Below are 72089 nucleotides of genomic sequence, written 5' to 3'. Positions count from 1 at the left end.
TCATAGTTCACTGAAATCAAACTTTTATTTAGTCCCATATGCATGCTCAGTTGTTTAAGGTTCCACCCCTGAGTTTACTTTCCTGCCCCACAGCCCCCTCATGGCAACTTTCACCTCTGCATTTCTGAGTGTGTAGATGATGGGGTTCAGCATGGGGGTGACCACCGTGTAGAACACGGCCACCAGCTTGTCCTCAGTGAAGGTGGAGGGGGGCCGCATGTAGAGGAAGATGGCGGGTCCAAAGAACAAGACGACCACCGTGACGTGAGAGGCACAGGTGGAGAGGGCTTTGCGTCTCCCCTCTGCTGAATGGCTCCTCAAGTTGACCAGGATGACAACGTAGGAGGACACCAAGAGGAGGAAGGAGAAGACGGAGATTAATCCACTGTTGGCCAACACCACGACCCCCTCCACAGAGGTGTCAGTGCAGGCAAGCCTGAACAAGGGATGGAGGTCACAGAAGTAGTGGTCAATCACGTTGGGACCGCAGAAGGGCAACTGGACAGTGACGAGGATCTGCACCATGGAGTGAACTATGCCCCCCAGCCAGGAAGCAGCCACCAGACGGTGGCACACAGGCCGGCTCATGATGGTTGTGTAGTGAAGGGGCTTGCAGATGGCCACGTAGCGGTCATAGGCCATCACCGTGAGCAGGAAGATCTCAGCAACTCCAAACAAGTGAAAGAAGAATATCTGAGCCACACAGCCCTCCAGGGAGATGGTCTTAATCTTGGAGAGTAAGTCTGTGATGAATTTAGGGACAACAGTGGAGGAGTAACTGATCTCCACCAGCGACAGGTGACTAAGGAAGAAGTACATGGGGGAACGCAGGCTCTTACTGACTCTCACCGTCAGAACAATGAGGCCATTGCCCACCACCGTGGCCAAGTACACGGGCAGAAACACCACAAAGCACGCTCTCTGCACCTCTGGATCCTGGAAAAGACCACTGAAAATTAACTCAGTCACATTATTGGTCCTCGCCATGGAATCCTTTCAGGCATGCTGGATAAGAGCTACTGAGAGCCCTGTAACGAAATGAACACTGGTCATAATGAATTCACTCCATATATAGCATGTTGGGCAGTGCAAACAACATTATAATACACTTACTATGATATCACTCAATTAGCCAGTATGAACGTATTAAGCATTAACAGTTTATATATCAGAAAATTAAGGCTCAGAGAATTGGCTGTTTACCCAAGATCGCACAGGAAGTAGTGAATTCTGGGACTCAGAACCAGATTTTCTGACTGTAGCCGCAATTCATTTTAGTCCATTATAAGATATTCTGAATTTAGGGAATCATTTACGTTCAGAGATTATGGTTTTACTATCCTTTTGCATTTTTTAGTGTTTTTTACTTCATTGCATTTTGAACGCTCTCTCCTATCAGGGAATTTTCATGAGACATTTCTGTTCTTAACTTCCTTTTTCCCTTATCGCTGCCTCAGGGAATCATCTTCCCACTGATATTTCTACCTTTTTCCAAAAGGTCTCTGTCCTGATTTCTTCACTCCTTTCTGCCAGTCCTCAGACTATTCAGGTCAGATTCCTTCTCCAGTCTTGCATCTTCAGTAACTATGTTCTTATGATAAATTCTCAAACACATTGGAGATAATTCAGTCCACCAGCTTGTCACCATCATTACACTATTACCTTCAAAGCCCGTGCCCCTCTGCTCAAACCACTGACAGATCATGAACTCACAGAGCTTGTCCTCAGGTAGCACTGTTATGGGTGGCCAGCCTGCTTATTCTTTTTCCAGGTTAGTAGAGAATTTCTCTATGAGTTACATCCCTGGAACATACTTACTGACACCACTTACATATCTATACAACCCCAAACTAGAGGGAAGAAATACAGATCATGATACCACCTCAAGCAAACAATGTCACGTAATTCAAAAAAATATCTTCCAGATTAAGCTAACCAACTAGGACTTTTTTCACCACATACAGTCCATGAGATGTAAGAATGAAATAGTATTAACACTTTGAATTTCTAAGTTTTATCCCATTATCTTTCCCCTTATCTCCAGGAGTTGGTGATGGACAGGGAGGCCTGGCATGCTGCAGTCCATGGGGTTGCAAAGAGTCCGACATGACTGAGCAAGTGAACTGAATTGAGCTATCTCTGATTTTATACTAAAACTTTCAAAAACTATAGCTTTGGACAGATACAAATGAACTTATTTACAAAACAGAAAAAGAAATAAAAAATAGGGGGAAAAAAGAAAAGAAAAGAATAAAAGATGGAAAGTCTTCAACCCCAGGGATGCAAGCAACCATGGAAACATTTCCATTCACCACGATTCCAAACTTTTCCCATACAGGACTCTGTTTCTTAGGCTGCCATGTTAGGTTTGAACAGCTTTTCTATTTCTTGAGGTCTGTTCATTTAGATAGTAATTCAGTACTGCTGTAGACATCTACTCTAGTGTTGGGGGTGTGGGGAATATCATTTTTGTAAAGGGTTTAGGAACATATGGTTCACTTTAAAAGAGCAGAAATTCTGTCTCATCAATTTATTTACACTAAGGGAAAGCATGTTGGTTGCTTACATGCCTTGGTCTTGTTAGGATCTTTCCTTTATATTTGTTGGCTTTTACAATTTTGACTTGAATTGTCATGAAAGAACTATTATCTTATGCTCCAAATCTTAATCAGCCTTTGAAATGTACACCTCTCAGAGCTGTTAGTAAACACAGATTTTCGCTTGTTTGCAAAAACAAGAAAGAAATATACCTTTGAAGAACTGAAAAAGAAAACCTCAACAGCAAGGAGCAGAACAACAAAAGAACAAAACCCAAAGGTCAGTGATTTGGACTGATGGAAACAAATCAATATGTGTCAGAATTTCTCAGGTAAGGACATAAGCTGAGGTTAAGACTGTATGAAGTTACTGAACTTGAAAAATTATAGAAACTAGTGTTCTGGAGCAAGGAAACGACTAGAGAAAGAGGTCATGACTTCTGAGAGAGTCAAAGAAATGACTGAGGTGACTCTGAGACACACTAAAAATAAGTGCTCATAACAAAACCAATACAATATTGTAAAGTAATTAACCTCCAATTAAAATAAATAAATTTATATTTTTTTTAAAAAGCATATATTCTATTTTTGGGACTTCCCTGGTGGCTCAGACAGTAAAGAATCTGTCTGCAATGCAAGAAACCCGGGTTTGATCCCTGGGTCAGGAAGATCCGCTAGAGAACAGAATGGCAACCCACTCCAGTATTCTTGTCTGGAGAGTTCCATGGACAGAGGACCCTGGCAGACTATAGTCCATGGGGTCACAATGACTCAGACACAACTGAGCAACTTCACAACAATAAATAAATGCTCATGAAACATAAATACTGTTTTTAACAAAAGTAAAAGATTGGTACTTGGAGAGTTGGCATGGGTGAAAAAAAGAAACAAGTTTCATATTAAGTTGTAGACGTGGAGATCAAAACAACCATTCTGAGAACAAACAGTATGCATCCAATGCACACCCCTATGTTCCTACAATTAATATTCCATGAAGACAGGAGTTAAGTCTACAAGAGTCGGAAGTTGTGCTGTGCTGGATTCAGTTCAGACCAGCTCAGGAGAATCTGTCACAGGCGTCTCTTTCAACTCCACACATCACATTGGTAGCTTGAAATGAGCCATGGTGGGAGCACGTTGGAAATCAGGAAATGATACAAATCAGGGCTGTTTACTTAGAGCCAGTTATTAACTACTCACCAGCACACCACTAATAGGAGGCTGGGGAAGAGCCTTTCCGCTACATTCCTGATGTTTGCTCCACACAGAGGAAGTTACAGCGACTAGACTCCCGGCACCACGCTGCCCCAGCGGAGATGGAGTAAATTGGGAAGCAGAGATTAGGCATGCCCTCTCCTCCTTTTCTTGGAGTGAGGTGCTGTGGAGAGAACACTTTCTACATGCCCTGGGGCAAGTTCTGTATCAGTGAGGTAGAGACAGACAGCTCTGTAGGGTAGGTCCCATCTGTGTCTGCGTCAGTCACTCAGTCATGTCTGACTCTTTGCAAGCCCGTGGACTGTAGCCCACCAGGCTCCTCTGTCCATGGAATTCCCCGAGAGTAGGAAATGGCAACCTACTCCAGCATTCTTGCCTGGAGAATTCCATGGACAGAGCAGTGGTGCCCTTTTGATAAAAGTCCCGAGTATATTTACTTGCCATGAATGGATGGCTTACCTAATTCTGAGACTAGGATTTAGCAAAGCCACTTGGAGCAGATTATACACCACAATCTTCATTGTCATCTTTTCCTGATGATATCTTTGATCCTAAACAAAGATAATGTTCCTTCCCTTCAAAATGTCCTGTTCTTTTAACTTAGAAATTAATTCACCATTCACATAGAAAGAGATATGTTAAGTTTCTTCAAACCAAATGATATCTTTTCTCAGAGAGAAAAAAAATTTTTATTAAAAAAATATATGCTATACCAACATAAATATCCACTGCTAGTCCATAAAGAGTGTTGTTATCCCTTGGTGGTTAAGTCTATTTTCTTTGGGCTAGTTCGTTAAAGCTCCATAGGGTCTTCTCGTCTTGTTGGTTTATCCCCACCTCTTCACGGGGAGGTCAATTTCACTGATTGGCCAAATCTGCAGTGGGATTATCTGTCTGCCTGAATGGGAATCAGAACAATATAATTTCTTGGAAGTAAAATAAAAATAATAGGAATTTCCCTTTGCAGAAGCAAAGGAGTTTTGCCACTCAACAAAGAAGAAAGAAGCTACCTACTAGAGAGCTAAAATTCCAGGAAGGTGGATGCTGCAGAGAAGTTGTGTTGGTGGTCATGCCAAACAAAAGCAGTATTGCTAAACACATCACAGTATGGTGGGATTTCCAATACAGGCACCAGGGACCCCAAATCATTAAAAATCCCTGGCACAATCTCCCACCTTGGAAAATCAAGCAGCTCAATGGTTGAAAGAGAAGACTGTGATTCTCAAGAATCACCATTACTACATTCACACTCACAAACCCAAGAAAATGATTTGGACAGAGATTAGGGTTGGAGACGGAAATGGCAACCCACTCCAGTATTCTTGCCTGGAGAATCCCACGGATGGAGGAGCCTGCTAGGCTACAGTCCATGGGGGCGCAAAGAGTGAGTTCACTTAGGGTTGAATCCATGGACAGAGGAGCCTTGTGGGGCTACAATCCATAGGGTCACAAGGAGTCTGACACAACTGAGTGACTGAGCCCACCAGGTTGAAGCTAATAAGACTAAACTACAGAATAACAGGAGACCTATAGCAAGTGTGACCTGGAAGATACTTGGAGGCATCATCAGCCTCCAGGATGCCCAGGCTTGTCGCTGTAGAGTCCTATGTGATCCACGCTTCCCTTTCATTCCCGCACCCAGTCAGTCACCACATCCAGTTCACTTTGTCTTTGATCACCTCTCCCACGGGCTGTTATTTTTCCCATCCTTCCTCCTACCACTGTCTCTACTGCTGTCAGCTGATACCAAGATTATCGGAGCTTCTCAGCCTCCAGATGCTCCCACTCCATCCATCCTGCAAACTACAGCCAGAAAATGGTTCCTTGGACCCTTCTTTCCTCAGATCCTCAACTGGCTGGGAATGAGTGGGGAAAACCTACGCTCCCCTGCTCACTTTTAAAGACTTGAACAGATTGAGCCACCTCAACCATCACCCTCCTATCCACTAAACTTCAACTCACCTCTATTCAACTCCGAGTCCTCTCCTCCTCACACAAGCCCACCCTGATAATCCCTACCACAGAGCCCTCCTACACCAGAAATGACCTCTCCTTTCCCCTTCCAATTCGACCCACCTTCCAACCCAGTCCTGTTTGTTCAATGATGCTTGCCTTTAAGACTCCTCCAACCACCTGTGTCTTCTCTTCTTTAGGCACTGTAAATCCTTTGGTGATTATCCTTAAATGTAAATATTGTTATGATACTTCTCTACCTAAAATCTAGCAACAGCCCCCCCATTGCCCATGGCATAAAATATAATATTCTCATTATGAATTCCGGGACCTTCTTGAACTGATCATTGCCCACGTTTGCATCCTTGTTTTTTCATTACCCAATTGAATATTATACAGGTATTTCTTAATACAAAGTTTCTTTTCTCTATCTCTATGTTTAGCATTCCTACTTTAGAGATAAAGAACCTCATTACTGCAGAAGTAATACAGTCTTTTCTTTGGTCTCTCATGGCATTTTATCATATGTCTTTTAAATCATTTTGTAATTATAGCTTCTGAGTCTATACAGACTGTCATATATTATGATGACATTCAAAATTCTCTGCTTACTATTCTTCAGTCTTTATCATTAATTGCAGTTTTGGTTAATAATTATAGCTAGCATTGCAATAGTACTTGCCATTTGCTATACAAACATTAGTTCATTTAATTCTCACAGCAGGCCTGTAATGTGGGTATTATTATAATCACTACTTTTTTTATACAGATGAGGAAACAGAAGCACGGATAAGGAAATTAACTGGCCATTCCCACCATCTCTCCCACTTGAGAAGACATACCTCCTTGTTCCCTGCAAAGCTGCCTCCCCAAGAAACATGGAAAGCAGGCGTGACCAGCATGTGAAAGCCTGAATCGACATTCGAGCATGTACGTCAGGTAACCTGCTGGACTGGGGGCCAGAGCCAGTCATAGACAGAATGCAGACAGTAAAAGGGAGCTTCATGTGCCCCTGGGACTGGTCTCGGAATGAAGTCTTCATGTGCCCCTGGGACTGGTCTCGGAATGAAGTCACACAACCTCCATCTCAATCACATGGTTCTCACTTGATCACCCCAAATATCACCTCACAGAATCATAAAACTGCAAAAGACTTACAAATCACCAGATCTTATGTTACCTATATTTTACAAAAAACAAATGAATAAATTGATTCCTTGCCCTGTCCCCTCCCTGCAAACAATCTTCAAAATCAACCACCTAATTAACAAAGGAGGGACTTCCCTGGTTGTCCAGTGGTTAAAAGATTTCCCATGCAGGGGGGCATGGGTTTGATCCCAGGTCAGGGAAGGTCCTACATGCTTGTGGCATAACCAAAAAAATAAATAAATCATATGATCTTCCCTGGTCACTCAGACAGTAGCCTATAATGCAGGCAGACCTGGGTTCAATCCCTGGGTCAGGAAGATCCCCTAGAGAAGAAAATGGCAACCCACCCCACTACTCTTGTCTGGAAAATCCCATGGATGGAGGAGCCTGGCCGGCTACAGCCCATGCGGTCACAAAGAGTCGGTTTAACAAAAGAGGGAGTTCCCTGGTTGCCCAGTGGTTAAGACTTCCCATGCAGGGGACATGGGTTTGATCCCTGGCCAGGGAAGTTCCCACATACCTGGGACATAACCAAAAAGAAATAAATAGTATGCAATTTATAAATTAACAAATGAGCATTTGTGGCTGAAAGAGAAGTGATTGGCCCAATATCATATATATGGCTAGTCAGAAATTCTATAACTTACTTCCAGTCACATCACCTACCCTTAAGTCAGAGAATCTGGTGTGGTCCGTTCTGCCTTAGGGCAGGCAACTGGCTCAGATGGATTCCAAATGCATTCAAGTGCCTCCAATTCAGCATGAAGTTAGCTTCTGCTGGAATTGACCATTACTTCAGGAAATGATCTGGTTTGGAGAAACTGGGAGGGGATGAAGCATTGAATTCCTCTCTGGGAATCCTGACAAGCAAGATGCTTTAACTAACATTAACACACTCAGATGATTTTCCCCTGAAGGCCCCCACTGAGCCAAGTTCGGGTCACACTCAGCTATGCCACTCTGAGACTCGTGCTGAAAAGATAAAGAGACCTTTCATTCTAACCTCCTTTGTTTATAGATAGGGCAACAGAGGATGAGCCATGTTAATTGGATCCTAAGGCACATGCCAGTTAGTTGCCAGGTTACTAACTTAGAAATCAGTGCTCTTTCAACAACACTAGGCTGTCTTCTGATGGGACTGTGTGGTGGTTGCTACTGCACTCAAGATCAGATCTTGTCCCCAAGAGAAAAATCAGCAATATTCCTAGGACTTTAAGAAAACAAAGAAGGTCATGGCTAAGATGAATCAGCAAAAACAAAAAGGAAAATACAGAGGATTTGGATACGGATTAACATCTGGATTTATAAAATATAGAAGAAATACACATAAGCCCAGGAAGTAGCAACCCAGAGATTTTTAAGATCCTGCCTTTCCTGTAGACAAACCTATCCACCCACTGAAAGTTCAAGGGTTGTGATTAAATGCTTAGATCCATGAACTATTTGAAATAATTTCAGCCACACATATAATCAAGGGAACAATTTCCCCATGGAATTTCCTTTCTCTGGGGTGAACTTCACCAAGTAAGCTATGACTTGGGGAAAGATTCAAAATCACTTTCAATTAGCTTAGTGAGATTTCTATAAAGTTTTTGCACTCAAGAATGAGACAGTAAGAGAGGAAATTTTAAAGTAAGATGAAGGAAAATTTTTTCCAGACTGTACTACTGAGAATTAACAGGAGAATAAACAGAGAAGAAAGAGGATTGGACAGGGAGCCAGGATCCCTGGGCACTAGTTAATTCAGGGGCTGATTAACTATCTAACTTAAGCCACGTCATCTCACCTTTTCACCTGTCACTCTCCCGTTTCCTCTTCTGTATAAAGTGACAGGATTGCACTAGGTCAACTCCAATGTACCTCCCAATTCTAACGTTCATGGATTCAAGTCACTGAGTTCCCCCCATGCATCAGTCTCCTCATCAACGTCTGGAATGCAGTACATGCTCGTTAAGCTTTATTGAATAAGTTATTAAATGTATCTGAAAATTCCGGAGTGAATAATTAGTAAATTATGTCACAATTGGACTCTGTGACATAACCAAGCTATCAAAATCATGTTTCTAAAAAATGTTTAATTACATGGGTAATAGATTTCCAGGTGGTTCAGTGGTAAAGAATCTGCGAGATGTAGGCTCAATCCCTGGGTGGGGAAGATCCCCTGAAGGAGGAAATGGCAATCCATTCCAGTATTCTTGCCTAGAAAATTCCGTGGACAGAGGAGCCTGGTGGGCTACAGCCCATAGGGTCACAAAGAGTCTGACACGACTGAGCGGCTGAGCACGCAATAGACTGTAATAGACTGCCTGAGGCCATAAGCCAGTCCTTCCATCCATTGTCCTCTTCCCTTTTGGAACAGGGCAGAACCCTGATATTTAGCAGAACATAATTCTTTTTTTTTTTAATTTTTTTATTTTTTTTTTAATTTTAAAATCTTTAATTCTTACATGTGTTCCCAAACATGAACCCCCCTCCCCTCCCTCCCCATAACATCTCAGTGGGTCATCCCCATGCACCAACCCCAAGCAAGCTGTATCCTGCGTCAGACATGGACTGGCGATTCAATTCTTACATGATAGTATACATGATAGAATGTCATTCTCCAAAATCATCCCACCCTCTCCCTCTCCCTCTGAGTCCAAAAGTCCGTTATACACAGCTGTGTCTTTTTCTCCTGTCTTAGACACAGGGTCGTCATTGCCATCTTTCTAAATTCCATATATATGTGTTAGTATACTATATTGGTGTTTTTCTTTCTGGCTTACTTCACTCTGTATAATCGGCTCCAGTTTCATCCATCTCATCAGAACTGATTCAAATGAATTCTTTTTAATGGCTGAGTAATAGAACTACCTTATGACCCAGCAATCCCACTGCTGGGCATACACACCGAGGAAACCAGAATTGAAAGAGACACATGTACCCCAATGTTCATCGCAGCACTGTTTATAATAGCTAGGACATGGAAACAACCTAGATGTCCATCAGCAGATGAATGGATAAGAAAGCTGTGGTACATATACACAATGGAGTATTACTCAGCCATTAAAAAGAACATAATTCTACAAGAAGAAAATATTTTAGTTTCCAATCTCCCCTGCAAATAAGGGTAATCATGTGACTAACCTCCATCAAATAATGTGAACATAAAAGTGCTATGTGGCGCTTTTGAAAAATCTGAAAGCAAAGGAGTTCACTTGCCCCTTTGCCGCACTCCTTTCCTGCTTCCTGGGAAGACAGATGAAAGGTGAGAGCTGTGTTGTCCAATATGGTACCCACTAGCCCCATGAAACGTTTCACCTTTAACTTATTAAAAATGAATACATTTTAAAATTCCATTCCTTGGTCTGGATAGCCACATTTCAGCTGCTCAGTTGTCCCTATCACATAGGACAACACAGACAGAGAACGTGTCTGCTGCTGCTGCTAAGTCGCTTCAGTCGTGTCCGACTCTGTGCAACCCCATAGACGGCAGCCCACCAGGCTCCCCCACCCCTGGGATTCTCCAGGCAAGAACACTGCAGTGGGTTGCCATTTCCTTCTCCAATGCATGAAAGTGAAAAGTGAAAGTGAAGTCGCTCAGTCGTGTCCAACTCTTCGCAACCCCATGGACTGCAGCCCACCAGCCTCCTCCGTCCATGGGATTTTCCAGGCAAGAGTACTGGAGTGGGGTGTCATTGCCTTCTCTGAGAACGTCTCTAGCACAGCATAAAAGTCTGCTGGACAGCGCTGGAACATAGCACCAGCAGCCCTTCGAGGTGACGAGGCTACAGCTGCATGACTGAGGTGGCGGAGTCTAGATTTCTGATAATATTGTTCAACCTCAATAATCACGCTGGCTTGTCTGCCTCTGTACTTCTGTCTTATAAGCGGCTCTGTTTTTCTGTTATATGCAGTTCAAGCTACACCCAAAAGGATACAAATAATAAGTGGGAAGAGAATACAAAATTGTATACACAGAGTAGTTTTCTGCCCTCTACAAATTTTCCTTTGTACTATTATATTTATTGCCTACAGCTACAGCTGCAGCGAAGTCGCTTCAGATGTGTTCGACTCTGTGCAACCCCATAGACGGCAGCCCACCAGGCTCCTCTGTCCATGGGATTCTCTAAGCAAGAACACTGGAGTGGGTGGCCATTTCCTTCTCCAGTTTATTGCCTAAAAAATACATTTTCTTGGGGTTTTATTTTATGTTGTAACAGAACTGACAATTGAGAACCTAACCAGGAGGTCTCCAATGCTAAGTGTTATATCATTACACTTCTGTGAAGTAAGAAGGCATTTTAAACATTTTACAAATCTCTGCCTCTTAAAAAATAAAATAAAATGTTTTCATTGATTCCTGTGTTTTTTCCAGTGAGACTAGGAAAAAAGTGATCAATTATCCCTCAATAGACCAACCAACTCTCAATCCTCAATAGATGAGATAATCCCTGAGAATTTTGACAGTTTAGTAGAAGTAGATATTATCTGTTCTTGCAATATCCAATGACTCAAGTTCATTGCTAATGTCCTTTCTATAGATCTCAGGAGAAAATGAAACACCCACATGAGTAAGCAACTCCTATCACAGCCTGCAGATAACATCCTAGCCTGCTACATCAAGGACTGACAGAAAGGGAGGGCAGCTCCTCTGAGTTTAGGTCTGGACCAAATGCTTTCAGTCCAGCTCAGTTCAGTCGCTCAGTCATGTCCAACTCTTTGCGACCATCCTCCTCGTCTTCACGTTGAGTAGACTGAGGAAGAGGAGGAAGAGGGTTGGTCTTGCTGTCTCAGGCAGAGGTGGAAGGGGAGGCAGAAGAGGCGGATGCATTTGATGTAACTTTATGGAAATACATCATAACTTCTGACTTTTTGTTTTTCATTTCTGTAAAATTGTTTCCACAAAGTACTAATTCTTCTACTATTTAGTTTCTGTGCCTGTTTCATAGAAGGGTCTATGTTTTAAAAGAAGTCAAAATCAGCCCTTTCTAATTGGAACCCTTGTCCAGGTTGTCTAATGTCAATACGTTTTCTGGTGCTACTTTGATGTCTTCTTCACTTCCAGGCACTGGTTTGGAAGCTCTTGTCTCCATCAAGGTGTCTTCTGCTAACGCCACGAGTGTGCAGTCTATTAGCTCTTGAATTTCTTCAAGATCCATATCCTGAAACACTTCACTCCCTACCTTTTTTTTGTCTTCCTTATCCACAATCTCTTTCATTATTTTCTTGATTGGCTCTGTCATAAACCCTGTGAAGTCATGCACAGCATCTGGGAAGGTTTCTGTAGCAGGAATTTATTGTCTCAGGCTTGATGGTTTCACAGATTTGTCAACAATGGCATCTTCACTGGTGTGATTATTCCAGACTTTCATGGTGCCTTCTCTATCAGGTTCTCTCCCATCCTGTTGACAATCCTTTCCATAGAGCACCACAGATAATGAATCTCAAAGGTCCTTACACTCCCTCAATCTAGAGGCTTAGTTATACTCCTTGTGTTTGGGGACAAGCAGACAAGTTCGATGCTTTCAGTGTTAACCTCACAGGGTTCTGAGTAATCAAGTTCAGTTCATTTCAGTCACCTAGTCATGTCTGACTCTTTGCGATCCCATGAACCACAGCACGCCAGGCCTCCCTGTCCATCACCAACTCCCGGAGTCCACCCAAACCCATGTCCATCGAGTCAGTGATGCCATCCAACCATCTCATCCTCTGTCATACCCTTCTCCTCCTGCCCTCAATTTTTCCCAGAATCAGAGTCTTTTCCAATAAGTCAGCCCTTCACATCAGGTGGCCAAAGTATTGGAGTTTCAGCTTCAACATCAGTCCTTCCAATGAACACCCAGGACTGATTTCCTTTAAGATGGACTGGTTGGCTCTCCCGGCACTCCAAGGGACTCTCAAGAGTCTTCTCCAACACCCCAGTTCAAAAGCATCAATTCTTCGTTGCTCAGCTTTCTTTATAGTCCAACTCTCACATCCATACATGACCACTGGAAAAACCATAGGCTTCACTAGGTGGACCTAAAGTAATGTTTCTGCTTTTTAATATGCTGTCTAGGTTGGTCATAACTTTCCTTCCAAAGAATAATCAAAGGCATTGTCCAACACCAAAAGAGATTTAAAAGACAGTCCCTTACTGGCAAGGTACTAGACAGTCCCTTACTGGCAAGGTACTTCCTGACTTCAGAGACGAAGTGTCAATGGAACCATTAGCTGCAATGACGGCTTTATGGATTTTCGTTTCTTTTGTTTTCTTTTTTTACAATCATCCTTATACTGGAATCATTTATCTTAAAGTGGCAGGTGATGCTTGCTGCATATCTCAATCTATGGAACCTATCAAGCAACTCAACTTTTCTGTAACATCATGACTTTGCTTCTTAAAAGTACTTCTAGAATCACTAGTGGCACTTCATAAGGGTTCCCTAGTGTTATTCAATGTTTATGATATTGCACTAAATATGATGAAAAATACACAAGAACCTCAAGAGGTCACTTTTTACTGAGAAAAACAATTTCCTGCAGAGGTGACTGCTCAGGGTAATTGATTAGCCTCAGACGTATTTTAAGTGTATCTTTGCAACACTTGAGCTCACTGCCATAGCAACAGGAGGTGGCAATGGAATTACCACAGTCATGCTGTATGCACTACCGTCAGCTTTATGAAGTTTGATTTGACACTGCCTCTTCACATTCTCTACTGTAAATAGTACCATGTTTTACACTTACATGGTCTGTAAGTGTGTGCGTACCTGAGTTTTGATAAACTTTAAGGCAGCAGCATTTCAGGTGGGTTTTTGAGGGTGGATAGGATGTTAATGGGTAGAGAAATCTGAATGACTGTTCAATGAAGTAAGTGGACAAGTCCCTTCCAATTACTGTATTATTGTCAATTTTCAATTTATATTAATATAAATTATATATATGTAATTTATATAGTCTTATATAGTTAGATGCTCCTATATTAGGTGTATTATAAATGCTATATCATCTTCTCATATTTATCACTTTTTCATTGTGTAATGTCTTTTCTTGTCGTTTATTATAGATTTTGCTTTAAAGCATATTTTGTCTGAAATGCATATTGCTATCCCAGCTTTCTTTCCATTTCTGTTTTCATGAAATATTCCTTCCATCCCCACACTTTCAGTCTGTTTGTATCTTTAGCTCTGAAGTAAGCCTTTTGGAGGCAGCACTTAGATAAGTCTTGTTTATTTATCCAAATAACCTCCCTAAGTCCTTGGTCAGAGCATTTAGCCCAGTAACATTTTAAGTAATTGTTGATAGGTATGGACTAGTGATTTTGCCATTTATTCTCTGATTGTTTTTGTAGTTCTACTCTGTTGTTCTTTTAGATTCTTCCCTTGTGGTTTGATGATTTTCTTTAATGCTGTTTGTGTTTCTTTCTCTCTAGTTTTTGTGTATATGTTGTAGGTTTTTGATTTGTGGTTATCATGGAGTTCATATATGTTGACCTATATCTACTTCTTTTACACTGACTGTCATTTAAATGCAAACACATTCTAAAATTTCTATATTTTTCTCTCCTCCCCACATTTTTTGATGTTATATTCTACACCTTCATGCATATCCCTTAACTCTTTATTGTAGTGATAGCTGATTTTACATTGTTTGCCTTTTAAATTTCATGCTAGTTTATTTAAGTGGCTGATCCACAGCCTTTACTATATATATTCCGCCTTTACAGGTGGAATTTTCCCTTCCTATAATTTTTTAGTTCTTGTAGCCTCTCCTCTTTCCCTTAAGTAGACCCTTTAATACTTCTTATAAGGTCAGGTTAGTATTGATGAACTCTTTTAGTTTTTGCTTGTCTGAGAAGTTATTTATTTCTCCTTCAATTTTGAAAGATAATCTTGCTGGTAGAGTATCCTAGGTTGTAGGCTTTTTCCTTTCAGTACTTTGATGGAGGTCTCCCCCTAGAGCTAGTTTCGCTCCCTTCTGAGAGTGTGCACAGAGACAATGGCAGAGGCTCTCTCTGCCCTGGAGCTAGTCACACTCTCCCAAGTGTGTGCACCAAAGCGTGCATTGCAATGGCTGCTCCTGCCCTGATCAGAAACAGGGGCTGGATTCCTTCTGGTTTGCTCCCTGAAGTATGTGTTCCCTATTAGTAGTGGCAGCCTCTGGCTTACTGGTAAACAGCCCCAGAGCATTAGGGGCCCAGCGCAGACAGGCAAGAAGAGTGGCATGCTTGAGTGGTGCTGGAGGAACAGCTGGATCCCCAGACAGTTTTCAATCTGCTGTCTTTCTGCTGTAACTGGGAGTAAGCAAGGCTGTGTGTATGCCTTTAAGATTAGAGTCTTGGATTCTTAAATCCTTCTGGTAAGCCCCATTGGTTTTCAAGCTAGCTAAGAGGGCTGCTCTTCCTGGTATCAGACTTCAGGCCTGGGGTGTCTTAATATGTAGTTTCAACCCCTCAGTACCCTGAGTCTATAATATCCTCTCCTTTTCTGTGTTCCCCTCTGGGGGTGTGAGTCCTAAACAGATCACATCTCCTCCCTTTCCATCAGAATCCATGGGGATCTCTCTTTACAGCTTTAGTAGAAGAATTCTGCTAGTACCTGTATTAACTTCAGTGAGAGTCACTATATATATATAGCTGTAGTTTTCATATATTTACGAAGGGAGATGAGCCAGCTTCCTCTTACTCTGCCATCTTGATCTCTCTCCTTCCAAAATGTCTTTTGACTAAGGTTTGACTGACTTTTTTCATAATTAAACTCAGATTATGTATTTTGGGTAGAAATATCACACTGACATTGTGTGTCTCTTTGTAAATGGCAATAATAAATGTGAGTAATTGTTAAAGGAAGTGTCTACCAGGTTTCACAACTATAAAGTTACATTTAAATTTTTACAATTAATAAACATCTTGTGGGGAGATCATTTGAGAGTGTATAAAATTTTATTTCTCACCAAGAAAAACTGTAATGACTGTGCTGGATTAAAAACATTCTGAGAATTGATTTGAGACTATGCATCAAAAGTTATAGTAACTTTTAATGTAGTAAATTTATGATAGCAAATTAGACTTAAAACTGAGAAGTATCATTAAAGATTTTTATTCAAGAATACTCAGCACATTATTATTTATAGTAGTAAAAATATATAAACAATCTAAACATGTAACAGAAAAATGGCTAGTTAAGTAATAGTATATCCATAAAAGAAAATATTTAACAAATGATTACAATGAACCTATTGAAGACTGGAACCAACTGGAGTAATCTAAAAATAACAAGCCCTAGAAAATGTCCTTCACTCCATTGTGTCACTTCACTTTTATTCACCATCATTCTAAGCCTGAGGATCAAGACCAAGACAGCCTCTACCTCTCTTCTACTTTCACTGCTCTGATCCACAGCCTCTTCACGGCCTTCCTCACTTCAGCATTTCTCAGGGAGTAGATGGCAGGGTTGAGCAGTGGGGTGATCACCGCGTAGAACACGGCCACCGTCTTGTCCACAGACAGGGTGGTGGAGGGTCTCAGATAGATGAAGATGCAGGGCCCAAAGAACAAGGTGACCACAGTGACGTGGGCCCCACAGGTGGACAGGGCCTTGCGCCGCCCTGCGGAGCTCCGAGTCCTCAGATGGAGCAAGATGACCACATAGGAGGCTAAGAGGACCACGAAGCTGATCACAGACAAGGTCCCCCCATTGGCAACGATCAGAAGACCAATGAGGATGGTGTCAGAGCAGGCAAGTTTGAGCAGGGGAAGCACGTCACAGAAATAGTGGTCGATCAACAGAAATAGTGGTCGATCACCCTGGGGCCACAGAAGGGCAAGCGGAAGATAAGAAGGATTTGGGCCAAGGAATGCACAAAGCCCCCCACCCATGCTGCGCCCACCAGGACAGCACACGCCTGCCGGCTCATGATGGTGGTGTAGCTGAGGGGCTTGCAGATGGCCACGTAGCGGTCATAGGCCATCACAGTGAGCAGGAAAATCTCAGTGCCACCAAACAAGTGGATAAAGAAAACCTGTGTCATGCAGCCCCACAGAGGGATGGCTTTCCTCTCAGCCAGCAGATCTGAGATGAGCCTGGGGGCTGTCGTCGAGGCGTAGCAGATCTCCACAAAGGACAGGTAGCTCAGGAAGAAGTACATGGGGGAGCCAAGGCTTCTGCTGCTCATGACAGTGAGGACCATGAAGAAATTCCCCAGCACAATGGCTGTGTACAGGAGCAGAAATATCACAAAGCAGACTTTCTGCACCTCTGGATTGGGAGAAAGTCCCAGGAAAATGAATTCTGTCACATTGTGTGTTTTAGCCATGAGGTAGCCACCAGAAGGCAGGAATTTCAATGGGTGATCTGAAATGAAACAAAACACTCCTACATTAAGTAGGAAAATTGCATAACAATCCCTTGCATGTCTGAGAAGCTTGTGAACTGGATACTGAAAGATTAGTAGGAGTTAGTCATGTAAAAAAAAAAGGGAACAACACTCCAAAAAAGCAGAAGATGATGTACAAACAATGGAAATTCATTGAGTAAGGCTGGAGTAAAGTGGAAATAGAAATACTAAAGCCGGAAATAGACTATAGTGTCACTTTATAAAAGACTCCTATGGACTTTGGAGTTCAGTCAACAGACAATGGGAAATCCTGAAAAAAGTTAGGCAACTGAAAAGTAAAAGCATTTTGTAGGTAGAGGTTGGACTAGCGGATTAGACTTTGAACTGTGAAACAGGTGAAAGTGTTAGTCTCTCAATTAAGTCTGACTCTTTGAGGCCCTATGGGCTGCAGTCCACTAGGCTCCTTCATCCATGAAATTATCCAGGCAAGAATACTGAAGTAGGTAGCCATTCCCTTCTCCAGGGGATCTTCCTCACCAGAGGATCAAACCCAGGTCTCCTGCACTGCAGGCAGATCATCCAGAAAAACATCTACTTCTGCTTTATTGACTATATCAAAGCCTTTGACTGCGTGGATCACAACAAACTCTGGAAAATTCTTAAAGAGATGGAAATACCAGACCACCTGACCTGCCTCCTGAGAAATCTGTATGCAGGTCAAGAAGAAACAGTTAGAACTGGACATGGAACTACAGACTGGTTCCAAATAGGGAAAGAAGTGCATCAAGGCTGTATATTGTCACCCGGTTTATTTAACTTATATGCAGAGTACATCATGATAAATGCTGGACTGGATGAAGCACTAGCTGGGATCAAGACTGCCAGGAGAAATATCAATAACCTCAGATATGCAGGTGATACCACCCTTACGACAGAAAATGAAGAAGAACTAAAGAACTTCTTGATGAAAGTGAAAGAGGAGAGTGAAAAAGTTGGCTTAAAACTCAACATTCAGAAAACTATGATCATGAGATCAGGTCCCATTACTTCATGGCAAATAGACGGGGAAACAATGGAAACAGTGACAGACTTTATTTTGGGGGGCTCCAAAATCACTGCAGATGGTGACTGTAGCCATGAAATAAAAGACGCTTACTCCTTGGAAGGAAAGTTATGACCAACCTAGATAGCATATTGAAAAGCAGAGACATTACTTTGCCAACAAAGATCTGTCTAGTCAAAGCTACAGCTTTTCCAGTCATCATATACTGATTGTGAGAGTCAGATTATAAAGAAAGCTGAGCACCAAAAAATTGATGCTTTTGAACTGTGGTGTTGGAGAAGACTCTTGAGAGTCCCTTGGTTAGCAAGGATATCCAACCAGTCCATCCTAAAGGAAATCAGTCCTGAATATTCATTGGAAGGACTGATGCTTAAGCTGAAACTTACTTTGGCCACCTGATGTGAAGAACTGACTCACTGGAAAAGACCCTGATGCTGGGAAAGATTGAAGGCAGGAGGAGAGGGGACAGAGGATGAGATGGTTGGGTGGCATCACCTACTTGATGGACATGAGTTTGAGTGAACTCCGGGAGTTGGTGATGGACAGGGAGGCCTGGCGTGCTGCAGTCCTTGGGGTCGCAAAGAGTCGGACACAAATGAGTGATGAACTGAGCTGAACTGAGCCACCAGCGGATCCCAGACTTTGGACTAGGAGAAACCTATTAGAAAATTTGTTGCCCCATTGGGTGATATAGGGGCAGAAAGGATAGTGTTGCTATCTTCATGATAATCGTCTCTGTATTGACTTTGAATGTTTTGGCTTTTACCTACAAACTTCCTTTATCTCACTGCCCTTTGCTGCTTTTCTCTTTGTGGCTTACAAAATAGGATTCTCACCTCCCCATATACCCTTCACAGTCTTCTGAAGAAATTTCACTCGACACTCAGGACTCCTTATTTTTGCTTCTCCTCCTAATTATCTGCTTCTACACTTGGACATTAGGTGACCTAGTTCCTTACAGAAGCTCCAGTTCAATACATCCACAATTCTCTACACGGGCACCTTCACTTTTTCAGTTGTATATCCCCCAGTGGCAACAGAAGCGCAAACAACTTCTCCACCCAGAATCCCAACTCATGCTATGACAAATCCTCCTCTGAAGTCCAACCTTACAATACCTAAAGCATCACCAAGACTGTGCACTGACTGATTAGCAGACTCTTTTCATCCATGCTGGATTCATCCAAGCTGACTGAGATCAGTGTGTATCAACATAGGCCCTTGTATGGTTAAGCTCCAGGGTGCTGGACACTAGGAGTCATATGATAACAACACACGCCACAAAGCTTCCTTCCTTTAGCATTGCAGACAGGCCAAGATGATCGAGGACTATCATGAGCCACTACCATGAACAGAGTTTACAATTGCAGAGGCCGGCACTAACCTCTCAGATCAGCTTGGGAATTTTACCAAATCACTCATGGAAGAAAGCACTGCTTGGACTCCTAGGTATACATACCAATACCCTTAGGTGGTAACTTATCTGGAAAGTTATTTCACCTCACAAAGACTCAAGATTCAAATTGTATGGGGTCAAACCCTACCTCACAGGTGGATGTCATACATCTCCATCCCAGGAGAAGTTAAGTACTCATTCACTGTGCTGCCATGGATGCTTCTCAAAGATAGAAGTCCATCTTCTGAATGCACAGGCCTTACAGTCAGTGGCCTTCTACTCTCAGGACGTTTTGGAATCATAGCACTTCACACACTGGTTTATAATTGTGTTATGTGACTATCTGCCGCACCAAGTTATGAATTGGCAGAGATTATGTCCTGCTCAACACTCATCTCCAGTGCTAACTGAATATCCTCCATAATATAGCACTCAGCAGTGTACATAGAATGTAGAGTGGCTACAGATCTGGTGGCTCAGATGGTAAAGAAACCGCCTACAATGCAAGAGACTGGAGTTCAATCCCTGGGCCGGGAATATCCCTTGAAGAAGGGAATGCCAATCCACTCCACTATTCTTGCCTGGAAATTCCATGGACAGAGGAGCCTGGTGGGCTACAGTACATGGGGCGACAAAGAGTCGAACACGACTGAGAGACTAACACAGACTAACTACCGTCATAGCACAGTATTTGGCAACATTGTTAGTGTTCAGAAAATGTTGACAGAATAAAATGAAGACCGCATAGTCTTCATCCCTGAATTCTAATACCTGGCACAGCGCTTGCTTCTGGCAAAGACCAGACCAATGTGAGAGCACTTTGTAAAATGCCATGGGCAATTCACTTTGCTTTCAACATGGAATTGTAATCAACACATGCTCACAAAACAAAACTCACCCCAATGTTTCTGTGGCTCTCCTGTCTCACCACAATTCTTTTTTCTGTTACAACCACAGAAGGCAGATGATGCCCTGAAACTATCCCACAGAGCATGCACGTTTTCCAGTTACTCAGTCTGAAAGCATTAAGACCAAGCTCTCAACCAGAGCTCACACAGCTCAGGAGTTGCCACATGGAAAATATGATCCCCTTCCAGCCTTAGGCTTGCAAATGTTGAGACTAAGCCAGTGTGTCTACTCCACCCGATTAAAAACAAGAGCAGAGTAGACTTGCCTCTCTATGTTCCATAAATAAGAAGTCTAGCAGCTCAGCCTGAGTTCACGTAGCTGAGAGATACCAGGGGGAAGGCAGGATGATCAAGTGAGAGGAGATTGGTCCCCAGAGACCCATGCCTGGCCCCTTCCTAATCAGGCACCTACCTCATGGGAAGCAGGACCTGGATACAAACATCTCAAACTTCCTTGTAGGTAACATAACTTCAGAAATCAATAGGAAATGTTAAATTAATTTCAGCCAGTGTTCACAGGGCACTTAGGCTATGGACCTCTATGCTGTTCAGAAGTCAATTAGACACACCTCTTGCTTATCATGAACTCAATCACGTGACTTTACATGAAATGACACCATTTCAAGGATGGGTCCCAGGAATATGGGTCACAAGTGTCAGAATACTGAAATAGCACTTCCTGGCCATTGATGAGGATAAGGTATAGTGGTTCTGAATCATCGGTAGTCTTTGCCCCCCAACATCTGGAGACATTTTTTATCGTCCCAATCTGGGTGGAGAGGACATGCTGCTGGCAACTCATCAGAAGAGGCCAGAGATTCTGAGAAGTATCTTACAATGCACGGGACAGCCCCCCACAGCAAAGGGTATCTGAGTCCAGAGCAACAATACTACTGCTATTGAGATACCCTGCTCAAGAGGAAACAAAATTTGTCCAAAGCAGTATTTATTCAAGGTGGAGTTTGGTTACACGTGATTATATTAATCTGTCTTGACCACACCTGAATATGTACTAAAATTTTTGTAGTGAAAGCTTTCACCAGTGCCATAATGGCACTTTGTAAGATCAGTGTGCTCTATACCAGTGCTACTCAGGATGTCATTAATTCAATGCTGATTAAAGTTCTAACAAGATGCCAAGTTTTAACTAATGATTAAGGAGAAAATCATTATACATTTTAACATCATTTTAAAGACTTTAATGCAATTGCTTTTGAGAGTGAAAACCGTGAATTAACCATTACCCTTTATGTTGCAAAAGAGTGTGTAAAATAGCTAGTGGAAAGTTGCTATATGGTGTGGTCGTTCAGCCCAGTGATGCTCTGTGATGACCTAAAGGAATGTGATGGGGGTGGGGGGTGGGAGGGAAGCTTAAGAGGAAGGGGATATACACCTATACACTTACGGCTGATTTGCATTATTCTATGGCAGAAACCAATGCAACACTGTAAAGCAATTATCCTCCAATTAAAAAAACATTTGGAGGAGGAAATGGCAATTCACTCCAGTATTCTCACCTGGAGAATCCCATGGACAGAGGACAGTCCACGAGGCTGCAGAGAGTCAGACACAACTGAGTGACTTCCACTTCACTTCACCAAAAAAAAAAAAAAAAATGCTAGGAAAAAGACGAGCAAATAATTCTATAAAAGTTTCCAATATTTAAGTAATATTAAGTATGCATGAGTTTTGACAAATTTAGCAGTTTATAATGGATTTGTATGTACTATTTGCAGTAAATAGTAAAGTAGACTAATATCTACATTTTTTTTCATGACTTATTGAGCTTTTTCTTCATTTTTTAGATATTTCTGTGCTCCATGGTTCATCTATCAGCTCTTTCAAATTTTCACAAACCTTGAGAAATTTTTAACATATTTATTGGAAAGTATCCTCAGATAAGTGACCCTGCACAGTCCAAATTCGTATTGTTCAAGGATCAATCATGTAAGCATATTTAGCATAAAGAATAATAGATGTGCTATGTTACAGACAACATCTATTTAACAAGTACTTACTGAGCAGCTACATCATACCAGGTACTGTACCTGGCAAACAAAACTATTAAGCAACAAAGGCCAAAGAAGCTTCAGTAAGGAAGAATATAATTGCCTCAAATGCCTGAAAATGGAGAGCAACGGCAGCATCACACTGGCATAAGATGCGCTCAGTTCCGCCCCGTCCCTTACTTTAACAAGAAACACTTGGTATCCACCCATGAGCGAAAGTGCCTCTATGGGAGATGTGGAATCCAGCTCCATACGCCAAGGAGCTCACCAAGAATCTCACCCACAGGTGTATGGGGCAAGAGGCAGGCAGATGTCAGGACCAGCTGTGGGGCCTACAGGAGACCATGAATGAGCTCTGGGCCCTCTTGGCCCTGTCATGGGAGGGCCAGTGGGAACAGTAACTGGGGATTTCACCTACATATGAGAGAATCTTTGTGGAGGTGAAACTTTTCAATGGAACTTTGTCACACTCCATTGAAGCAATATTCGTGTATAACACCCACACGGACACACACACGCACACACACATACCTATACCTTTGGATGCACTAGGGTGTGAAGAATTAACATCTTGACTTTGCCGGCATCACTCCTCCCCCAAAGGGGCACAACTTAGGGCTGACCTCGTTCCCTGTGATTTTCCCACAGGAGAAAAGGAGAGCTGGTGAGTGAGCATATGACTTTACCAGCTCTGCAGGATGCTGCTGAGAAGGCTCGTTTCACCCTCACAGCTTCCAGAGAATTGTATTGGGGGTTTCATGATTAGCACAAATAGGGAGGGAAGGAGGAAGCAGATGGGTGGTGAGGAATTTTGGATTCTTTAATTTATTAAACAGACTTAAGTTCACCCTGCTTATTTAATTTATATGCAGAGTACATCATGCAAACTGCCAGGCTTAATGAATCACAAGCTGGAATCAAGACAGCCAGGAGAAATATCAACAACCTCAGATATGCAAATGATACCACTATAATGGCAGAAAGGGAAGAAAAACTAAAGAGCCTCTTGATGAAGGTGAAAGAGGAGAGAGAAAGAGCTGGTTTAAAACTCAATATTCAAAAAACGAAGATCATGGCATCCAGTCCCATCACTTCTTGGCAAATAGATGGGGAAACAATGGAAACAGTGACAGAATTAATTTTCAAAATCACGGCAGATGGTGACTGCAGCCATGAAATTAAAAGACACTTATACGTTGGGAGAAAAGCTATGACATTCCTAGACAGCATGTTAGAAAGCAAAACATCACTTTGCTGGCAAAGGTGCATATAGTCAAAGCTATGGTTTTTTCTAGTAGTTATATACAGATGTGATAGTTGGACCAGAAAGAAGGCTGACACTGAAGAATTGATGCTTTTGAATTGTGGTGTTGGAGAAGACTCTTGAGTGTCCCTTGGACAGTAAGAAGATCAAACAAGTCAATCCTAAAGGAAATCAGTCCTGAGTATTCATTGGAGAAGTTGAAGTGCCAATACTTTGGCCACGTGATGCGAAGAACTGACTCATTTGAAAAGACCCGGATGTTGGGAAAGATTGAAGACAAAAGAAGGGGGTGACAGAGGATGAGATGGTTGGATGGCATGACCAACTCAATGGACATGAATTTGAGAGAACTCTGGGAGATAATAAAGGACAGGGAAGTCAGGTGTGCTACAGTCCATGGGGTCGCAAAGAGCTGGATACAGCATGGTGACTGAACAACAAGTTCATACTGATTGAATTCTAGATTCCATCAGGAAGATTGTTCACAAGTCATGGAGCAAATCGCACCCAGGAACACCCAGCTAAACCAGTGGCATCCCCAACACACTGCATGCAAGCTCCCATCTTCCCCTCTTCTGCAGCCAACTCCCAGTGCATACTCCCAAGGGCAACAGCAAGACCAGGTTCTAACAGATAGGCAGAGATGTAGAAACGGCCCCAGGTGTGTGGGCATAAACCCGGACTGTATACTGTATTCAGGGGAAAAGGAGAGAGACAGTTCCATTGATGCATTGTAGGCTCAAAAGAATACAAATAATCTTAAGAATTATGCCACAAAGGAAGCAAGAGGTTTAGAGCAGGTACATCTATACAAGGTATGAGAAAGCCTTAGAATCTATAACAGCTTAGAATCAATAGCAAGATTGATGACAGATATTTTATCCTAAAGCAATTAGTAAATAACAGAGCAAGTGACAGTTAAATCAAATGCAAGAACAGCAATGCAAAATTCCCAGGAACATAAAATATCAAGGAAACAAGACAACACCAAAAGATGGCGGTAATCTTCCAGTAACCAAACCCAAAGACATAGAGATCTACAGTTTACCTGCTAGATAATTCAAAACCTCCTTTAAGGAAATTCACTGAGTTTCAAGAAATCCTAGCAAGACAATCCAATGAAATCAGGCAAACAATACATGATCAAAATGAGACAATTAACAAAGATTAGTGATCATACAAAAGAACCAAACAGAAATTCTGGAGCTGAATTTCTGAAGAATTCAATAGATAGAAAATGAAATAGAGTGCATCAACAACAGAGCAGACCCAGAAAAAAAAATCAGGAGATACAGAGTGTGTTTAGTCGCTCAGTCATATCCGACTCTTTGTGATCCCACAGCCAGGCTCCTCTGTTCGTGGGGATTCTCCAGGCAAGAACACTGAAATTGGTTGCCATTCCCTCCTCCAGGGGACCGTCCCAACCCCCATGTCCCTCATTGCAGGTGAATTATTTACCATCTGAGCCACCAGGGAGGCCCAGATACAGAACAGAAACATTGGAATATCCAATGCTGAATAGAAAAAAATTAAAAGCTGAAGAAATGTTACCTATAGGAAACCATTAAATCAAAAATCAATATCGTTGTCATTCCAAAGAAAAAGAGAAGGGGTCAGACAGCTTATTTGAAGAAATTACAGAAGACTCTCCAAACCTGGAGAGAGATCTGGGCATTCAAGTCATGAAAGTAATAAACTGTTCATTATATCAATCCAAAATGACCTTCTCAATACATACTATAACAGAACTGTTAAAATCAGACACAAAGGGAAAATCTTCAAAGCAGAAAGAGGAGAGAGGTTTGAAGCCTGCAAAGAAACCTCCATTATATTATCAGCAGATTTCATAGCAGAAATCTTGCAGGCTTGAACAGAATGAAAAGATATTCTGAAATTATTGAAAGAAAAAACATGCCAACCCAGAATACTCTATCCAGAAAAGTTACCATTCAGAAATAAAGAAGAAAAAAGCTTTCATAGACAAACACCTAGGATAATTCAATATCACTAGACATACCTTACAAGAAGTGCTGAAAATTCCTTATGGTAAAAAAAAAAAAAAAACAAAACAGTGACTAGTAACATGAAAATACATGGAAAATATTCAACACATAAAATAAGCAAATGTATAGTCATATTCTGAAAATCTAATACTGTAATAGATGTGTTAACCAAATAACTATAGTATAAAAGTTAAAAGGTATGAGTAGCAAAGTAATCATAGCTACTATAATTTATGAAAGAATACACAATATAAAAAGATGCATGTTGTAATATTGAAGACATTTAGGGGGTATAGGAGGGTAAAGTGTTTGTATGCAATTGAATTAAGTTGCTAACAACATAAGGTTATCTTTTTATGCTTTGTTATCTTTTATGCAAGCCGCATGATAACCACAAGGCAAATCTACAGGAGATTCATAAGAAATAAAGAGAAGGAAATAGGATAATGCCATGCAATGTCACCAATTCACAAATGTAGGTAACAGAGTATTAAAAATTAGCTACAAAACAGCCAGAAAGTATTTCATCAAATGGAAACAGTAAGGCTTTACATTTCAATGATTACTATAAGGATAAATAGATTGAATTCTCCAATCAAAAGGCACAGAGTTGCTGGATGGATTTTTAAAAAAGAAGAGGAATTCCCTGACAGTCTCACGGTTAGGACATGGTTTCAGTGATGAGGATGCAGTCTCCATTCCCGCTCAGGAAACTAAGACCCACAAGCAAGACAGCCGGACTGGGGTGAGGGCGGGGGAAATGGATTCTCACAAGGTGAAAGACATATATATATATATATATAATATATGTAACTATCTGTGGTGATGGATGTTAATACCAAGACACCAAGGCTCAGCCTCCACCTCTCTTCTACTTTCACTGCTCTGATCCACAGCCTCTTCACGGCCTTCTTCACTTCAGCATTTCTCAGGGAGTAGATGACAGGGTTGAGCAGTGGGGTGATCACCGTGTAGAACACGGCCACCGTCTTGTCCACAGACAGGGTGGTGGAGGGTCTCAGATAGATGAAGATGCAGGGCCCAAAGAACAACGTGACCACAGTGACGTGGGCCCCACAGGTGGACAGGGCCTTGCGCCGCCCCGCGGAGCTCCGGGTCCTCAGATGGAGCAAGATGACCACATAGGAGGCTAAGAGGACCACGAAGCTGATCACAGACAGGGTCCCCCCATTGGCAACGATCAGAAGGCCAATGAGGACGGTGTCAGAGCAGGCAAGTTTGAACAGGGGAAGCACGTCACAGAAATAGTGGTCGATCACACTGGGGCCACAGAAGGGCAAGCGGAAGACAAGAAGGATTTGGGCCAAGGAATGCACAAAGCCCCCCACCCATGCTGCGCCCACCAGGAAGGCACACGCCTGCCGGCTCATGATGGTGGTGTAGCTGAGGGGCTTGCAGATGGCCACGTAGTGGTCATAGGCCATCACAGTGAGCAGGAAAGTCTCAGTGCCACCAAACAAGTGGATAAAGAAAACCTATGTCATGCAGCCCCACAGAGGGATGGCTTTCCTCTCAGCCAGCAGATCTGAGATGAGCCTGGGGGCTGTCGTCGAGGCGTAGCAGATCTCCACAAAGGACAGGTAGCTCAGGAAGAAGTACATGGGGGAGCCAAGGCTTCTGCTGCTCATGACAGTGAGGACAATGAGGAAATTCCCCAGCACAATGGCTGTGTACAGGAGCAGAAATGTCACAAAGCAGGCTTTCTGCACCTCTGGATTGGGAGAAAGTCCCAGGAAAATGAATTCTGTCACATTGTGCACGTGAGCCATGAGGTAGCCACCAGGAGGCAGTAATTTGGAAGGGTGATCTGAAATGACAGGAAAACAAGACTCCTACATTAAGCGGGATGATTTGGGAGAATGGCATTCTATCATGTATACTATCATGTAAGAATTGAATCGCCAGTCTATGTCTGACGCAGGATACAGCATGCTTGGGGCTGGTGCATGGGGATCACCCACAGAGATGTTATGGGGAGGGAGGTGGGAGGGGGTTTCATGTTTGGGAACACATGTAAGAATTAAAGATTTTAAAATTTAATAAAAAAAAAAAGGGGAAAAAAAATAAGTGGGAAATTTACATAACAATCTGTTTTAAGTGTGAGAAGCTTGTAAGCTGGATACTGAACAACAAGTAGGAGTTGGTTATTTAGAAAAGAAGGGACGAACACTCCAAGGAAGCCGTGGAGAAGTGCAAACTATAAAAACTTGAGCGAGGCTGGAGTAGAGTGAAGAATAGCAACCATACAGTTGGAGACAGGATCTAGTACCAATTCACAAAGGACTGTTAAGGACTTTGGGGTTTGCGCAACAGACAATGAGGAATCATCAAAAATGTTAGTGGACCCAAAGGCAGGATCACTTGGCTGCAGAAATTGGACTAGTGGACTAGAGGTTGAACTAGGAGAAGTCTATCAGGAGACTGATTGCCTCACTGGGTGATGTAGGGCAGCAGGTATAGCGTTGCTGTGTCCATAATAACTGTCTCTATTGCCACTGAATGCTTCTGTCTTTTGCCTACAGATTTCCTTCATCCTACTTCCTTTTGCTCCTCTCCCTTTCTGGGTTTCAGAATAGGAGTCTCACCTTCCCATACACCCTTCAGGGTCTTCTGAAGAAATTTCCCTGGACATTCAGCACGCTCTCTTATTTCTGCTTCTCCACCTAATTATCTGCTTCTACATTCGGTCACCAGGGGACCTAGTTTCTTTCAAAAGTTCCAGTTCAATCCATTCACAATTTTTCTCTTTACGGGTACCTTCACTTCTTTCAGGCTTCTGTCCCTCAGTGGCAAGAGAAGTACAAACCACCTCTCCACCCAAAATGCCATCTAAGACACATCCTTATAAGAAGGCAGGCCTTCCAACACCTCAAAACATCACCACGACTGTGCATTGACTGGTTAGCAGACCATCTTCACCCATGCTGGATTTGGTCAAGGTGACTGAGACCAAAGTGTATCAACATGGTCCCTCCTGCAGGTGGACTCCAGGGCACCTGAGACCAGGAGTCACGTGACATCCACTCACACCACAAAGCATCCTTCCTTGAACATTGGGAACAGGTGATTACGGACTATCACAAGTCACCACTATAAGGAAATCACCAATAGAGTTTATGATTGCAGAGACCAAGAGAGGGCAGAGATCATCACTAAACCCTCAGATCTTTTGAGAGTTTTACCAAATCACTCTTAGAAGAAACCACTGCTGGACTCCTAGGTTCACATTTCAATTACTACAGGTGGTAACTAATCAGAGACTCAAATCCACACTGTTCCATGGAGATAAAACCTACCTCACAATCGGATGCCATATATCTCCCTCCTAGCCCATCCCAGGAGAAGTTAAGTATTCATACACTGTGCTGCCTTGGAAGCTTCTCAGAGATAGGAAATCCATTTCCCAATCTATAGACCCTTACAGTCAGTGATCCCTCCTCTCTCAAGACATTTTGAAATCACAGCATGTTACACACTGACTTATAATTGTGTTCTGTGATCATCTGCTCCACTAAATTGTGAATTTACTGGGGCAGAGATTATAAGCTGCTCAACACTCCATCTCTGGTGCCAACTGAGTATCCACCACAATATAGTACTCAGTGAATATCCATAGAATGAGCAGCAAATATAGGTCTTTCCTAGCTTCTGAGCACAGTATTTGGTACATTGTAAATGTTCATTAAATGTTGAAAGAATAAAGGATTAACACCAAATATTCTCCATCCCTGTGTCCCATGTCTAGCACAGTGCTTGCCTCACGCAGAGACCAGATCAATGTGGAGCACTTTGTAAAATGCCATGGATGTCTTACAATATTCCCTTTGCTTTCAAAGTGAAATGGCAACCATCACATGCTTACAAAATAAAACTCACCCCAGTGTTTCTGTAGCTTTATTGTCTCACCACAATTCTTTTTTCTGTTCTGACCACAGAGAGGGAAATAATACCCCAAGAACATCCCCTAGAGTATGTAGTTTCCCAGTTATTCAGTCTAAAACCATTAAGGCCAAGTGGCCAAACAGAGCTCATACATCTCGGGATTAGCCAGATAGAGAATCCGCTCCTCTGCAGCCTCAGGCTTGGGAATGTTGAGACTAAGCCAGAAGGTGATGTATGGCAAAACCAATACAATATTGTAAAGTATTAACCTCCAATTAAAATAAACAAATTTATATTTTAAAAATAAATAAATAAAACAAGAGCACACTAGACTTGCCTCCCTTGTGTTCCCTAGAGATATAAGAATTCTGGTGACTCAGCCTGAGTTCACGTAGCTGAGAGATACCCGGGAGGAAAGCATGGTGATCAAGTGAGAGAAGATTGGTCCCCAGAGACCCATGCCTGGCCCCTTCCTAATCAGGCACCTACCTCATGGGAAGCAGGACCTGGATACAAACATCTCAGACTTCCTCACAGGTAACATAACTTCAGAAATCAATAGGGAATGGTAAATTAATTTCACCCAGGGTTCACAGGGTACTTAGGCTATGGGGCTCCATGCTGTTTAGAGGTCAGTCAGATCCAGGTCTTATCATGAACTCAGTCATGTGACTTTACATGAAATGACACCATTCAAAGGATGGGTCCAAGGAATATGGGTGGTGTCAGTGAACTGAGATAGAACTTCTACTGGCCTTTGGTGTGGATGAGGGTGCAGAAGAGCAGATCTCAACCTGAGCAGTTTTTGCCTTCAAGAGTATATTTGGCAATATCTGGACACATTTTTCATTGTACCAACCTGTAGGGGAGGAGGTGTTATCAGCATCCAGTGGGCAGAGGCCAGAGATGCTAAGAAGCATCCTATAATGCACAGGACAGCCTCCACAGCATAGCTTATCCAAGCCAGATCACAATACTAGTGCCATTCAGATACCCTACTAAAGAGGGAAAACAATCTGAATTGGTGTTTATTAAAACTGGACTTTGATTGCATATGAGTTTATTAATCAGCTTTGACCCTGCAACAAAATGTTTTACCATGCCATAATGGCACTTTGCAAAATCAATGTACTCTACACCAGTGCTATTCATGAATGTCATTAATGCAGTCTTGAGTAAAACTAAAGCTGAAACAAGATGAGAAATTCCAACTAATAATTAAGGAGAAAATTATAATGACATATTTTAAGATTGTTTTAAAGATTTTAATGCAATCGCTTTGAGAATGCAAACCCTAATTAATCATTATTCTCTATATTGAAAAAAAGCACTAGGAAGAAGATTAGCAAATAATTACATAAAAGCTTCCAATATTTAAGTAATATTAATATTAAATGTGCGTATTTTTACAAATTTTCACTGCTTGTGATGGATTTGTATATATTTAATTGTAGCAAATGATAAAGTAGATTCATATCTATTCATGTGTATTTTACTAATGACATACCTAACTTTTTCATAATTTTCAAGGTATTTCTAAGCTACATGGTTCCTCTAAAGTTTTTCAAACTGTCACAAATCTCCAAAAATTTTTTCAATATATTTATTGGAAATAATCCTCATATAAGTGGTCCTGCATAGTTCAAATCCACGTGTTTCAAGAGTCAACCATATAAGCATATTTAGCATAAAAAATAGGAGAGGTGCTATGTTACAGACAATATCTATGTAACAAATATTTATTAAGCAGCTATACTGTGCCAAGTACTGTGCCTGGTAAGCAAAAACTATTAAGCAAAACCAACCAAAGGAGCCTTAAAACAGAAGGACTGAATTGCCTCAAATGCCTGAAAATATAGAGTGACAGCAGCAGCATGGTGGCTTAAGACACCCTCCCTTTTGTCTCCTCCCTTCAGTTAACAATAACTATTTGGCATCTACCCATGAAGGAGTCCATCTGTGGGACATGTGGGATCCAGCTCCATATGCCAAGGAACTTGAGAAGAGTCTCATCCACAGGTGCACGGGGCAAGAGGCAGACAAAACTCATTATGCCAATCCAAAATTACCTTCTCGAGACACATAATAAAATTGTAAAAATCAAGAGTGAATCCTAAAAGCAGCAAGAGGAAAGAAGTTCAAAGCCTGCAAAGGACCTCCATGAGATTATCAAAAGATTTCTCAGCCAAAATCTTAGAGGCCTGTAGAAAGTGCATTGATATTCTGAAATTACTGAACAACAAAAAAAAAATTTCCAACACAGAATACTCTATCCAGAAAAGTTTTCACTCAGTAATAAAGGAAAAAAAGACTTTCTCAGACAAATAGCTTAAAAAATTCAATTCTACCTACCTTACAAGAAATACTGTCAGTTTATTTGGCTAAAATAAAAGAAAATTAGGTAGAACATGAAAATATTTGAAAAATATATAACACACTGAATAAAGTAAATGTATAGCCAATTTCTGAAAATCTAATACTGTAACAGATGGTGTGTAACCGCTTAACTCTAGTATAAAGAGGACATGAGTATCAAAAATAACCACGACTACTGTAATTTGTGAAAGAATATGCAATATAAAAAGAGGCATATTACAACATTAAAGACACCAAAGGAGACATAAGAGGGTAGAGTTTTTGTATGCAACTGAATTAAGCTGCCATCAACATACTGTGTTGCTGTTTCATGTAAGCTTCATGGTAACCACAAGCAAAACCTACAGTAGATTCAAAAAGAATAAAGGCAAGGAAATCAGAGCATAACATCATGTAAAGTTACCAATTCAAAAATGTAGTTAGCAAAAGAATCAAAAATCAACTAGACAGGTCTTTACATTGAATCTATAGATTGCTTTGGGTAGTATACTCATTTTCACTGTATTGATTCTTCTGATCCATGAACATGGTATATTTCTCCATCTATTAGTGTCCTCTTTGATTTCTTTCACCAGTGTTTTATAGTTTTCTATATATAGGTCTTTAGTTTCTTTAGGTAGATATTTTCCTAAGTATTTTATTCATTTCATTGCAATGGTAAATGGAATTGTTTCCTTAATTTCTCTTTCTATTTTCTCATTATTAGTGTATAGGAATGCTTGGGAGAATGGCACTTGAAACATGTAAAATATCATATAAGAAACGAATCGCCAGTCCAGGTTCGATGCAGGATACAGGATGCTTGGGGCTGGTGCACTGGGATGACCCAGAGGGATGGTATGGGGAGGGAGGTGGGAGGGGGGTTCAGGTTTGGGAACACGTGTACACCCATGGTGGATTGATGTTGATGTATGGCAAAACCAATACAATATTGTAAAGTAATTAGCCTCCAATTAAAATAAATAAATTAAAATTTTTAAAAAATCAACTAGAAAACAGCCAGAAAACAATCAAATGGCAATAGTAAGTCTTTATATTTCAATGACTGCTGTAAGGATAAGTGGATTGAATTCTCCAATCAAAAGGCACAGTTACTGGAAGGATTTAAAGAAAAAAAAAAAAAGACTCAGTTATATGCTGTTACACAATACCAGTTTTAGGAACATCTACACTCAAGAGTAGGGCTTCCCTCATAGCTCAGTTGGTAAAGAATCTGCCTGCAATGCAGGAGACCTGGGTTCAATCCTTGGGTTGGGAAGATACCCTGGAGAAGGAAATGGCAACCCATTCCAGTATTCTTGCCTGGAGAATCCCATGGACAGAGGAGCCTGGCAGGCTACCGTCCATGGGGTCACAGGAGTCAGACACAATTTAGTGACTAAACCACCACCACACTCAAGAGTAAAGGGGTGAAAAAAAATGTTCATGAAAATGGAAACAAAAAGAGGGCAGAATAGCAGTATATTTATATCAGACAAAGTAGACTTTAGGGCAAAAACTGAAATAGGAGACGAAGGTCATTAAATAATAATAAAGTGGTCAATTCATCAAAGAGGTATAGCGTTTGTAAATATATATGCAACTAACACTGAAGCACCTAAATATTTTGTTGGCCAAAAAGTTCATTCCATAAGATTTTATGGAAAAACTCATATTAATATTTGGCCAATCCTATATGTTAAGCTAATACTAACAGGGACAATCAACAATAATACAATGAAAGCAGAGGACTTCCGTATGTTCAGTCCCATGAAAAATGTCATGTACTGGATAGGGATCACATTAAGTTTGCAGATTGCTTTGGGTGATGTGGCCATTTTAACAATATTAATTCTTCCAACCCAGGAGCATGGGATATCTTTTCATTTCTCTGAATCATCTTCAATTTCCCTTATCAGTGTTTTATAGTTCTCAGCAAATAAGTCTTTCACCTACTTGGTCGGGTTTTCTCCTATGATATTTTTTATGCAATTTTAACAGGGATTGTTTTTTTACTTTCTCTTTCTGATATTTCATTGTTCACCTAAAGAAATGCAATAGATTCCAGTATTCTTTTATATGCTGCCTTGCTGAATTCATTTGTCAGTTCTAATGGTTTTTGTGTGGAGCTTTAAGGGTTTTCTACACAGAGTGTCATGTCATCTGCATATAAGGTCAGTTTAACCTCTTCCTTTCCAATTTGGATAACTTTCCTTTTTTTTTTTAATTTTAGTTGGAGGCTAATTACTTTACAATACCGTAGTGGTTTCTGCCATACATTGACATGAATCAGCCATGGGTGTACATCTGTTCCCCATCCTGAACCCCCCTCCCACCTCCCTCCCCATCCCATCCCTCAGGGTCATCCCAGTGCACCAGCACTGAGCACCCTGTCTCATGCATCGAACCTGGACTGGCGATCTGTTTCACATATGATAATATACATGTTTCAATGCTATTCTCTCAAATCATCCCACCCTCGCCCTCTCCCACAGAGTCCAAAAGTCTGTTCTTTACATCTGTGTCTCTTTTTCTGTCTCGCATATAGGGTTATCATTACCATTTTTCTAAATTCCATATACATGCGTTAGAATACTGTATTGGTGTTTTTCTTTCTGGCTTACTTCATTCTGTATAACAGGCTCCAGTTTCATCCACCTCATTAGAACTGATTCAAATGTATTCTTTTTAATGGCTGAGTAATACTCCATTGTGTTTGCTTGATGACTGTGACCAGGACTTCCAATACAATGTGGAACAAGTGGTGAGAGTAGTCATCCTTGTCTTTTTCCAGATTTTAACAGGAAGACTCAGTTTTTCACCACCAAGTATTATGTTGGCTGAGGGTTTGCTGTAAACAGCTTTTATTATATTTTGATACACTCCCTATATACCCGCTCTGGTGAGAGCTTTTATCATAAATGGATGCTGAATTTTATCAGATGCTTCACTGTATGTAATGAATGATCATGCGGTTTTTATCTTTACTTTTGTTGATGAAGTGCATCACATTGATTGATTTGTGTATGTTGAACAGTCCCGGTGATTGGGACTTCCAGTCCCAAAGAAAGGCAATGACAAAGAATGCTCAAACTACTGCATAATTGCACTCATCTCACACGCTAGTAAAGTAATGCTCAAAATTCTCCAAGCCAGGCTTCAGCAATATGTGAACCGTGAACTTCCACATGTTCAAGCTGGTTTTAGAAAAGGCAGAGGAACCAGAGATCAAATTGCTAACCACCGCTGGATCATGGAAAAAGCAAGAGAGTTTCAGAAAAACATCTATTTCTGCTTTATTGACTATGCCAAAGCCTTTGACTGTGTGGATCACAATACACTGTGGAAAATTCTGAAAGAGATGGGAATACCAGACCACCTGACCTGCCTCTTGAGAAACCTATATGCAGGTCAGGAAGCAACAGTTAGAACCATATATGAAATGTATCGCCAGTCCAGGTTTGATGCATGATACTGGATGCTTGGGGCTGGTGCCCTGAGATGACCCAGAGGGATGGTACGGGGAGGGAGGTGAGAGGGGTGTTCAGGATGGGGAACACATGTATACCTGTGGTGGATTCATGTTGATGTATGGCAAAAACAATACAATATTCTAAAGTAATTAGCCTTCAATTAAAATAAATAAATTTATATTTAAAAAAATAAATTTCCAACAATGACCAAAATAAATAAATATGCTAAAAAAAATAGAACTGGACATGGGAGTACATCAAGGCTGTATATTGTCACTCTGCTTATTTAACTTATATGCAGAGTACATCATGAGAAACGCTGGACTGGAAGAAGTACAAGCTGGAATCAAGTTTGCCGAGAGAAATATCAATAACCTCAGATATGCAGATGACACCACCCTTATGGCAGAAAGTGAAGAGGAACTAAAAAGCCTCTTGATGAAAGTGAGTGAAAAAGTTGGCTTAAAGCTCAACATTCAGAAAATGAAGATCATGGCATCTGGTCCCATCACTTCATGGGAAATAGATGGGGAAACAGTGGAAACAGTGTCAGACTTTATTTTGGGGGGCTCCAAAATCACTGCAGATGGTAACTGCAGCCATGAAATTAAAAGACGCTTACTCCTTGGAAGGAAAGTTATGACCAACCTAGACAGCATATTCAAAAGCAGAGACATTACTTTGCCAACAAAGGTCCGTCTAGTCAAGGCTATGGTTTTTCCAGTGGTCATATATGGATGTGAGAGTTGGACTGTGAAGAAAGCTGAGTGCCGAAGAATTGATGCTTTTATCTGTGGTGTTGGAGAAGACTCTTGAGAGTCCCTTGGACTGCAAGGAGATCCAACCAGTCCATCCTAAAGGAGATCAGTTCTGGGTGTTCTTCAGAAGGACTGATGCTAAAGCTGAAACTCCAGTACTTTGGCCACCTCATGAGAAGAGCTGACTCATTGGAAAAGACTCTGATGCTAGGAGGGATTGGGGGCAGGAGGAGAAGGGGATGACAGAGGATGAGATGACTGGATGGCGTCACTGACTCGATGGACGTGAGTCTGAGTGAACTCCGGGAGTTGGTGATGGACAGGGAGGCCTGGTGTGCTGCAATTCATGGGGTCACAAAGAGTCGGACACGACTGAGTGACTGAACTGAACTGTGACTTTGGGATGAAATAACCAAATGAGACCTATCAAACTTCTAAGTTTTTGCACAGGAAAGGAAACCATAAAACAAACCAAAAGGACAACCTACAGAATGGAAGGAAACATTTGCCTTAGGAAAGAGAGGGCAGAAATGAAAAAAAAAGGTTGGAAGTGGTAGAAAGTCCAAGACCTGTTCCCATGGACAAACTTCACTGCCCCTACCTAGAATGTGTGAGGAGTGAGGATTCAGGGGTGGGCACTGATATTGGGGTCCATGTCTCATGTACACCCTCACCCCATCTCAGGCTTCACCCCAATCCACACTCACACCTTGAAACCCTTTGTTTTGTTCCCTCCAGCTCAGCTGCTTTTCTGAGAAAGAGCTGGGTGCTTGCCTGTATTGAAGAAACACAAACACAGACTGGAAAAAAAAAAAGAACAAACCTATCACATGCTAAGTGATCAACAGACATGTGAGGAAGGACTAATCAATATGGTTATTAGAGGGGTTTAGGTCAGGGACAAAGTGGGGAATAGGAAGAGAAAAGGGATTAGAAGACATTATAAAGGAACAAAGGTAGCAGCCACCCCTGAACAACATTCTTTGATATAAGAATGTATAAAGCCCTGAAGGTCTCCTTGAAACCTTCTGAAGCTGGTATTATTACTGTCTCCGTTTGTATTTGTGGAAACAGATCCAAATGAATTAAATGATCCATGAATGGTTACTTCAGTAGAACTTCTAACTCTGCTCCTCAAATTCCGTCCTAAACAAACTGGCCCTCTCTAGAGTAAATAGGGCAAAGCAAAGGAGATTAACGTTGAACAGCCCCTGTTCTGCTGGAGAAAGGACTGGACACTACTGGGTGGAATGCTAACAAGCTATTCTCCCCAGCATCCCAGGAAACCATCAACCGTTGGTCCCCAAAATTCCCGGTCCATCCTGCTTGGTAGCCATGCACTCAGGCTTTGTCGTGAGTCCTCCGGAGGTGGTAGAGCCCTGGAAGCAGATTTACGATCCTGGTCGCCCCCTTGCTCAAGACTTACTGTGTGACCTGGGTAAATCTATTAACCTTGCTGCATTTATTTACTCAGCTGTCTCCTGAGAGCACAAAATGAGGAATATGAGTAAAGTGCCTTGAATATCATAACCAAAGAGAAAGCGAACTTCAACAACTATTGTGTTAATAAAGGAATTATTGAGTGCTATTATCCATTTTATAGATGAGATACCTGTACATTCACAGGCTGTCATAGGTTTCCTGAATGAGCCTTTAAATATCACACTAAGAGCCTCATAAAGGCTTCCACTATGGCTCAGATGGTAGAGAATCTGCCTGCAGTGCAGGAGACCCAGGTTCAATCCCAGGATCAGGAAGATCCCCTGGAGAATGGAACAGCTAGCCACTCCAGTCTTCTTACTAGGAGACACCCGTGGACAGAGGAGCCTAGCAGGCTACAGTCCATGGGGTTGCAAAGAGTCAGACACGACTGAAGCGACTTAGCATACATGAGCCTCCTGCTCTATGACCCCACCTCAAGTGTAGTGATTACAATTTACTTTTATTTGTATTCCCAGTGCCTCACTCACTGCAGATAATAAATATCTGCAAAGACTGAGGGGCAAGTGGAATATTATTAGAAAAAGAACAAGAGTTGTCATTACAAGCATCAGACCAGAGATGCAAAACCGTCTCAGATGCTACAAAGACGGGAAGTCTCCCGAGTCCAGGCTCACGAGAAGCCTTGTAGTTTCACTTCTCCCCCTGAGCTCCCCTTGACCCTGAAGATCCTCCTCATGGCATTTTCCACCTCACTGTTCCTCAGCGTGTAGATCAGAGCGTTCAGCAACGGTGGCATGACGATGTTAAAGAGGATGACGAGTTTGTCAGCAGCCAGGGCGGTGGAGGGTCGAATGTACATGAACATGGGGGGCACCAGGACCAGAAGCACAGTGATGATATGTGAGCCGCATGTGGACAGAGCCTTGCGCCGGCTCTCAGAAGACCGGCTTCTCAGGTTCAGTAGGATGACCACATAGGAGATGATAAGGATGATGAAGGACATTAAAGAAATCATGCCGCTGTGTCCCCACAGGCCAGCTTCAGCAGGGGATGGACGTCACAGAAGAAGCTGTCGATCTCGTCGGGCCCACAGAAGGGCAGCTGGACCGTGAGGAGTGTCTGCAGGATGGAATGCAGGAAGCCAGCCACCCAGGAGGCCCCCGCCAGCAGGCCACACTTCCGGCGGCCCATGACGGTCGCGTAGTGGAGGGGCCTACAGATGGCCACGTAGCGGTCATAGGCCATGGCCGTGAGGAGGAAGATCTCGGTGCCACCAAAGAAGCGGGCAGAAAAGAGCTGGGTCATGCAGCCCTCGAAGGAGATGGTCTTGCGCTCCACCAAAGTGTCAGCAATCATCTTGGGCGTGGTGGCGGATGGATAGCACACGTCGGCAAAGGACAAGTGGCGGCGGAAGAAGTACATGGGCGCGTGCAGGGTCTTGCTGGCGTTGATGGTGACGATGACCAGAAGGTTCCCCAGGACCGTGAGCACGTGGAAGAGAAAGAAGACCAGGAAGCAGGCTCACTGCATCTCCCGGCTCTGGAAAAGCCCGAGCAAGACGAACTCAGTCACGTTGTTCTTGACGCCCATGGATTGTCCACCCTGAGCACTGACAATCTGGTTAGGTCTGCAAGGACACAGACTGCAGGATATAAGAAAGCTTCCCATAGAGAAGGGGCTTGTGGACACAGTGGGGGGAAGGGAGGGCGGGATGAACTGAGAGGGCGTTATGGACACAGGCTGTAATGTATAAATAGGCAGCTAGTGGGACGCTGCTATATAGCACAAGGAGCTCAGTTTAGTGTTCTGTGATGACCTAGAAGGGGAGGGATGGCGGAATGGGAGAGAGGCTCAAGAGAGAGGGGATATATCCATTCTCATAGCTGAATCGTGCTTGTTGTACACCAGAACTTTGCAAAGCAATCACAATTTAAAAAATAAATTTACTTTACAATACTGTATTGTAAAGTAAAATAAAGTGAAAAAAAAAGAAAATAGTAGAAAATAGACATAGCAGAAATAAAAAACATTATAATAGCAAAAAAAAAAAAAAATTTAAAGATGGTTTCCCAAATCCAGGAGTCAGTATACTGTATTCAAGTCTGATAATGATTTTAACACCCTATTTCAAAGGATGTTAAAACTAACATTCATAACTCCTTTCTATGCCATAGCTAAAATATAGTATGTGGAAAGCATTTTGTTATCTAGAACCTGTAAGATTTCATGCACAGATTTACCCTAGAACATACATGTATCAGAACACAGACCAGAGACAGACCTGGGAAAATAGGAAAGCATGTAAAACAAATAAATGAAAGAGTGAGTGAGTGCATGAACAAACATCTCAGATATTAAATAATTTATAAATTAAGATATAAAAAATCATATTAAATTCAACAAAAATTGTTGAGTCCGCTAAGTGCCAACAAACATTGTCACTGATCCTTAAATGCCTAGAACCATATCAAACGTCCTTAACCACAGGGCTGTGTATAGCATATAATTTAAAAATTTTAAGAGGGAAGGTGAGAGATGCCAACATTACAAAGCTGGGCTTTGTGTACATCAATCAATAAGTATGAAAAACCACCATGAGTACCTCAGTAACAACCAGAGAGTGCTGGATGGTAATTATTTCACAGTCAAGGGCAGCTTGTTAGAGTGTAGGGAAAAAGGAAGGGAGATCATACAAGACTGTTTTGAGTAGTGCTTTTATCCCAAGTGTCTTGTTATTGTGGCTGTTGAAAAGAAACGGCAAATAACATTTATGAATAGCATAACAGTGAAGTGATAGTTGCCCAGTCATGTCCAACTCTCTGACCCCATGGACTGTGGCCACACCAGGCTCCTCTGTCAATGGGATTCTCCAGACAAGAATACTGGGGTGGGTAGCCATTCCCTTCTCCAGGGGATTTTTAGGGATCGAACCTGGGTCTCCCACATTGCAGGCAGATTCTTTGCCGTCTGAGCCACCAGTGAAGCCCAGCAGAACAGTAAAGATGATCACATGTCGGGGGGACTTCCCTAGTGGTCCAGTGGCTAAGTCTCCACACTCCCAATACCAGGGGCCTAGGTTCAATCCCTGGCCAGGGAACTAGATCGCACAGGCCACAACTAAAGATCCTGAGTGCTACAACTAAGAAATGGCACAGTCAAATAAATTAATATAATAAATATGTCTTTAGAAAGATGATCACATTTTATGTGATAAACTCCAGTCCCTACATTCCCAGGAGACTTAGGATCCTGGAAAAGGTTCACAGAAGACAGAGAGGAAGACTCGAAACACTTGGGACATTGACCCACAGAGGCTGACACAAAGACTTCACACTCAGAGCCTCTTCCACTCCTTCCTACCTCCAAATCCAGGCCCCAAACACACTGCTTGTCTTCAAGCAGCTGAATCTGCTTTAAGCTGAAAATTAAAATAATAAACAATGACAATGCCAGAGGCAACAACAAGGAAAAAATTGTCATGCCCTGGGATATTACCCAGACTTATTTAGCATCTCCCTTATCCAGAAATTTCCTAAAATCCAGGATCGTACAGTAAGATTCTTCTACTCCTTGCTCAAATTGTGAAAATGCTTTGATCAGATGGTTAAATTCACCCACAAGGCAGAGAGGAGAGAGAGCACTGGAAATAGAAAGCCAGCTCCTGCCAGCCACTGATGGAGAATGCTATAAAAAGATAATACAGTCATTGTGTACACCCCAAAACAGACTTTGATAGCAGATAAATAATCTAACCATTATTTCCATGAAACAGAAGTTCTGCCATATTTTGTTTTTATTTAGCCTTGTAATAAATGTAAAATACACCCATTGTTTCTATCTGGTCTTTTGTCATGCTAAACAAAAAAAAAAGGACATTCTGATGTGAGATCAAATGCTTGGACTTGCACAGCTGGTGTTCAGGCCATCAAATGAAAACTGCTTTGGGAGGCAGTATGACAGCCAGCCGCTGTGAGACAAATTCTGTGAAACTGATTTCCAGTTCTTCCATTCCCTCTCTGGATGACATTGGACAAGTTGCTTGACCCCTTAGAAACTGTTTCCTCCTATATCAGATAATAATACATATCACCTAGGCTGCCATTATAAGATAAAGTAAGAGTATTTAAGACTTCCCTGGGGGCACAGTGGACAGGAATCCTCCTGCCAATGCAGGGGACATGGGTTCAATCCTCGGTCCAGAAAGACTCCACAAGCTGCAGAGCAACTAAGCCTGTGTACCACAACTTTTGAAACCCATACACCATAATGAAAAATAACCGCTGCTCGCTACAAATAGAGAAAATCTGCACACAGCAACAAAGACCCAGTGCAACCAAAATTAAATAAATAATTTTTTAAAGAAGAGAGCATATAGCCCAGTTATTTGCCCTTATTAGGTGCTGAGTAAATACCAAGTATTATTAGGTCTCAATGGTTTCATGTCATTCTCGGGTGGGAGGTTGGTTTGCAAGGGCCATGTCTTAGGATTTATTGCCAAGGTGATTTGCCATTTAATTTCCAAACATTTTTATTAAATTTCTAGTACAAAGAATCATTAAACTTGGGATATCTAATGAGCAAGATGGTCATCCACCTGCTCTTAAAGCCGATTCCTCTAAGGACAAAGAGGGAACATGTTTGGGTGATGCAAGTCAAGATTTATTCTCACTTCCCTTTCACTCACGAGACTCTGTTCTGACCCAGACTCTCCCAGAGAACATCATCTTCATCATATGAACTTTACTTTTATGATTTGTATTATAAAATAATGAAAAAATACATGCCTTTGTTATTTAATCCAGAGTATATATTTACTGTCCTTATCCCCATTTTACAGATAACGAAAATTAGGCTCAGGGAGATTAACTAATTTGCTCAAGTTCAGCATATTCATTAGAGACACTTTGGAAAGTAGTGAAAATACTATTAGAAGTTAGAAGTCATTATTATTACAGGGAGTTTCTTTTGGTTGTTTCCTTCAGTTATGAAAACATTTTTATGAATTTGAATGAGATGTATACATAGTATTATATTCAGCATTTTCCCTTGACACTTTCTTTCAGCATTTCCTCAAGGTGATAGTTTTCAAGAGATGTTTTTAATGGTGCATCTTAAAACACATACCCTAATTTATTTGACTGTTTTTTTCTTATTTATGAGCTTTGAGTTGCTCCCTATTTCGTACTCCAGTGTATGGCCTCCCTCTGTAAATATCTTGGGATCAATTTCTTGGAATGGGAAGACTGAGGGAGAGGGCATGACGATTAGAGTCCAGCTAGAATCTCATGCAGGTTGAAGCAACATCATTTGCTGTTCCCGGGAGTAAACACTGATGAAACAAGAATGCTCATTAACTCCCAACCCAGACCACTTTTCCCCAACCTAAACGTCTTCATACACCTTCAGCCTCTCCTCCAAGAACTCATTTCTGTCCTTGTTTCCTCCTCTCTGGTTCCCCCCAAAGTCCTCACACCACCCTTAACCTGTAAACACACCTTTGGACCTTGCAGCCTGTGAGGACCTGAACAAGACTGCGTGGAGTGCAAAAAGGACTTTTCACCTCTTGCGGCAGAGCTGCTGTGGGTCAGGCACGGCTCATGACCTTCACGCATTATCCGAGTTCACACTCATCACAAACCTGTAAGACAACTATTAATATTCTCACTTTGGAGGTGAGGAAAAGGAAGCTCGAAAACTTTAGTGTTTAAGGGACTGCTCGAGGTCACTGATAGCAAGCACCATGACAGGTGTTACAAGCTGATCTGAAAGACACTTGTAGACCTTACTGTCAGAGAGTTCTCCCTATTGCAATTGTGAATGAAAACCATTGCCTGCTGTATCCGCAGGCAAAGGATGCCACAGCCATCAAGCCTTCACATTACAGCCACCCCTCCAGTGAGCCTTGAGGGAACTCAGGTCGGAAAGAGGACGCCTGACATCTACAGCCACCTGCTGCAGCTACCCTCAAGGGTGCACCCTGAGGAGACTGGGATGAGGAAACACAGGATCCCACCGCAGAGAGCTGAGGTGCATATCAAAGGGGCGATTTCAGGGAGCCCAGATCCCTGCATCCTCCCACACAGAGAAGAGTGCTGAATTCGTCAACTGGAGCTATCCGGTTTAGTTAACAATGATCTTTGGTGTTCCAACTGCCTGGTCTTTGTTGCAAAAACTTCTATATATCTTGATTCCCCTCCCTGCCTGTTCAGACCAGTCCCTCAGAGTTATCTGAGAGGCTGTGTCCCTGGCTTAAATCCTCAGTTGTGTCCACCAAATAAAACATAATTCTAAACTTTTAGGTTGAGGCTTTTTTTTTTTTTTCAGTCAATACAACAGTCCCCTCACCCCTACTGCCATCATTTCCTCCTACTCGCTCCCCTACAGTACTTGCTTGCTACAGACTCCTACCTTCCCTACTCTCAACCTACTGAAAATTTTCAGGTGATTAACACAGACTTGACTTTGCCCAAAAGCAGCAGCTTGAAACCCTGAAAAGGGCATTGATCTGGAAGTCAAAAGACCTCAATATTAGTTCCAACTTTGTTATTTGCAGTCACCTCAAACAGCTCTCTTTCTCTCTCTGCCTGGTGCCCTATTTCCCCATCTATTCAAAATGATAGTATGAAAAAGTACTGCGATTTTAAGCTGGGAAAGTAGAAATACACAGCCCCCAAATTAATTTCACTGATAAATATCATCAATATTGTGGTGAATTTTAAAATAACTAGAAAGCAAGTAAATACCTTTATATGATTACTCATGTCTTTCACTCCTTTGCTTAGGCATTGGTGGGGGGTTAGGGTATGCATTTCATATTTCCCATGCCTTACATTGAATTTGATTGAGCTCACACAAGTTTTCAGATATATTCTCTCTCGAAAGAGAAAGGAAATTTGTAATGCAATTTAGAAACATTTCTACCTTAAAAGATTAAAATGTCAGTAAGTCTTTTAAAAGGCTTTCAGACTTCAGGTATCTGAGGAGTCACTGACATGATTTGCCAGCTGTGCTTTGGGGAAAGGGTGCTAAAACTGTGCCTCAGTAAAATACACTGTGGAATCTGCTCGGATTTCCAGGAAGTTGACTGGTGTCAGGGACCACACACCAGGACAGCCCATGGGAAAAGGCTGGGAACTCAGCCTTCTCTGCGCACTCTGATCCTTCCATTCTGCCTTCAGCAACCTCCAGTGAAGGACCGGGCATTCATATGGCAAGCCTCTAAATAATAAAGTACTTGTGAAAACACTCTCTGAGTCTGAACACCTCCACAAGTAGAGGGAATGGTCACCCAAGCACGAAGACATTTGCTTGCATTTATTAAGCATGGCTGTATGCCAAGCCCTACGGGGAGCACTTAAAATGCATCATCTCAGTAAATCCACTCAACAGTACTTGGAGGAAGCTATAAAGCTTGTTTCTCTTTTTCAGATGAGAGAAATGAGGATTAGGGCAAGTGAGTGACTTGGCCAAGTTCTCAGACCAGTAAGAGTTACAGCCAGAAATGCAACCCGGTACACAGCTCTCAAGTTATGCCCTCAGTTGCTGTACAACACTCCTGACTAGGAAAGTAGGAGCTTCTGATCATCCAAAATGGAGGGAGATGACGACTGAAGGCAGCAGACAGGAGCTCAGTGACGAGAGGTGAGCACAGGCTACATCGGTTATATCCCTGCTTTGTAACCACAAAAATGCCACATCTTTAGAAAAAAAAAAAAAAAATCAAGACAAAAGGAGAACAATTACACCAATACAGTGACAGTGCATGGGGAGGAAGCTTGAAAAATTCAGTTCCTTTATTTCTTTAAATTATTCAGATGAATTCCACAAATATGTTACAAATTCTGGAATGCTTCTTTTTAAATCTCTAAATCTTTACAGTAGAGTAAATTTCTATTTTTCATCTAGATACATTTAACTTTGTTTAAAATAAAGCGATCTAAAAAAGGAAATTTTCTCAAATAAATAATTCTATGATATACTGCTGTTGTGTAAGAAACACTAAGATACTGTGCAGCAGGACTTCTATCTTTGTATTGAGAACAAAACAGAGAAAGCACAGAGCAAGTGAAAACATCTGTTTTCTATAAGAGCCCTTGGTTGGTTCAGCTTTATTCTAGCTAGAGAGGCCCCCAGTTCTCATGACTACATGAGAACTGACCTTAGTGAGCTCCACCCTCCCAGCTGAGCAGTGAGAGTAAAGGACTCTGGCTGCAGAAGTGAAGGGTCTCAGGAAACTTTTAAACACAAAGTGTTCAGGGAATCTTACACAGAATTTCCACAGGCAAAGCCATTGTAGAGCTTGGACACCTCTGCTTCTGAAGTGTCAGCAACACACATTCATGGTTGGCAAGAGCACCCTGAGGTTTGCTAATGAGACCCCAAAGGCACTACAACCCAATTAGAGGAGTGGGCCACAGAGACAGGCACAGCTCTCTTGTCGCATGAACTTAGTGGCTCAGACAGACTTTAGAGGCCACCACCACCACGCTGCGCTTTGCTGTGTCCAACTCTTTGCGACCCAATGGACTGCAGCCCACCAGGCTCCTCTGTCCATGGAAACCACTTTCTTATCCCGACTTTGGATTTCTGTACTGAATCATCCCAAACCCATTCACTCAACTATATTTATTGAACCACCACTACATACAGGGCACAGTTTCCTGTTATTAGTTTTTTCTGATGACACAAAACTGTGTTATCAGAATTTTGCCAAGAGAAGGCACTGGTCATAGCAAACACCTCTACCAACAACACAAAAGACACAGGGACATCACCAGATCGTCAATACCGAAATCAGATTCTTTAGCCAAAGATGGAGAAGCTCTATAAGCAAAAACAAGACCAGGAGCTGACTGTGGCTCAGATCATGAAGCCTTTATTGCAAAATTCAGACTTAAATCAAAGAAAGTATGGAAACCACTAGACCATTCAGGTATGACCAAATCAAATCTCTTATGATTAAAGAGTGGAAGTGACAAATAGATTCAAGGTATTAGACCTGATAGACAGAGTGCCTGAAGAACCATGGAAGAAGGTTTGTAATGTTATACAGGAGGCAGTGATCAAAATCATCCCAAGAAAAAGAAATGCAAGAAGGCAAAAGGGTTGTCTGAGGAGCCCTTACAAATAGCTGTGAAAAGAAGAGATGTGAAAGGCAAAGGAGAAAAGAAAAAATATATCCACCTGAGTGCAGAGTTCCAAAGAATAGCAAGGAGAGATAAGAGAGCCTTCCTAAGTGGCCAATGCAATGAAACATAGAAGAGCAATAGAATGGGAAAGACTAGAGATCTCTTCAAGAAAAAGTAGAGATACCAAGGGAAATTTTCATGCAAAGATGAGCACAATAAAGAACAGAAATGGTACGGACCTAACCGAAGCAGAAGATATTAAGAAGTGGCAAGAATACACAGAAGAACTATATAAAAAAGATATTAAAGACCCAGATAGCCATGACGGTGTGATCCCTCACTAAAGCACAACTGCACTCATTTCACATGCTAGCAAAGTAATGCTCAAAATTCCCCAAGCTAGGCTTCAACAGTACATGAACCAAGAACTTCCAGATGTCCAAGTCGGATTTAGAAAAGGCAAAGGAACCAAAGATCAACTTGCCAACATCCATTGGCTCATAGAAGAAAAAAAAAAAAAAAAACAGAATTTCAGAAAAACATCTATTTCTGCTTCATCGACGATGATAAAGCCTTAGACTGTGTGGATCACAATGAACTGTGGAAAACTGTGAGAGATGGGAATACCAGGCCATTACCTGCCTCCTGAGAAACGTCTATGTATGCAACAGTTAGAACCAGACATGGAACAACGAACTGGTTCCAAGTTGGGAAAGGAGTACATCAAGGCTGTATATTGTCACCTAGCTTATTTAACTTATATGCAGAGTATATCATGTGAAATGCAGGGCTGGATAAAGCACAAGCTGGAATCAAGATTGCCAGGAGAAATATCAATAATCTCAGATATGCAGATGACACCACCCTTATGGCAGAAAGCCAAGAGGAACTAAAGAGCCTCCTGAGGAAAGTGAAAGGAGAGTGAAAAAGTTGGCTTAAAATTCAACATTGAAAAAACTGAAATCATGGCATTCAGTCCCATCACTTCATAGCAAATAGATGGGGAAGCAATGGAAATAGTGAGAGACTTTATTTTGGGGGGCTCCAAAATCACTGCAGATGGTGACTGCTGCCATGAAATCTCACATCCCTACATGACCACTGGAAAAACCATAGCCTTGACTATGCCAAAGCCTTTGACTGTGTGGATCACAATAAACTGTGGAAAATTCTGAAAGAGATGGGAATACCAAACCACCTGACCTGCCTCTTGAGAAACCTATATGCAGGTCAGGAAGCAACAGCTAGAACTGGACATGGAACAACAGACTGGTTCCAAAAAGGAAAAGGAGTACGTCAAGGCTGTATATTGTCACCCTGCTTATTGAACTTATATGCAGAGTACATCATGAGAAATGCTGGGCTGGAAGAAGCACAAGCTGGAATCAAGATTGCTGGGAGAAGTATCAATAACCTCAGATATGCAGATGACACCACCCTTATGGCAGAAAGTGAAGAGGAGCTAAAAAGCCTCTTGATGAAAGTGAAAGAGGAGAGCGAAAAAGTTGGCTTAAAGCTCAACATTCAGAAAACGAAGATCATATCATCTGGTCCCATCACTTCATGGGAAATAGATGGGGAGACAGTGGAAACAATGTCAGACTTTATCTTTTGGGGCTCCAAAATCACTGCAGATGGTGACTGCAGCCATGAAATTAAAAGACGCTATGGTTTTTCCAGTGGTCATGTATGGATGTGAGAGTTGGACTGTAAAGAAAGCTGAGCGCCGAAGAATTGATGCTTTTAAACTGTGGTGTTGGAGAAGACTCTTGAGAGTCCCTTGGACTGCAAGGAGATCCAACCAGTCCATTCTAAAGGAGATCAGCCCTGGGATTTCTTTGGAAGGAATGATGCTAAAGCTGAAACTCCAGTACTTTGGCCACCTCATGCGAAGAGTTGACTCATTGGAAAAGACTCTGATGCTGGGAGGGATTGGGGGCAGGAGGAGAAGGGGACGACAGAGGATGAGATGGCTGGATGGCATCACTGACTCAATGGACGTGAGTCTGAGTGAACTGTGGGAGTTGGTGATGGACATGGACGCCTGGCGTGCTGTGATTCATGGGGTCGCAAAGAGTCTGACATGACTGAGCGACTGAATTGAAATGAACTGAACTGACTAGACGGACTATTGTTGGTAAAGTAATGTCTCTGCTTTTGAATATGCCATCTAGGTTAGTCATAACTTTCTTTCCAAGGAGTAAGCATCTTTTAATTTCATGGCTGCAATCACCATCTGCAGTGAGACACTACACAATTAAGAAATATTTAAGACAAGGAAAATCTGCCCTAGAAATGTAATGACATTAATGATTATTATTTAACTTTTAGATATGATAATTATATTGTGATTATGTTGTATAGACAGATCTGCAAACATTCAAATGATATCGTGTCTGGAATTTACTTCAACTTACAGATGAAACAAGATCGACCATGGATTAATAATTGTTGAAACTGAGTAACGACTACATGTGGCTTATTATATTATTATCTCTACTTTTGAATATGTTTGACAATTTGCTAACACAAAGCAAAGCATGTTTTGGTTGGAGAAAAATGTTGATTTCTGACTTCAGTCTTAGACTTTCTTATTTAATAGGTCTTGGGTGAAATTCCTTTAATCTCTGTTTTTAACAAGTGCATCTCAGATCTCAGATTAATCTGATGCCAGTGGTCTCTAGATAACACTGAATAAAGAAGACCAAGTAAACATTGTATATATGGTTCAGAACAAAAGATGCTTTCCTAAAACAACGGTGTCTTGGAGGCCTAAACAAGACAACACTGGGAAATTTAGTTAGACAATCAGGTCATGGAGGACTTGAAGCTTGTAGGGAAAGTGGTAGTCCATGGTAGCTTGTAGGGAAAGTGATAATGTAATTAGATGGAGGAAACAGCCAAGACCAGACAGCTCTGATGATGAGATGCTAGACGTTTCACGGAACTGAATCAACATGGAAATACTGTACTATAATAAACCCTAGAGGTCATCCAGAACAGCCCATCAGAATTCCTTCATCAACAATCCCTTCCATGTGACCATAAGGACTTCATTTGAATACGTTATTTTCTGTATCTTTTTAAACTTAATGCAATGAGCATGTATTACTTTGCAATTTTAAAAGGTAATAATGATAGCAATAATAAAATTGTTACATTCAAAAATCAAGGAAGTCTGGAGTTATCCAGTGAAGGGGAACTTTGTCCCTGCAATACTTCAATAGCCCAGAGGGTTCTGATTGGTGACCTTTATATTGGATATGAAGTACATAATAGAGGTTGGTCTACAATTAGATGCTTTGCTGTTTAAAAAAGTTAAACCTAAGCTGTCTAGGAAATATGATCTTGCAGAGACCTTGCTCTTTAATACACTGTTCTAGAATACACAAGTTCTAGAATCACACAGTCAAGGTCTGCAGCTCAACATCAGCTGTGCAACATAAGATAAATCTCCTGGCATCCTGTTTTTTCACAGTAACATTGGGATAATAATACTATTTACCCCCTAGTTAGAAAGGTATTGGCAGTCAATAAATGTAAGGTACTGTTTTGGTTTTTTTTCCATGAGGTGTCTTAGGATGCAGCCACTCCATATCTAGACTTATCTACCAAGAAGCGGTCACCATGGTTAATGAATAACAAGTCTTCCCACAGCTTTATGAAATGGGCTGGCAACAAGCAAACATTAGGCCCCAAATGGGGCTTACTGAGTTGAATGACTGAGAATAAGACAAGGAGAGTCTATTGAGTACCTGATATTTGCTAAGGACAAAACCATAGATATAAAGTAAAGAAGACTAGACCCTGCCCTCAAGGAATCACTAGTCCTCTCAATGCTATTTACAATTCAGAGTGCAACTGAAACCCAGAAGTGAGGGATATATAACCCAATCTGCGGTTCAGAGAAGGCTTCCCATAAAATAGGAGCGAACCAAGTCCTATTTATAATCCCTTCTCTTACATAAGGCAAAACCCAGGTCACTTGAGCAAGTGGTCAAAAGACTCCACCAGGGGCAAGGGAGAGCCAGGGCTTCTGAATATGGCCCCCAGGTTGCATAGGGCATAATTTGCTCAACTGTACAGGGAGGCCCTGGGAAAGCCTGGCATGTTGCAAGGGCTCTTGGACCAGCTTTGCCGCCATTTATGTTTTGTGACCTTGGGCAAGCCACTGCTCCTCTGTGGTCTTCCTCATCTGTCATAAAGGGCCTGAGCATGGCTCTTATATTCTGTGGTTCTTGTGGACTTGCCAAATGACCTTGAGTTCAGAGCAATATTTCTATATGGCGAAAGCCATTGTAATAATTCCTATTAGTGACCAGAAGTCAGTGAGTGCTCTCCACCTGGAGGCTGTTTTAGGGCCTTTCTTGGTTTTCATTGTTGCAGCTGACATGAGGTTGTCTTAGATCATGGAAAAATACTGACTCCTAATGCAAACTTAGCTGGGTTGGGAATATCCCCAGGAGTAGAACATAGCAACCCACTCCAGTACTCTCGCCTGGAGAATCCCATGGACAGAGGAGCCTGGTGGGCTACAGTCTATAGGGTCGCAAAGAGTCAGAGAGCACTGAAATGACTTAGGATGCACGTACACAGTGCAAACTGCAAGGATTAAGGAGCATTAACTTGGACCTGCAGGGGCCATATCATTATTAAGGTATTGAACCAGGCTAACAGATCAGTCTAAGGCCGTAACTTTAAGAAGTCCAAAGACTGTTCAAATGAATTAGGGCATGGCAACAGGCAAATGGCATAACTGCATTTTCTTGTAATTGACATAAAGGGAGGAGCATATTTCACAGGACTGTGTCTCTGGCCCTGTTGGGCTGCACACCACAGGCCTAAGAGGTTTTGCCCCACAGGCCTACAATACATCTACCCTGCAGACCTACCAGGCCTCTACCCCCACAGGCCCACCAGGCCTCTACGCCACAGGCCCAAAAGGCCTCTACCCCGCAGGCCTACCAGGCCTCTACTCCCACAGGCCTACAATACATCTACCCCACAGACCTACCAGGCCTCTACACCACAGCCCTACCAGGCCTCTACCCCACAGGCCCACAAGGTCTCTACTCCACAGGCCCACCATGCCTCTACCCCACAGGCCCACTAGGCCTCTACCCCACAGGCCCACCACGCCTCTACCCCACAGACCCACCAGGCCTCTACCCCACAGGCCCAAAAGGCCCCTACCCTGCAGGCCTACCAGGCCTCTACCCCCACAGGCCTACAATACATCTACCCCACAGGCCCACCACACCTCTACCCCACAGGCCCACAAGATCTCTACCCCCACAGGTCTACAAGACCTCTGTCCTGCAGGCCTACCAGGCCTTTACTTAACCAGCATAAAGACTGAAGAAAAAGTCCTGAGTCGGCAACAGAAACATTAGTAGTTTAACAGGTAAAGAGAACTTACACGTCTGAAGCAAGGTCCTGGAGCAACTCATCACTATGTGCAGCAGACGCAACAGGACATGGCGGCAGTCTTCCCTCTGGAGGCTAGGTAACCAGCTACAGGAGGAAATGACGTCAGGTCGGCTCATCAGTTACCCCGGAAACCAGCAGAGGGGCACGCCCCTTACCGCGCTTTTGATGAACTATCGGGAACAATCATCAGCTGCGCCTGGGGCAAGTTTGTAGGAGGGTCAGTTCTGTGAGTAGGGTGCAGATGGAGCAGGCACTGGTCCAGCAGGGGACGTACGGGAGGACAGTCATCTAGGATGGTCTAAGCATACAGACCCTCGAACCTTTCTTCAGAAGGCCGCCCAGGTGATTCTGCCTGTGTTAAGGAAGCAGTTGGCCTAAAATTAGCATTGAGAGAACACTTTCTGTTGCACCTTCTACTTACAAAGTGCAGCGCCTCCTCGCACTGCCATCATCCCTCTGCCTTAGCCAGACGGGGCAGGGGCTACTCAGGTTACGAAGTGACCAGAGCTGCAAACACTAAGAGCTGCACTTTGGCTCGTGTGTCCAAAATCCCTTACCTTCCCGCTCCTTTTGCACCTGGGCCCCTGCTGTCTGCATAACAGGAAGGCTCTGGAACTGTCCTCCAGGTTTGCTGCTGGGTTTCCATTCTCTCTTCATTTTCTACAGATATTATTTAATTGGGGGAAGAGTCCATGTAAGAAAATATTTTACCATCCACTGAGGCTTCACTGGAAGTGCTTCCAAAATCTACAGTGTTTTCTGCATTGTGGGATTCTGTCCTGTGCAGAGTAGATGAAAACATTCAGATGTGCCAAAATTCTTGAGAAATAACAGAAAATCTGATGTGTAAGGTCTTAGATAATGAGGACTTTTTGACTGAAAATAACACCATGAAACAAATGTTAAAAACATATGGGGTCAAGTACAGGCCCAGAGACATTACTTTGCCAACAAAGGTCCATGTAGTCAAAGTTATGGTTTTTCCAGTAGTCATGTATGGCTGCAAGAGTTGAATCATAAAGAAGGTTGAACGCCAAAGAATTGATGCTTTTGAACTGTGGTGTTGGAGAAGACTCTTAAGTGTCCCTTGGACAGCAAGGAGATCAAACAAATCAATCCTAAAGAAAGTCAATCCTAAAGAAAATCAATCCTGAATATTCATTGGAAGGACTGATGCTAAAGCTGAAGCTCCAAAACTTTGGCCACCTGATATGAAGAGCTGACTCATTAGAAAAGAACCTGATGCTGGGAAAGACTGAAGGCAAGACTAGAAAGGGATAACAGAGGACAAGATGGTTGGATGGCATCACCGACTCAATGGACATGAGTTTGAGCAAGCTCCAGGAGACAGTAAAGGACAGGGAAGCCTGGCATGCTGCAGTCTATGGTGTCTCAAAGAATCAGACTCTATTGAGCAACTGAACAACAACAACTACTACATATAGAGTGCAGTACTGTGTTATCAATTTAGGGGAAAAGCTAGTATTAAGTATGAACTTGTCTGGTTTTTCCTTGTTTTTCTTAAGCAGCAGAGACAAGCTGGAACTAACCTAGCAACTTGACTGCTACCTTATGTTAACAAAGCATGTTGAAAAGTATTTCCACCCTGTGAATAGGGTAAGACAGACAACAGACAGTATACTATGATGCCTAAAAGCAAGGGCTAAAGGGTCAATTTGTCTTGTTTAAAGGTTAACTTTGCCACCTGGTAGATACATAACTTTTAACAAGTGACTTAACATCTCCTGAATGCCATTTTCCCATCTGAATTTTTTTTCCTATCTCAGATTTAAAGAAATCAATATGAAATTCACAAGGATAGTTGGAGATATTAATACCTCCAAGGCTCAGACACAACCTCTACATGAACCCCAACCCCAGAACACACCCCCAGTCAGGAGGGAACTCACAAGCCAGAACTTCTCTTTGAGCAGTGAAGGCTTTGTATCCCACTTCAAGCATCCCAACTTTTAATACCTATACCCAGGAGATGAGCCCCCAACACATCTGGCTTTTAAAACCAACAGGGCTCATGTCCATAAGATTCAAAGGGCTATAGCAAACTAAGAAATGGCTCTTTAAAGGCTTGTGGGAAAACTCATCCACCTTTTGAAAAAGTACCCAGGCTTTACGTCAAAGAGCATTCCCAAATTAAATAGGTGTAAAACCCAATCCCTACCTATCTAATCTGCAATTTTAGCCAAAATTATCTGAGTATTAGCCAAATCTATGTAACCTGGGGGTAATAACACCTCCCCCAATGCCTACATTATGTGATGTCCTGCATATGACCACAACTATGTCATACGTGACTATGACTCTGTCAGCTCTAACACTGTTTATGATTCCTCAGGGTAGGTTTTCACACACAAGAAAATCACCATTTTCAGAAGATATACAATGGGTTTAACTCTGTTGCAACATCTGGCTTTTCAGACTTTTCCTAAAGAAGCCATATCTCTGTTTTATGTCTCTGCTTCCCAGAAATGTGACTAAATGTGGATGTCAAACAAGGCTAAGAAGCGAGAGAACCAGGAAGATGTCTCTGAAGATGGTTTATCAGCTGATAAAAGCCTAAACACCTAGAATTCTCCATATAATTTACAAAGAATACATTTGAATCAGTTCTAATGAGGTGGATGAAACTGGAGCCTATTATACAGAGTGAAGTAAGCCAGAAAGAAAAACACCAATACAGTAACTAATGCATATATATGGAATTTAGAAAGAGGGTAATGATAATCCTGTATGCAAGACAGCAAAAGAGACACAGATGTATAGAACAGTCTTTTGGACTCTGTGGAAGAGGGCGAGGGTGGAATGATTTGGAAGAATGGCATTGAAACATGTATAATATCATATGTGAAATGAATCGCCAGTCCAGGTTCGATGCATGATACAGGATGCTCGGGGCTGGTGCACTGGGATGACCCAGAGGGATGGTATGGGGAGGGAGGTGGGAGGGGGTTTCGGGATGGGGAACACGTGTACACCCATGGCAGATTCATGTTGATCTATGGCAAAACCAATACAATATTGTAAAGTAATTAGCCTCCAATTAAAATAAATTTATATTAAAAAAAAGAATAAGCTATGATAAACCTAGACCATGTATTAAAAAGCAGAGACATCACTTTGCTGACAAAGGACCACATAGTCAAAGTTTTGGTTTTTCCAGTAGTCATGTATGGATCCAAAAGTTGGACCACAAAGACGTCTGAGCACTGAAGAATTGATGTTGTCAAACTGTACTGCTGGAGAAGCCTCTTGAGAGTTCCCTGGACTGCAAGGAGATCAAACAGTCAATCTTTAAGGAAATCAACCCATTCATTGGAAGGACTGGTGCTGAAGCAGAAGCTCCAATCCTTTGGCCACTTGATGTGAAGAGCCAACTCATGGGAGAAGACCCTGATGCTAGGGAAGAGTAAAGGCGAAAGGAGAAGGGAGCGACAGAGGATGACATGGTTAGACAGCATCACTGACTCAATGGGCATGAATTTTGGCAAATTCCTGGAGATAGTGAAGAACAGGGAAGCCTGGCATGCTGTAGTCCATGGGAGCGCCAGGAGTTGGAATGCAGCTTAGCAACTGAACAACGTTTCACCCAATTCCCTTGACATTAACCACACACATAAAGTACAATACTTCTAGTTCCATACAAGTCTCACATTTTTTTAAATTTTGAAAAAGACCCTGAATGCTATGAGTCTCATGATACAGTCTGCAGTTATAATAGAAAGAGACAATAGTGATATCATCCCAAGAGGGCTGAGCAGGCTGAGTCAACAGCTGCATGTTCAGAAGAGTTCACCCTGATTGGACGCGCTACATATTCTGAGGCATGCCTTCACTTTCATTGAGGAAGGTCTTCCCCTGACTCTCTGGACTTAAACTTCAGATGCTTTCCCTGCTCAGCATGTAGGTAATTTCCTAAAGCCTGCCACTCCATAACCAAGCCACAGAACCTGGCCATAACTAATCAAGAAAGAAGTGTGAGCATATTATATTACAGTGACTTTAAACTTTTTTAAGGATTTGAATATTTTTATCAACATAAATCAACAAGATATATGTTGATAAAAATATTTGACTTTTATCAACATAAATCTTACATAAAATGGATTTTTAAGAGATAATTCACTGCTCTGATTGAAAGTCCTCACATGCCTGTTAGACTGCATCCTATCCTCTCCTGCTCTGCTCCCCCACCAGCCCCTGATGTACCTGAAGAACTCTGGATTCTAAATCAGTCCACACACAACTGGTAGGGAAAAAACATCAAGGGTTTTGGAAGAGTCTTTGACCTGAAGTTTCCTCAACTGCAAAGTGAGCTTTGTCCCCTGAGATCTAACTTTAGGAAATTTATTGGTGGATGCTCAATTCATAGGAGTCATTTGAGTCATACTTTCTGTTGTCTGATCTGTATGATATTCTCAAGATTTGCATCATTTTCAGTAATTATGTCACTAGAAAAAACTCTCTTCTTGGCCAACACATTGAGTTTTGTTTCCATGTGTTAGGTAACTCTCACGGCTCAATGCCCAAGTTTTGCCTCTGTAAGAAGAGGAGCATGAGCTGAAAGAAATATCATATCTTTCTGTTTTCATACCCTATACTTCCAGATCCGCAGCTCAGGTTTTCTGTGGACCCAGAAACATGAAGGTAGTCAGGCGGCAATTTTTTTTAAACATTTATTTTTACCCTTAAGTGTCTGGAAAGAAATACCTGACAGTAAAGAAATTATCAGGTCTCTCAGATCAGAATTCAGAAACTTAGATGTATGTATGTGTTGGTGATCCTTAAAGAGAAGTAGAGGCATGTACAGAGAGAACAAGGGCTTAGGAATCAGGCAAACCTGAGTTTGAACCCAGCTTTGTAGGTTACTAACTCTGTGACCTTAATCAAGACACTGATCTCCCAAAGGCTCAGTGTCTTCGCCTGTAAAACAAAAGGATAAGTATTCATTTCACCAAAGTGTTTTCTTATTAATAATACGATCAAATGAGATAAAATATATGAAATCACTTGGATAATTGTAAAATATACACACATATACATATTTATTCTTTGTATACAACATTATCTTCAGAAATAATATAAGGTGTAATTATTAGTCTGTCTTAAGTTGTGTGATGTTGGTGTATTATTTAGATAATTGAGATTAACCAAAATAATAGAGATATACCAACCATTGTTCACTTACAACCTGAAGCACTATGGAATTCTAGAAACTTAATCAACAAAATATTTACTGAGTTTTACACTATGTCACTTAGAGCAAGATACAAATAAATAGGATTCAGGCAATATTCTCAAAAGAGTTATATTCTAATGGGGGAAATGAACACTGAAATATAGTTATTAAAGGTCTTAAAAGATTCCAGCTGAGCATTATGGAGTTCAAAGAAGGAAAAAGGCACATTCAATTTGGATAATTTTGGAAGCTCCCTAAAGGTAGCAGCATTTCTGAGGGGCATTGTAAAGTAGGTAAGGTGCTAAAAGGTAGAGATGGGAAAATATTTTAAAGGAACGGCACTACAGACCTTCAGAAGCCAGTGAGCTTTACCAGAATGCAGCTAAAAAAAAAAATCTCTGTCAAAAGCTAAAACACCTTCTATTCTGAGGATTAAAACCTCCAGGACCAACTTGGCCTGCCTAGAACCCACTGGGAAAATCTTTGGTATGTCAGAACAATAAAATTTCTAAGCACTGGAATGGCCACTATTTCTCTCCTAAACTTTCACCTCCCTGAAGCAGCTCCTTCTCCTTTTCCACCCACCTCTTCATTATTTCCAGAGAGCCCCTGGTTTTCTAGAGAGTTCATTCTCTCCAAATCAGCCAATTTGCCTCAAGAGCACTGTCAAATGTGGAAGTGCAGCACCAGAAGACCCCTCCTAGACTTCGTCCTAGTGACCCCTTCAACCCTGTCCAGTCCCATTAAGAAGAAGAAACTGAAACTTGGGCATATATCCAGAGAAAAATTTGGCTCCTAAGTATTCATGCACCCCAATGTTCAGAGCGTCACTGTTTACAATAGATAAGACATGAAAGTATGCTGAATGTCTATCAACAGGCAAATGGGTCAGAAAATGTGGTACATATACACAATGGAATATTACTCTGTCATTAAAAAGAGTGAAATAATGCCACCTGCTGCAGCATGGATGGACCTGGAGATTATCATACTAAGTGAAGTAAGTCAGACAGAAAAACACAAATATCATATGATATCACTTGCTGCTGCTGCTAAGTCACGTCAGTCATGTCGGACTCTGTGCAACCCCATAGATGGCAGCCCACAGTGCTCCTGTCCCTGGGATTCTCCAGGCAAGAATACTGAAGTGGGTTGCCATTTCCTTCTCCAGTGCATGACAGTGAAAAGTGAAAGTGAAAGTGAAGTCGTGTCTGACTCTTCGTGACCCCATGGACTGTAGCCTACCAGGCTCCTCCGTCCATAGGATTTCCCAGGCAAGAGTACTGGAGTGGGTTGCCAGCACCTTCTCTGAATGATATCACTTACATGCAGAATATTTTTTTTTTAATGATACAAATAAATTGATTAAAAAACAGCCTCACAGACTTAGAGAATGAATTTATGGTTACCAGTGGGGAAGAGTGGATTGGGGAAGGGATAGACTGGGAGTTTGGGATGGGCATATAAACTCTGCTATATTTAAAATAGATAACCAACAAGGACCTAGTGTACAGCACAGCAAGTTAGTTCCATATTCTGTAATAACCTAAACAGGAGAAGAATTTGAAGAATAGAAAAGGAAGGAAGGAAGGAACATGAAAGGAAGAAATTATATGTTAAAAAAAAAAAAGATGGTGGCTGAACCAAGACCTCTAGGTCAGTTAAACATAGACAGTGAAATCTCGGTACCCCAATTTCCTATCCCTTGCTCCCCATTTTTCCCTGATAGCAAAGTGACAGTGAGTGAAGTCGCTCAGTCGTGTCCGACTCTTTGCGACCCCATAGACTGTAGCCCACCAGGCTCCTCCATCCATGGGATTTTGCTGGAGTGGATTGCTATTTCCTTCTCCAGGGAATCTTCCCAACCCAGGACTCGAACCCGGGTCTCTTGCATTGTAGACAGACGCTTTACCGTCTGAGCCACCAGAGAAGTCCTTTTCCCTGATGGAATCATCTATTTCTCTTCCCAACGCCCTTTCCTCCCCATCAGTCTCCTCAGGGCGTTTTTCACTTCAGCATTCCTGAATGAGTAAATGACGGGATTTAAGAGAGGTGTGACCACTGTGTAAAACACAGCGACTATTTTGTCTGCAGGGAGAGTGACACAGGGCCTCATGTAGACAAAGGAACAGGGGATGAAGAACAGGGCCACGACCGCAAGGTGAGAGGCGCAGGTGGAGAGGGCCTTGTGCCGGCCTTCTGAGGTCTGGGTCCTCAGGGAGCGCAGGATGATCACGTAGGAAGCAAGCAGCCCCATGAAGCTGACCACTGAGATGCAGCCGCCATTGGCGATGATCAGCAAGCTGACGAGGAAGGTGTCTGAGCAGGCCAGCTTCAGCACCGGGTGGACATCACAGAAGTAGTGGTCGAGGACCTTGGGGCCACATAAGGGCAGCTGGAAAATGAGGAAGGTTTGCCCGACAGAATGCAGCAAGCCCCCACCCCACGCTGCCCCCACCAGGAGGCCACACGCCCTTCGGTTCATGACGACCGTGTAGTGCAGGGGCTTGCAGATGGCCACGTAGCGGTCGTAGGCCATCAGCATCAGGAGAAAGATCTCGGTGCCACCAAAGAAATGGAGGAAAAATATCTGAGTGATGCAGCCCTTGAGGGAAACGACTTTCCTCTCCATCAAAGAGTCCAGGATGAGCTTGGGGGCTGTGACAGAACAGTAGCAGATCTCCACGAAGGACAAGTAGCTGAGGAATAAATACATGGGGGAGGCGAGCCCTTTGCCGGCCATGATGGTCACCACAATGAGGCCATTACCCAGCAGGACGGCCACGTACAAGAGGAGAAACAGCCCAGAAATGACCTTCTGGGCGTTCCGGTTCTGGGAGAATCCCAAGAAAATGATTTCAGTCACATTGCTTGTAGCAACCATGTTGTAAAGCTCAGGGGCTGACCCCTGAAATCACAGAAAGCAAAGAGGTCTCTTCAATAGTTAGGAGCATCCTTTTCAGACCTTGAGAAGGCAATGGCACCCCACTCCAGTACTCTTGCCTAGAAAATCCATGGACAGAGGAGCCCGGTAGGCTGCAGTCCTTGGGGTCGCAAAGAGTCAGACACGACTGAGTGACTTCCCTTTCCCTTTTCCTTTCAGACCTTGAGGAAAACTGTCCTTCTGCTCCGTCTTGATCCCCTCTGCCTTGAGCTTCTCCAAAATATGCTCTCCTTGAGACAAATGGACAAGACAATGGTCATAAAATCTTGATATTATTCCCAAAGCAGGAGCTGAGCTTATAATAATGCTTCTTTGAAGCGTCTTCTCTGATTCAGTCCCTACATTAACTAATGAATCTTCACAAGGAAATAGGAGAATATTTCACACAAAAAAATTGAAGCTCAGAGAAATTCAGTCACTAATTCAATGACACACAGCTCGTCTTTAAACTGAGGTCTGCATCCCTCAAAATGTAGCTGCTGCGACTACATATTCTACTCCTGAAGTGTGCACCTTATATTGGGAGCCATAATACGTTTCAGTCAGTCCTGCCATACACGGTAACATGGAAACAACTTTTGCAGTGGCTACTAGTCGTTCTCAACCTCAATTACCCTGTAGTTACTGAATTGCAGGCTGGCTCCCTAAAAGGCATAGGAGAGGCTGAAAGGGAAGAGACAGTCACCCTGCTTCATCTGCTGTCTTTGGAGGTGGCTATGGAGCGGAGGAAATGTGAATAAGTCTTTAGAGGGCTCTACAAGCTGACAAAGGGTGATCAGACACAGAAAATGTATAATTACATTTCTGAAGCCATCATTCCCTCAAGGTAAACAAGCTTGGCCAGTATCCTAAGACCATATTCACACACTTCACAACCAGCCTGCAGTCCAGGTCAGCATCTGTGTGTTGACCCAGTGACAGAAACACAGGGTTTGGGGTCAGGAGATGAGTTTTCAACTCCAGCACAGCTATTTAGTAGCTCTGTGATATTAAACAAGTCTATGATTTTCTTCCATGCCTATGAATTTCATCTGAAAAACAGAAACGAAAGTACCTTTTCCGTGGTGCTGTTTTTCGGGATTGAATGAGCTCACAAGTTTTAAAACAAACAGTAATTGTATAAGAGAATTATTGATAAGAATATCAGGTATAATTTTTATTGGAGTTTAATTGCTTTACAATGTTGTGTTAGTTTCTATGAAAGCAAAAATAAAAAAAATAGAACCTAATTAAACTTAAAAGCTTTTGTACAGCAAAGTGAAAGTGTTAATCTGTCAATCGTGTCTGACTCTTTGCAACCCTATGAACCATAGCCTGCCAGGCTCCTCTGTCCATGGGATTTCCCAGGCAAGAATACTGGAGTGGGTTGCCATTTCCTTCTCCAGGGGATCTTCCTGGGTCTCCTGCCTTGCGGGCAGGTTCTTTACCTTCTGTGCCACTAGGGAATCCAAGCTTTTATACAACAAAGGAAGACAAAACAAGACAAAAACAGTCCTTAGAATGGGAGAAAATATTTGCAAGTGAAGCAACAGATGAAGGATTAATCTCCAAATATACAAACAACTCATGTAGCTCAATATCAAAAAAAAAAACACTGGCAAAAGACCTGAATAGGTATTTCTTCAAAGAAGACATACAGATGGCCAAGAATCACGTGAAAAGATGCTCAATATCACTATTAGAGAAATGCATATCAGTATAATTGATTTACGCTTTTACTCTGCCTTATCACCCTATTAGTGCAGAGTCTGATGGGGACTCAATGTTCCCCACTTCAGAAGGCGGGTCTGACACCCATCTTTGTGTGCAGCAGCCTCGGGATCTGACTTAAACATCTTAGAACTAGCTTATGGAATAGTGGGCTATGGAATAACACAGGACTGAATATGCTAAGTGACATGCAAAGTCAGTTCCAGGAAGAAAAACGCTGCATGAGACCACTTGTATGATGTCTGCAGGGTAGTAAAATTCAGAGAGACAAAAAGTAGAATGGTGGTTTCCAGAGGCCAGGGGTGGGGGTACATGGAGTTAGTGCTTGGTGCGTGCATGCACAGAGTAGTTTGTGACAATGAAAGACGTTCTTGAGATGGATGATGGTGACGGCTGCACAACAGTGTGTATGCTCTTTAATACACTGAACTGTGCACGTCAAGGCTTCCCTGGTGGCTCAGATGGTAAAACGTCTGCCTGCAATGCAGGAGACTCAGGTTCAATCTCTGGGTAGGGAAGACCCCCTGGAGAAGGAAATGGCAACCCACTCCAGTACTCTTGCCTGGAAAATTCCATGGATGGAGGAGCCTAGTAGGCTACAGTCCATGGGGTTGCAAAGAGCTGGACACGACTGAGCGACTTCACTTCACTTGTGCACATAAAAATGGTTAAAGTAGTAAATTTTATGTTATTTGTGTTCTACCACAGATAGATAGACAGACAGACAGAGATGAGAGACAGAAATAGATAAACCCAAGAGACTCACATTTCCCCTCACCCATACCAACCTCCAAGAATAGAGGTTGAAGCTTGGCAACCTTGTCGTTTCCACTTCCTTTGCCTTTTCTCTCTTATATGTACTAGGGCACTTGGTTCATTTCAAAGGTTGCAGAATAACTGAAAAACTAGCACTAGCTGGAGGAAGTCCACAATATGACACTCTTGCTATGCAATCAATATTACACACTCTTCATTTTGGAAACTACAGATCTCTGTTCAAACTGAGCTTTGTGGCCTAGAGCAAGGGACTGGACCTCTCTGAGTCTCAGTTTCCTTAAGTATAAAATAGGCATCATAAACTGTACTCATTTGCATGCCCTTCCCTTACCTCCCCATCAGGCTCCTCTGGGTATCCAGCTGACTCCCTGGCTGTGTGCCAGTATTTCATCCTCAGGGTGTTTCTGTGAAGAGCAGGAATCATAGGTGGGCATGCTTCACCCTCATGGCAAAAATGGCTGTGTTAGAAATGGATAATTTTTTCCCAAAAAATTAATTTCACAAATTATTTCTGTGAAATCTAGCTTTGAATGTAAATGCTACCTCTTTCTATAATTGCCATTGTTTGAGGGTGCCAGTGGGAGAGATTCTCTCAGAAGATTTGTAAGGATCACTTTAGTTTTCAAATTTAAAAAAAAATTAGTTATGCTTTTCTGTCTAATGTCATTGAAGGTTAACAGAATAACATGTATATTTGGTGCAATCAAGTTTTCTCTAAAAAGTTAAAATTTTAAAGTATTTAGATCAGAAGAAAGAAAAATAAGTTGACATTTCAAAACATTTGGGAAAGAGTTGCATAAAGATGTCATCAGACTGTATATTATTGACAGTGGCAGTGAAATTTTACCTGTGGGGTAATTTTAATTTTAATTCTGACATTTTAACTGGCAGGACCAAAGAAGAGAGTCTGAAAGGTAAGATAACGTACTCTTATCAGTCAGTAAGTAACTGCACATTTCCAGGGTTTATGGTTAAGAAAACTGAAACAAGGATGAACACAGAAGCTTAAGATACATTAGACCAAATAAACAACTTCTGTGAAGCTTCTTCATTCTCATCCTCATCTATGATTTCTTATTATAATTTTCCTATCATAGAACTCTAGGTCCTGGGACTTTAGAAAAATAAGATTGGTGTGAACAGTTCCTCAGAGCTATCTGAGTAGCTGTATTCCAGGCTTAAGTCCTCAATAAGTCCAACAAATAAGGTATAATTTTAAACAAATTGGTCAGACTGACTTTTGCAGTACTCATTTTATCCTACTTGTTTTCCAAAGATATTCTATCACCAGAGGAATCAGATGCCCAGCCTCTCCTCGCTAGTGTCCCTTACTGAGTGAAATAAACTGTTAGATTTGGAAGGAAGCTCGTGGATTCCTCTTCTTACAGAAGACCCAGACTCACACAGTGGGCTGGTGCAGAGCCTGGACTACGATTGGTCTGCACAGCTTCCTGTCCAATACTCTCTCCCTTACACATCTCATCCACTGACTCCTCCCACTGGTGCCCACAGACAGCAGGCTTCCACGCTGAATGGAGAGCATGGAGACAGAAGAGTCGTGTTGATAGCAAAAGGCAAAGCAAGGCTAAAGAGTAAGCTCTAAAACAAATAACAGTAACGATGTGAACAATAATGGGCTCCTACTTCAGTTTCCCATCTTTACAGGGTTCTACTGTTACACCTCACATAGGGTAGGGAACTCAGCAGAGTTAATAAATACTGGAGGTTTGACCCCTGAACTCTGCATCTGCTGCTACCCCTATTTCAAAACTAAGATATCATTGCAAGTATCTTATAAATATATATATAAGTATATGAAGGTATGTAGTATAAAAAGTAAGCTTTTTGAAAATAATTTCAAAGTATGCCCCTATAGAGATTAAGTGAATAAGCTTACCTTGAATATTGCTTATTGCCTTGATTCTTAACTTTATCTTCTGAAACTTCCGTAGTCAGAAAACTGATTCACTTGCACAAGTCACTCCAGGCAGACAGAGATTTTTGTTTCACAGACACAAGGAAATATAAATAGTATGTTAGTTTGCACTGATCTAAAACTTGGGAATCTTGGGCCACGATTGGTCCTCAGCAATATTTAGGTTCTGTGTAGTTCTATCCCCAGGTCTGAAAGAAGCTAATGCCTTCATTTTCACCAGAGACTTTCAGGCATGAAAATGTTTTAGCCAGCCCCCTTGAATTTCTCAAAAGGATATTCGTACATGACTCAGCAGAAATCAAAACCAGCTTTAACACCCCCACAGTGACCATTTTACAAGTGGTTCTGGCGAGGGTAACTGTCATATCTGCTCTAAGTCAAACTACAGAGTCACTTTCTCCTCCTGTCATTGAAGGTGGCAGGAGAGACTTAAATAGGATGATATCTGAAGTGTGACCCATCTGCTGGAAGAGTGGACAAATCTAAGAAAGACTGCCCATGATTGAAATACATGGAAGCTAGAGTAATAAAAATGAATGGTGTGATGTGTGTGAAGACCCTGCCTGAGTCAGAAGCTGTTCTACCCAAAAAAAAGCACCAGTTAATGCTTACCTTCTTCAGTGGACTCACAAGGCACCACCCATGCCAATATTTGCATGTGCCAATTCCAGCACTTAATGACTTTCTCATGAAGAAAGTTACAGGCGAATAGAACAAGATCAATCTATCCTAAAATCCAGTAAAATGAAGATTTAGAAAAATATTTTCTGGGAGGTGAAACTGTATCTATTTAAGTGAATGAGATGGAAAACTGAGACAAGAGAATTGAATTCCCTGAACTTTTCTGGCATCCCCTGTCTGGGGAATTTCTGAGAAGAGCAAAAGTCAATTTCCCAATTGTTTCCTTTCAGAGGTTAAGGAACTTCTCTCTAATTAATCCAGTTACAATGCTGGGACTTCTACTTGCCCCTGTATAATTAACAACCTTTTGCCCTGACCCCTAGGGGTTTCCATCTGCATTTCAAGCAAATGATGGAGGAGAATCCAGGATCACAGAATCCTTCTGTCCCACCCCAGACATTCACAAGAGGCTTTTGCTGGCCCATTCTGACCTCCGCCCTCACTAGCTCAGTGAAGTCAGTGAGCTCCAGGGAGACTGTAACCAAGAGGACCAGGACCACCTCACACACATAGTTCACATGTGACAGTTGAATCACAGAATGCTAGTCACTGAAGGGCCTTCAGGATCATTTTGCCCAACTCATTCATTTTAAAGATGCCCAAACAGTCAAAGAGGGACAATCACTGTGCCAAGCCATCCTGTGCATTGATAGCATGGTTAAACTCTTTTCCTAACTCCTAGTACAGAGGTCCTACTACGACTCACTCTTAAAGTTCTAACCATTTTACCGCTGTGAGCACATGGTTTTCATGTGCAACGGCTTCAGAAAGACTACAGTTCCCTAACTTCTGGGCATAGTCTCATAAGTAACAGCACAGTACATTTGTGTCCTTCAACTCCTCTAGCATCTCACATACCGTCACAGTAACACTCTACTATAGAAACTAGCATTCCCACCTGATAAATCAGGTCACTGGGGTCCAGAAGGATGATGAGAATGGTTCAGACCTATATAAATAATACATTTTCCCGTTGTGTCAAATGACTCGTGTAGCATCTCCCATCCACACAGAATATGTCACCAGCAGCTGGTGCCTCACTATGAAGCAAAGAGGCCAGAAGGAAATAAAACTAGAATTTGCCCCCAGTCTGCAGCCATGCTACTTTGGAGCTTTGTATGTTTGGCCAAATAAATTATGAAACAGTGGTGTATGTGTGTGGCCTCTTCCTGTAACTCATCTTAAATACTTCAAGAACAGAAACTCTATTTTTAAAGCCCCAGGATTTCTCACGACTTAAAGGAACCTATGTTAAACCTTTCTCCATCAATGCCTATCTCCATAACTTTTTTTTAACTAAACGGCATTGGCTACTGTCATAGGCTCAGGATTTCTTACCTTCTCACCATTATAACTCTGAAAAGGAAACAAATGTAGTAAAACCACTGTACGTTTAACAGCTTTTTTACATGCAGAACCTGGGAAGGACTTCTAAGAATAACATAGGCTGATGGAATGAAGTGAAGTGATATAAACAGTGGTCCACGGTGTGCATTTCTGTGGCCAAAGACGTGGGAAGACAGAGTTTCCTTTCTGCCCTACCTCACTCCTTTTAGTCAGAGACCCATGCGTATACATGCACATGCGTGTGCACACACACACACATGCGTGTGAAAGTGTGTGTGTGTGAAGCGTGGAGTCCTAACCACAGGATTGCCAGGAGGTTCCCCAAAAGATGTTCAACCTCATTCCAAATAAGAGAAATGAACATTAAAATTATTTGACTTCCCATTTTTTCAATGATTGTATTAGCGAAATCCCAAAATTCAGCAAAACATTTTACAAGAAAAACAAAGTTGTTGGTGAGAGTACAAATAGGTGAAGGACAGTTTGGTAATATCTGAAGCAGTTTTATTTCTAGAACTACATAGTCGTTCTGTTGCACATAGTTATTCTCTGCAACACTTCAAAACAATCCAAATATTTATCAGTGGAAGACTGGACAAGTAATGACAGTATACCTGTTCAATGAACATGAAAAACTACAAGAAAGGAGTTTTCCTTGTACTAATACATAAAAATTTCCAAGATATATTGTTAAGTAAATAAAGAAAATTTCAGATTCATTTACATAGTATGTTTGTGTAAAACACAGAGATAAAAGATATATATATATATATATATATATATATATATACACACATCCACTATATAAACAATTTTCTTAGTTTTCTTTTTTTCTTTTGGGTTTTAATTAAGCAAATACTAAAATATATATAGGTATAATATAATATATAATTATAATATGATATGAAATATATCATTAATTACATTTTATTTATAGTAATAATTATGATTAAATATTAACAATTAATTACATAATAAATATATTAGTATATATTAATATAATATATAAAATATATATAATATATTTAATAAAATAAATATATATAATAAATAAAATATATAATAATTATAATAATCTAATAATTATAAATATATTATATATTATATATATTTATATATATTTTTTCTTTAACCAAATACTAGAATACATATAAGATGATATATTCAGGAATATAATTCATATATATTTATATATAATATATATAAAGGTATATACTGTATATATATTATATATACATATAATTCATATATAATTTATATATAAATTGAATATATAAATATACAATTATATATGTTAATTATATATGGTTTATATATTATATATATTAAAATATAATATGTGTAATGTATATGATATATACATTATATATTATATATTAATAATATATAATTGATTATACATATTATATATAATAATATAAATATATAATAACAATACATGTACATATATAATAATATATGTATATATGCATATGTATGATCATAATGCATATAATATATAATACATATAATATATAATATTATATATAATAATATATAACATAATACATAATATATGTATAATATATACATACATATATAATATATATTAAACTTATAGTTATTATATTTATATGTTCAATATTTGTAATATAAATATGAATATTTATATATGATAATATAATATAATTATAATATATAATTATACATAAATATTATATAATATATTAGATTAGATTATCAATATGTAATATATATTATACAAATATAATATATGTCATATATATATTCTAGTATTTGCTTAAAGAAACACCAAAAGAAAAATGAAAACTAAGAAAATTGTTTATCTAGTGCAGATGTGGGAATGAGGAAAAGAATGGAATGAGACTTTCCACTTGGTTGTCTTCTTATTTTGTTGATGATTTTTAAAATTAAGAATATATTATTAGTCCACAAAATTAAGTTAAAATTTTAACTAATTTCTTTAAATATGTAAGTTTAGTTGATCTTGTAAGATAATCTAAACAGACACAATGCAAAAAATCAAAAGAAAAATCTGATTAATATTACTATGTGGAAATGTAAAGCTTTAAACATTAAAAACTTTGTAAATAAGACTCAAAGCTAAACAATAATTAAAACTATCCTATTCACTTACCAAAAAAACTAAAAATGGAAGTTGTACAACAAGTTATTTAATTTTGAAAATATTTTAACTTTAAAATAATTTCTGACTTACAAAAATGTTGCAATAATAGTACAAAGGATTCCTGTTTATGCTTGATCCAAATATCCCAAATATTAATATTTTATCACACTTTATCATTTGAACCAAAACAATGGCTTTCATTTCAGTTCAGTCACTCAGTCATGTCCAACTCTTTGCGACCCCATGAATTGCACCATGCCAGGCCTCCCTGTCCATCACCATCTCCCGGAGTTCACTCAGACTCATGTCCTTCGAGTCAGTGATGTCATCCAGCCATCTCATCCTCTGTCGTCCCCTTCTTCTCCTGCCCCCAATCCCTCCCAGCATCAGAGTTTTTTCCAATGAGTCAACTCTTCTCATGAGATGGCCAAAGTACTGGAGTTTCAGCTTTAGCATCATTCCTTCCAAAGAAATCCCAGGGCTGATCTCCTTCAGAATGGACTGGTTGGCTTAAGTAACAGTATATCCATAAGAGGAAATATTTTACAAGTAATTATAATGATGTTGTTGAGCATGGAAACCAGTGACAATACTCTAGAACTAACAAGTCCTGCAGACTGAACTTCGTCCCATTCTGCCCCTTCAGTTTGGACTAGGCATCTTTTTTTTCTTTTTTTTTTTTTTGACTACTGAAAAGATGGAGTAGATTTCCTTCCAGTCTTTACATCTACTTAGACATAATCTTTTACATTTTTATTGAATGAAAAATGTATTTTTATTAAAATGTTTATTGTGAGCATTTCTCTGTTTTTATTTTCCTCTGTAATAGGATTTTTAAATGCTGGTCTTAGCATCATTGTAAACCCAAGGATCAACACCAAGGCTCAGCCTCCACCTCTCTTCTACTTTCACTGCTCTGATCCACAGCCTCTTCACGGCCTTCCTCACTTCAGCATTTCTCAGGGAGTAGATGACAGGGTTGAGCAGTGGGGTGATCACCGTGTAGAACACGGCCACTGTCTTGTCCACAGACAGGGTGGTGGAGGGTCTCAGATAGATGAAGATGCAGGGCCCAAAGAACAAGGTGACCACAGTGACGTGGGCCCCACAGGTGGACAGGGCCTTGCGCCGCCCTGCGGAGCTCCGAGTCCTCAGATGGAGCAAGATGACCACATAGGAGGCTAAGAGGACCACGAAGCTGATCACAGACAAGGTCCCCCCATTGGCAATGATCAGAAGGCCAATGAGGACGGTGTCAGAGCAGGCAAGTTTGAGCAGGGGAAGCACGTCACAGAAATAGTGGTCGATCAACAGAAATAGTGGTCGATCACATTGGGGCCACAGAAGGGCAAGCGGAAGACAAGAAGGATTTGGGCCAAGGAATGCACAAAGCCCCCCACCCATGCTGCGCCCACCAGGACGGCACACGCCTGCCGGCTCATGATAGTGGTGTAGCTGAGGGGCTTGCAGATGGCCACGTAGCGGTCATAGGCCATCACAGTGAGAAGGAAAATCTCAGTGCCACCAAACAAGTGGATAAAGAAAACCTGTGTCATGCAGCCCCACAGAGGGATGGCTTTCCTCTCAGCCAGCAGATCTGAGATGAGCCTGGGGGCTGTCGTCGAGGCGTAGCAGATCTCCACAAAGGACAGGTAGCTCAGGAAGAAGTACATGGGGGAGCCAAGGCTTCTGCTGCTCATGACAGTGAGGACAATGAAGAAATTCCCCAGCACAATGGCTGTGTACAGGAGCAGAAATGTCACAAAGCAGGCTTTCTGCACCTCTGGATTGGAAGAAAGTCCCAGGAAAATGAATTCTGTCACATTGTGCACGTGAGCCATGAGGTAGCCACCAGGAGGCAGCAATTTGGAAGGGTGATCTGAAATGATACAAAACAAGACTCCTTCCTTAAGGCATGAATTATATAATAGTCCCTTGCGTACCTGAAATGCTGCCATTCAAACTCTGCAAACTCGGAACCTTCTCAGAAATAGGAAATCCATCTCTGCAATCCATAGACCCCTAGGCTCAGTGACCCTCCTCTCTTAGAACATTTTGGAAATACAGCACTTTGCACATTGAACTGTAGGCCTTCCCAGGTGGCGCTAATGGTAAAGATTCTCCGTGCCAATGCGGGAGATGCAAGAGACGTGGGTTCGATCCCTGGGTTGGGAAGATCCCCTGGAGGAGGGCATGGCAACCCACTAGAGTGTTCTTGCCTGGAGAAGCCCATGGACAGAGGAGCCTGGTGGGCTACAGTCCATGGGGTCGCAAAGAGTCAGACATGACTAAAGCAACTTAGCATGCACACACACATTGAGTTTACTGTAACTATTTTACATGACCATCTGCCCCACCACGCTGAACTTTCTAGAGCAGATATTATTTCTTACTACCACTCTATCTCCAGTGCTAACTGAAGCACCTGCACAAAATCACACCCACCGAATGTACATAGGATGGAGGAATCGTGCAGATAGATCGTCCTAGCCTTCTTAGTGCAGGGTTTGGTACGTCACAGATGTTCAGCAGATACTGAAAGAACAAAGGTCACCAAGCACCAAGACCACACCTCCATCCCTGAATCCCACGTCTAGCTCAGTGCTTATTTCAGGCAAAGACCAGACCAATGGGAGAGCACTCTGTAAAATACCACGGCCTTCCTGGTAGCATCCCCTTTACTTTCAAAGTGGAATTGTAATCATCACATGCTCACAAAACAAAACTCACCCAAGAGTTTCTGTGCCTTTGGTGCCTCAGCCCAGATCTTTTTTCTGCTCTGATCACAGAGAGGCAAATATCACCCCGAGAACATCCCTCACCTAGTGCAGGTTTTGGAGTTGTACAGTTTCAAAGCAGTCAGACGAAGCTCGCAACCAGAGCTCAGGAGTTGCCAGATGGGAAATCGGTTTCCCTTCCAGCCTTAGGCTTGGGAATGTTAAGACTAAGCCTGATTCTACTAAGCCTAAGTCTACTCTACCTGATTAAAAAGAAGAACACAAAACTCTTGTCTGTCCATGTTCCACAGAGAAGAATAATTCTGGCAGCTCAGCCTTGAATTCACCCTGCTAAGGGGGAAGGCATGG

At 41.6% G+C, this 72089-nt stretch overlaps 4 protein-coding genes and 2 pseudogenes across 4 annotated transcripts; all 6 read right to left on the bottom strand.

Annotated features, from left to right (window-relative positions):
• Positions 1-54: 54 nt before the first annotated feature.
• On the bottom strand, positions 55-987 carry LOC138092246 (olfactory receptor 4B1-like). Its single transcript, XM_068988060.1, has one exon. The coding sequence runs from the start codon at positions 985-987 to the stop codon at positions 55-57; it is 933 nt and encodes a 310-aa protein (XP_068844161.1).
• Positions 988-16182: 15195 nt separating this feature from the next.
• Positions 16183-17132, bottom strand: LOC138092545 (olfactory receptor 4X2-like; annotated as a pseudogene).
• Positions 17133-22584: 5452 nt separating this feature from the next.
• Positions 22585-27586, bottom strand: LOC138092245 (olfactory receptor 4X2-like). The gene is given in 2 exon segments (XM_068988059.1): positions 22585-22641; positions 26636-27586. Coding segments are annotated over 2 exon segments (1008 nt in total).
• Positions 27587-38398: 10812 nt separating this feature from the next.
• LOC138092244 (olfactory receptor 4S1-like) lies at positions 38399-39318 on the bottom strand. The gene is given in 2 exon segments (XM_068988058.1): positions 38399-38748; positions 38751-39318. Coding segments are annotated over 2 exon segments (918 nt in total).
• Positions 39319-59434: 20116 nt separating this feature from the next.
• On the bottom strand, positions 59435-60364 carry OR4X1 (olfactory receptor family 4 subfamily X member 1). Its single transcript, XM_068988827.1, has one exon. It carries the CDS (start codon positions 60362-60364, stop codon positions 59435-59437), a length of 930 nt encoding a protein of 309 aa, XP_068844928.1.
• A 9473-nt stretch (positions 60365-69837) lies between these two features.
• LOC138092243 (olfactory receptor 4X2-like) lies at positions 69838-70844 on the bottom strand (annotated as a pseudogene).
• Positions 70845-72089: the final 1245 nt, after the last annotated feature.

This window comes from Capricornis sumatraensis, chromosome 16 (assembly GCF_032405125.1).
Source record: "Capricornis sumatraensis isolate serow.1 chromosome 16, serow.2, whole genome shotgun sequence".
Classification (NCBI taxonomy): Eukaryota; Metazoa; Chordata; class Mammalia; order Artiodactyla; family Bovidae; genus Capricornis; species Capricornis sumatraensis.
This window is presented reverse-complemented; position numbering and strand designations above follow the sequence as displayed.

Coding starts and splice junctions, on each gene's coding strand:
- LOC138092246 (XM_068988060.1), bottom strand. CDS start 987: ATGGCGAGGACCAATAATGTGACTGAGTTAATTTTCAGTGGTCTTTTC.
- OR4X1 (XM_068988827.1), bottom strand. CDS start 60,364: ATGGTTGCTACAAGCAATGTGACTGAAATCATTTTCTTGGGATTCTCC.